Genomic DNA, 72,089 nt, shown 5'->3' with positions numbered 1-72,089 from the left:
TCTTTCTTATTTCATCTCAGGTTTTATATTTATTTACTTACATTTCCGTTTTATTTGTATATCATTTTCTTGACTTTCTCCATATCTTCTTTTAATTCTTAGAGCATTTTTAATATTGTTGTTTTAAAGTCTTTTTCGATTAGCTTTGCCATCATGTCTTTTCAGGGATGATTTCTGTTGGTATTTTTTTCTATGTGCCATACTTTCTTATTTCTTTATATCATCTGTGTTTTTCTAACTGGATAATTCAATTTAATAATTCAGTTACTCGGGATATCAGATTCTCTCTCTTCCTCAGGATTTGCAGATTTTAAAAATAATTTTGTTGTGTATTTTGATTGTTGTAGGTTGTTTCTGTGCTGGGGGTCAACCAAAGGTAAACTTAATATCTCACGACTTTTCTGAGTGTGTGCATTTCTTTGGGCATATGTGGTGGCTCTTTGAATGTCTACATATATAAGGTTGATTTTAAAGTTCCTAGATCTTACATTTTGGTTCCCAAAAGAGAAAGAAGAGGAAAAACTAAGGGGCACAGAGAGGGAAATTTTAAAAGGCACCAGCCCTTTAAATTCCCTAATAGTTATTTCAGCTATGGCGGGAGGGGCTTGCAACAGTGTAAGTAAGAGGGCAACAGTGGCTGTCCACCACTTGCCTGCATCTCCAAGATATGAAGCAGCAACCCATGATCAGAACACAGATCCCTGATATTTAGAGGATAGAGTCCGTATTGTCCAACCTGGCTCCCACAGGCTGCATGAAAGCAGTCTCTGGAGCATATATAGTTCCCTCCTATGGGGCTAGTGAAGTCGAAAATAGGTAGCTAGAAGGAGAGCTAAGAGCTTAAACTAACTAATGTGATTGACAATTTAAGATTCAAACATTCCCTGGATGGTTACAAACCTTCCAATAGACTACATAATTCAAAAACCGTTATATTATATAGATTCTGTTATGTAATTGTTTTCTATTTAGGGAAATGTATTATTGGTGGTTTCCACTCCACCATCTTCCCAAATTTCCACCTGTGAACCCACTTCATCTATATGAACACATTTCATATATATGTTTCAAAAATCATTATTATATAATTTAATTTGGCTTCTGCTTTTTTAATTAATCAAGAACTGACTGCTTCTACATGTGTTCTTCACCGAGAAGCATAACAAATAATATTTTTAATACATTTTACTTTTCCATTATAGGCTTCATATTTCATAGTAACTTAGCCATCTTTTGCCAACTCTCTTTCCCAAGTATTGTGGTTATAATTTAAAAAGTGATGAAACCTACTAAGATATTAACTGATAATTTATTAGTCTTTTATCAGTTAATAAGCAGTTCAACAACCAAAACTCTATATGAAGTAATGTCTTAAGAGTGAGATAATAGGGAAATTCACAATTTACAGCAGGGGCTATTTTTAGGTGACATCCTAATATAACATCATTTGGATTTATATCCATTTCACATACAGACAAAACTATTAGATAACAAATGTGGCATAAAGATAGATTTTATTATAAACTGATTTACAAGAGATTAATTACTAACATAGCACAAGCTGGTATTATATGGTGATTTCATCTTTAAATAATATAAGGCCTGTGATTAATAGAATTAAGAGGGCATATATTAAAAAATTTACATTTTGTTATTATTGTTGACATTTTTCCTGTTCTCATTTATTCTAGTTTTCCTTATTGTATTTGAAATAAGTTCTGTAGCCTATGTGTTAATGTATATCTATCTCATATGCCATTTGTCATAATATTTATAGAAAATTACAATGTGTTCAGTCACTACGTTTATCTGTAAAGTGAAAATAAAATATTTGTGTTTCTCAAAAAATAATAATGCTAAAAATAAACCCAGCTTAATGATATCTTAGATTCATAATAATAAAATGAAGAAATCTACTTTATCTGAAGGTAAGCCTACTTACTGACTTTGAAACATTTGTTATCACCAATGTAGAATGCAAGATGAAGTCATTTGTTATTTTGTTATTGATAGAATTTTGTTTTTGTCTTTTTCTCTTTATTAAGGTTTTATATATAAAAAAAAATCTGATTTCATTTCAGATCCTGATGAACAGGTGATTTATTTAACAGAAGTCATTGAAATAGAGTAACAGGCTAGCAAGCTTATTAGAATGCCCCTGGTTATTTGGCCTCTAACAGAAGTCATTGAAATAGAGTAACAGGCTAGCAAGCTTATTAGAATGCCCCTGGTTATTTGGCCTCCTGTGTTGAAAATGATGGTTTTAGCTATATTCAGTAGATGTAAATTTTTTTTATCATGGCATGTGCTAATAACTGAAAAATCTGCAATATTATCATATAAGAATATATCTAATTCAAAATATATTCTTGTGCTTCTTAGATGTAAACAATTACCATAAAGTTGTGTCTTTAAATAGAAACAAACTACCTATAATCTGGTTCATACTGAACATTGCACATTCTCAATTCTTTCTATATATTGAAGCAACTAGTTTTAAAGCAGACCCTCATGTATGTTGTCCACTTTGAGAAGTATGCAAAACTACAACTATTTCCTCTGCCAAGCTGTTGTTAATATCCCACTTTACAATTTTTGGAGCTATGACTTGGGCAACATTAAAGTTATTACTAACTTAAAATTTCTTATTATTCTCCAGAAACATTAGGGATGTTACCATTATGAGTTACTATTAAATATTATTTAATAACAAATTTTAGATTAATTACTTTATGTAATTTAACACATTTTAATTGAGTCCTTACTGTGTATAATATGGCACATGCTAGGTGTTTGGGATTATTTTCCGTATGTTAAATTGAGCAAAAATTCCTCTGGAAAAGAGACACAGATTCAAATAGATTTACATTTAGCTGGTGGGTAAGACATGAAATAATCACGTGAATAGATTGAGAAGTCAAAAATACCCCAAGGTTGTTGATATTGTTTGGCTCTGTGGCCCCACCCAAATCTCATCTCCAATTGTAATCCCCGTGTGTCAGGAAAGGGACCTGGTGGGAGGTGATTGGATCCTCTTGTGGATTTTCTCCATGCTGTTCTCGCGATAGTGAGCTCTCACAAGAGCAGATGGTTTTGAAGTCTGGCACTTCCTTGCTCTCTCTCTCTCCTGCCACGATGTAAGACATGGCTTTCTTCCCCTTTGTCTTCTGCCATGATTGGAAGTTTCCTGAGACCTCCACAGTCATGCAGAATTGTGAGTCAATTAAACCTTTTCTTTTCTTGTTTTGTTTTTTTTAATTACCCAGTCTAGGTACTTCTTTATGGCAGTGTGAAAATGAACTAATAAAGTTGTCAAAGAGAAAAAAGAAGTTAAAGTAAGACATTGGTGTTTTTTGTTGCTATTGTTGTTGTAGTTTGTTTGTTTTGAGACAGAGTCTCGCTCTGTCGCCAGGCCGGAATTCTGTGGTGCGATCTCGGCTCACTGCAACCTTCGCCTCTAGGGTAAGTGATTCTCCTGCCTCAGCCTCCCGAGTAGCTGGGACTACAGGCACGCACCACCACGCCCAGCTAATTTTTATATTTTTTAGTAGAGACGGGGTTACACCATGTTGGCCGAGATGATTTCGATCTCTTGACCTCACAATCTGCCCTCCTTGGACTCCCAAAGTGCTGGGATCACAGGTGAGTCACCGCACCTGGCTGACATTGGTGTTTTTATCAACTGACCTTGTATGGTCATCAATTCTGTGTACAGTTCTGGGTAGATTAAACAATACAAAGGAGAGCAACACAGGAACTGCCTTTTACTCATCGAATAATTTGTGTATTTACTATTTAATTTATTTTAACTCAATCATAAATGGGAAACTAAGGTTAAGGGAAGTATATAAGTCACTGTGCAAATATTTAACAATTGTAATTGAGATAAATAATCTCTAGGTGTGGACATAACACTGAAGCAAATTTATCATTTTACTCTAGGATAATTTGAGGGAAAAAATATCCTTTGATTTTTGTTCTAGACACTAGTTTCACTGAAGAAAATATCTTTTAAAATAACTCATTTATCTTAAATGAAAAGTAATTTCAAAAGCATATTATAACCTAATAGAGGAAAATTCTATGAAGTAATATGACCACCTATACCGAGATGCAAACTGAATTGACGTTGCTGATTATAAACAAATTCTTCATTTAGATTTCCATTGTGAGTTTTTCTGTCAAGATTTTCAGGTGGATTAAAAAAAAAAAAAAAAAAAAAAAAGCCAGGGCAGTACAAGAGACTGTTTTCGTTTTGTTAACCCAAAAGGCTTATAGTCATATGGTTTGGAAAATTTATGCTGCTGTGTTTCTCAGGTAGGCTCATTTATGTCAAAATAACATAATCAGAATGAAATATTGACAATCAGGATTAGAATCCTAGAGATACTATATTTTTAAATATATATATATATTTCTACATGAATGTGTACCGGGTGTCTCTGACTTCCTAATAATATTTTTGCAGTCTAAGTTTTACTTTATCCCTGTCTGACTGTCCTTAGCACAGCTTGTTTCTGGTGACCCTGTTAAGATACATGCTGGCTCCCCCCAGTGAAATGTTTGTACTCATAAAATAATTCAGAAGAGGGAAAAAAAAAAACCGCAAACGATGGATTATCAAAGACCAAAGGCTGGAACAAATGTACTTCTTCTTGTGGAAACATTTTATCATTTTTTGAAAGGGAACATTTGAATCCCACCTGTATTTTGACTCGTTCTCCTCCTTCCTCCTAACTACATATTTTCGTAATTGCAATTTGAATCCAGAAAAAGAAAAAAGAATAGGAACAGAAGTGCCCCAAGTGATAGAATTTTGGTAAAACATCCATTAGATGGTAAACAGCACAGTCACAGTTGGATATTTCACTCTACATTTAGGAGGTGATTCAATAAAGAAGCTCCTGAATGTGCTTCTATTTCCAAACCCAGAGAAAAGGAAAGTGGATGATTGGCACCTCCAACACGATTTATCGTTATGGCAACCTGGAGAATTGAGAATGTGTTTTCAGATTATCTTATGGAGAAAGAAAATAACTAAACAAACACCAAAATGGCATGTAAATGAACTAGATAAAAGCAAGAACTAAGAATTTGAAATATTTCAAAATACTAAAATATTTTTTCAAATAAAGTGAAAAATTATGATATTATTAGTGAATGTGTATATATTGATGCAGTTGCACCTTTTTTCTTTTCTTTTCTTTTTTTTCTTTTTTTTTTTTTTTTTTTGAGGTGGAGTCTCGCTCTGTCGCCCAGGCGGGCGTGCAATGGCGCCATCTCGGCTCACTGCAAGCTCCGCCTCCCGTATTCACGCCATTCTCCTGCCTCAGCCTCCCGAGTAGCTGGGACTACAGGTGTCCACCACCTAGCCCACCTAATTTTTTGTATTTTTAGTAGAGACGGGGTTTCACCATGTTAGCCAGGATGGTCTCGATCTCCTGACCTCGTGATCCTCCAACCTTGGCCTCGCAAAGTGCTGGGAGTACAGAATTGACAGCCCAGTTGCACTTTTATGTGTACTTTTTGGAGGAAGAAGGAAGAGCAGGAATGCTTGTGATAGTTTAAATTAATTAATGGCTTTTCATCTCACAGGTTTTCTAAACCAGCAAAACTTTACTATATAAAATATTCTCGACCTGGCATAGTGGCTCACGTCTGTAATCCCAGCACTTTGGGAGGCTCAGCAGGGTGGATCACGAAGTCAGGAGTTCAAGACCAGCCTGGCCAACGTAGTGAAACCCGTCTCTGATAAAACTACAAAAATTAGCTGGGTATGGCGGCAGACGCCTGTAATCCCAGCTACTCGGAAGGCTGAGGCAGGAGAATCGCATGAACTGGAAGATCATGCCACCGCACTCCAGCCTAGGAGACAGAGCAAGATTCTGTCTCAAAAAAAAAAAAAAAAAGTCTCATAGGATATAACTTCCTCGTTAAGAAAAACCACATATAAAGCACCAAATAAGAGGCTTGATGCTTATTTTGAGCTTTCTGTTTTCTACTGAGGTATAATGGCATTGATTGATATGATAGAGGCAAGTCACCATACTGGATAGACTGATGATCTGACCCAAGGAATAAGTTGAAAAAGGTCCCAGCAATCAATGATTAGAAGCTTTCAGAGGATTGTTTCTTCAGGCTGTTTTCAGGCAGAACTTAATATGGCTAGTTCAGAAAAAGTCACTGAATACCTATTACAAATTGCAAAATGCTGTCTCCTTTGTCTCTGTTGTCCTGATGGAAAATCATGTTGATAGCTAAGAAGAGACATTTCTGAGCATAGAATCATTTGTTCTCAATTGTTCTGCAGCGTAAATACTTGAAAGCAATTTTTCCCTAGTTGTGGATGGGGTGCGGAGAGATAATAGTTTTTCCTCCAACTCTAGCCAATGTTCTACATTTTTCTTAAAGTATGACTTAATAAATATGTATTTGGTAAGGCTTTATAAACAACACATAAAGAAAGACTAATTATGCTAAATTCAGTATCTCTTAACTGATAACAGAGCGAATGGAGCAAGCGAATTCATAAAGAGAAGGGTAAACAAGATACATGTAATAGATTTTCCCTTGAAAGAAGTAAAACCTATTTTTACGGTTCCTAGAAAAGTGAATTTTAAGTATCTTTGATTGGAACAGAAAGAGATTTCATCTTTTGATAAATCAGGTTTCTAAATTAATTCATCTATTATCTACTTCTAAAATAATTTTGTTGAGTGTTTGAATTTAAGCTTTAAAGAGTGATGAGTTTCAAGGCAATAACATATTTAAAATACTATGCCTCAATGTACTTAAGCTCATGTAGTTGATTTTTGATACATTAGGAATGTTTTAGCCTGGATCCAGTTTATATTCCCTAAAAATACAAATTTATTTCACTTCTGGTTTTGTCCATGTTGTTAGTTGAAGAAATAAAAGTTGTTAGTTTTGACACATACAGAATTATATTTATGATATGTTTTCCATCATGTTCACAATATAGAATATCAAATATGCCAGTTCACCAAAAGTTCTATGATTCAAAATGATGAGTTTTATAAAGATAAAACTAGTTTTTAAATACTTTATAATTAAAAATAATAAATGTAAATTTATGTCCCTATATTTCTAGATTTAATACATTTAGTTTATTGTGTATAGATGGTTACCAATTATTGGCATCAATGTTTGTGCCAGACTGGAATTACTGGTATTACATCACTCTGACATTTAAGTGACTACCAGGTTTTCATTTTAGTGCAGGACAAATGGAAAACTTATTAAGGTCAATATGCTATGATTCTTCTTAGCTCTTAGAATACACTATCAGATGAGACAGTAACATATATCGATAACTATAATAGATTTTGATATGTACTACTGTAGAAAGTATTACTCAAAAGTTTTGTAACCACAATGGGAATGAATGAAGAGTGTTGGGTTCACTGAAAGCCCAGCAAAAAAGGATATTCTTGAAAGAAGACTGGAAGAAATGAAGCTTGTGCATACTCTCTTCTTTCTCTCTTATTACTCCACTTCTTCCAGCCAACAGCCTATGTTTAGTTGCTTCCCTTACTGTGACTTCTCAGATCCTCCAGATAGATCACAGACCAAATTCACTGTTATTATTTTAGCACATCAGTACATATTGTATTATAATTCTAGTTTCAATGTCAGTCTGTCTCATCACACTGACATCCCTGGCAGCAGCATATTACACAATGCTTGTGCTAATATTTGAAAGGATACATTTGTAATTGTAAAAATATGGAAACAGTCCAAATACCCATCAATCAACAAGTGGATAAAGAAAATGAGAAAATGTGAGATATATATATATGTATATATATGTGTGTGTGTATGTATATATAGCATATCGTGTAATACTACTCAGCCATAAAAAGGAACAGATTGATGCCATTTGCAGCAACCTGGATGGAAACAGAGACTATTATTCTAAGCAAAATAACCCAGGAATGGGAAATCAAACATTATATGTTCTCACTCATAAGTGGGAGCTAAGCTATGAGGACGCAAAGGCAAAAGACAGATACAATGGACTTTGAGAACTCAGGGTAAAGAGTGGGAGGGGGGTGAGGGCTAAAAAATTTTACGAATTGGGTTCAGTGTACATTGCTCAGGTGATGGGTACACCAAAATCTCACAAATCATCACTAAAGAACTTACTTATGTAACAAAATACCACCTGTTCCCCAAAAACCTATAGAAATAAAAAAAATTAAAAAATAAAAGATAATAGATGAAAAAAGGATACATTAATGAATTAATATGTCATATTTTCAGAGAGAGAGAATTGGAGGAAAGGGCATTCCAGAAAGTTGTAATGGCACCTAGCAAATGTAGTAAACAACATAGCAAGAATATTTTTGTGAACTAGGACTCAGCATGATTGAAAATGCCTTACTTTATTTCAGTTCTTTATTTTCCAGAACATTTAGTCTCTTCTACAATACTACATGTTTTATATATTTATTATATTTATTGATTTTCTTACCCATGTAGAACACAAGATCATGAAATAAAGATATAGATCTCATTTGTGTTATGTTTTCACCAGGACCAAATATAATGCCTAGAGTGATATCAATTTGAAAATATTAAAATTGAAATTCAAACTCAGTTCTCAACGGTTCGGTTGAAAATTAGACAATAACTAATGAGATTCTTTAAAACTTATTTCAACTAAACAATTGTGTATTGAGGGCCTATCATCTGCAAAATAGTTTGTAAGTAGTATAACATACAAAAGTAAACAAACTAGAATCTGTTTTCCAGTTTTTCATGGTCTTCTGTGTAACCTAGACAATTACAGATCTCTTTATACAGTGGAGACTTATTAGTTATGACAGAGATAAAAAAAAAAGCATTCTATGGAAACATAGGATTCAATTCTGTTTGGGAAAATTGAGACAGACTTTGAGGATAAAACCTTACTTGACCTGAATTTTTAAATATATGCCTCCTTGAAAAAATATAATAAATTAAATACACAAACTAAATAAATGCCACTCCTTCTAAGGTTGGCACTGAAAGAATAATTTACTGACATGGAGAGATAGTTAGATGTGTGTATATGTATACATGTGTGTGCATGTGTGTGTATGTGTGTGTGTGTGTGTGTGTGTATGTGTGTATATATATATTCCTAACGTAAAACATGAGCCACAAATCATCTAAGGTTTGACATTCAGTTATTTATCACTAATTTACCTGACACCAATTATTATTGTCCCAAGAATAAATGAGAAGTATCCTATGGAAAATCCAATCACGGGGACTGGGGACAGAACTTCCCTAAAAGTTCTAAACTCTCTTGTCTGTATAAATGTTCTTCTTTCAGTGAAAACTTTGTAAGGCATTGGTTTTATTTTTCTAAAAGGGAAGGTTCAAAAGATTTAGAATTAAGAATAGCAAAGTTAATTTGAAAAGAAACAAGGGTGTAAGGCTTAAACTCCAAATCTTTAAATTTGTACTATAGCTTAATGAAAATCTTAATAGTAAAATAGAATAAATAAAATGATGGAATATAATGAAATGACTGATTAGAGATCTATCTACATATCACATATGTTTACTTGTTATTTAATTTTGCTTATTTTTAACACATAAATTATTATTATTTCGTTTGTAAATTGTTACATACACAGAGCCATCAGTCTTCATCTTTCTATTTCTTCTTTTACTTTTACAGGTAGAAAGGCAATCATCAAACTAAGATAAAAATAATTATTCACAGATTTTTTTCATTTTTATTTTAGATTTATATATTTAACTTTTCTGATTGAGCTGCAAGCTATCTTGAACATGCTTTTAGATAGAAATCCAATCCAACAATATATTTTAAAACCAGTTAGTGTTAGTCTCAACATCATTTATTCAATATTCAATACTTCTCTTACAGAATTCAGGTGTATGCTTGTTATATAATGGCAAATTATATAAACACTACACAAATAATTTTATTGATTGGTAAACTAAAAAGACAATTTAATAAAATTGTTGAGAAAATGAGTAAGACTTTACAAGCAAAAAAATATGAAAGGATATTGCTATGAATCTTTTTAAAATATTTAAGTAGGTTATACTAATGGAGAGTCAATTTACTTTCTCAGAATGTGTTCATAGCCATTAAAATGTTTTGGTTGTTTGTGCCATTAAAAAAAAAAGGTTGTTTGTTTTTAATCAGAGAAAGATGGGGTAATTTGGCTTGGGAAGGAAAGAGAAGACAAGGAAACACCAGAGGAGAAGGAAACTCAAACAACATGGAGTTCAAGGAATTATATTTCATCATTTGTTGATCCTAGACAATTTTTTGTTCTGCTACGAGAACAAAAGAAAGTACTCAAAACAGACAAAGTTGTTCAAAAAGGACTTTGACACTGTGGACACTGTAAAGTGTCCTAAAGTTATAGGTGACAGAGTGGGAAATAGGTAGGCCTGTCTGACCTGCCTCTAGCAACCCTCTGAGAGTGGGAAGATTTTGTTAAAGCCAAAGACAGTACCCTTGGCACACAGACACGTTACAGTCGTTTCCCTGGCCAATGGTCAATGCCATGATTTTATGTCAAGTGCCTTACTAGAAGCAGGAGTAGGAAAGAAAGAATAAAAGGTTAGTTGATAGGCATATGTGAAGAAAGTCCTTCATAAATCAAGCAAATAACTGGATGTCATTTCTTGAGAGCCAGTTTTCTGCTCTAGCTAATTGGTTAGTGGAGGCTAGAGTTGCTAGAATTTGGCCTATAAAGTCAAATTGTCCTTTTATAGAAACAGATTATAAAGTCTTAGAAGTCAACATTATACTTCAGATAAAAATAAAATAAAATTATGGTTAGTTGATATGGCTTGGTTCTGTGTCCCCACCCAAATCTCACCTCGAACTGTAATCCCTATAATCCCCACGTGTCAAGGATGGGATCAGGTCGAGGTAGTTGGATCATGGGGGTCGTATCCCCCATGCTGTTCTCATGATAGTGAGTAAGTTCTCACGAGGTCTGATGGTTTTATAAGCATCTGACATTTCCCTTGCTGGCACTCATCCTCTCTCCTGCCGCCCTGTGAAAAGGAGCCTTCTGCCGTGATTGTAAGTTTCTTGAGGCCTCCTCAGCCATGTGGAACTGTGAATAAATCAAACCTCTTTCCTTTATAAGTTACCTTTATTAGTAGTGTGAGAACAGAGTAATACATCAATCATAATAGCCAATATAGTTTGAAATTCTATTATTTGTTAGACATTGTTCTAAGCATAGTGATTATATTCATTCATCATATCCTTAAGTAAAAATGTGTATTTTATAATGTGTGACCAAAGAGACCATTGTAGCTTTGTGGGTGACAGGTTCCAATCAGATATCCTTGAAATAACAGTGGTAATAATGATCCCAACATAGAGAAAAATTAAGAACCAAATTCAGAATCACAAGCGTAAATATATTAGTTGAATTATATAAAATGGTAGAGCTACCTGGATTGATGATACTAACACTAATTTGACTAAAAATAAGGCAATGAGAAGCTTTAGTCTCACAGGATTCACTTAGTAGATCCGTAAGAAAAGCTTCCTTTAAAACTGGATAGTTTCACTGAAAAGTTGACAGGTTCTACTAATGTTACGGTTAATCCTACGGTTTCCCAGGGATGGAGTTATCCCACTGCTGGGTATCCACCTTAGGTAAATAAACACTTATGTTCATGGAAAATCCACACACAAATATTCATCATGGCTTTATTCATAATCATCCAAATTTGGGAACAACCCAAAAGTCCTTCAATGGCAAAGGAATAAAGGAACTGTGATAGGTCCATACAACGGAATATTAATCAAGAATGAAAAGGAAAGAACTATTGATCAACAACGACAGGGATGAATCTCAAAGATATGATGCTAAAGAAATAAACCAGTCTCAAAAATTAAATATTTTAATATAATGATTCTTATAAATGATATTCTAGGAAAAGCAAAATTATAGTGACAGAAGAGATTGCTGGTTTCCAGGGTTTAATTATGGAGGAAATGTATTACTAAAAAGATCAGCAGGAAGGAATTTTGGGGGATGTACTGAAGAAAATATTCTCTAACCTGATTGTGGTGATGTTACGTGATTCTATTCGTGTATAAAAACTCACAGGACTATAGTTCACAATAGAGTCAATTTTATTGTATTTTAATATTAAAATAGAGTAATTTTTAAAATAAGAGACTAAACATATTATACTGACAAGATATGCCCCCAAATATAATTATATACTTTATGAAAGATCAAATTGAAAGTCAGAAAAATTTAGAATTAAGTATAAAGATATCATAAAAAAATTTATTACCATCCTGAAAGAAATAAATCTATGCAATTACATAAATTAGATCCCAATAGTTATTTTTAGAGAATTTAACCTATAAATTTAATGTAATAGCCTCATAATTATAATTTAAAATATGTTGTTTGCTATTCTATTTAGACTTTTAATTTTTATTTAAAATGTGATTGTTGATACACAGTATTATAATGCTTCTAATAACATGTTTTACCATATTTATTGTCTAATTTTACTTTCAATAATTACATATCTGTAAATGTTTTCAGTCAAGTAATTATATGATTTAAAATGAAATCAAATGGCATACATTTAATTTAAAATGTTTGGACTTAATTAACTTTGTATATTAATGATGCTAAACATTATTCAAAGGCCATTTAGAAATATCCTTAGAATATCTCAGACTTTTAAGGAGAATAATAAAAATCAGAGCTTGAATATAAAAGTTTTAAGAAGAGTAAGCATTTAGAAAATTTGTATACAAATCAAAATAATACTCAAATAACCTGTCTTCACAAAAATGTATCCTGAATAGCATCAAAGACCCTACACTAACAGGTATTATTATTCTCTATTTTAAAAACGAGAAAACTGAGGCACCAAGAGGCTACTTACATGTCTTATGCCACACAAAACACTGTCCAAAATTATTTCAAGAGAGAAGAAATAAGTGTTCTTATAATTTTAATATGCTTCCTGGCCACATAAATGTCTTCTTTTGAAAAGTGTTCATATACTTCACCCACTTTTTGATGGAGTTGTTTGATTTTTTTCTTGTACATTTGTTTAAGCTCCTTGTAGATTCTGGATATTAGCCCTTTGTCAGACAGTTAGATAGCAAAAATTTTCTCCCATTCTGTAGGTTGTCTGTTCACTCTGTTGATAATTTCTTTTGCTGTGCAGAAACTGTTTAGTTTAGTTAGATCTCATTTGTCAATTTTGACATCTGTTGCAATTGTTTTTGGTGTTTCAATCATGAAGTTTTTGCCCATGCCTATGTCCTGAATGGTATTGCCTAGGTTTTCTTCTAGAGTTTTTTATGGTTTTAGATCTTATGTTTAAATCTTTAATCCATCTTGAGTTAATTTTTGTATAAGGGGTAAGGAAGGGGTCCAGTTTTACTTTTCTGCATATGGTTAGACAGTTTTCCCAGCACCATTTATTAAGTAGAGAAACTTTTCTCTATTGCTTTTTTTGGTCAGGCTGGCCAAAGATCAGATGGTTGTAGATGTATGGTGTTATTTCTGAGGTCTCTGTTCTGTTCACACAGATACACACACATATATGTATCTGTTTTGGTACCAGTACCATGCTGTTTTGGTTACTGTAGCCTTATTGTATAGTTTGAAGTCAGGTAGCATGATGCCTCCAGCTTTGTTCTTTTTGCTTAGGATTGTCTTGGCTATACAGGCTCTTTTTTGGTTCCACATGAAATTTAAAGTAGTTTTTTTTCTAATTCTGTGAAGAGGCTCAATGCGTAGCTTGATAGGAATAGCATTGAATCTATAAATTACTATGGGCAATATGGCCATTTTCACAATATTGATTCTTCCTATCCATGAACATGGAATGGTTTGCCATTTGATTGTGTCCTCTCTTATTTCCTTAGCAGTGGTTTGTAGTTCTCCTTGAAAACATCCTTCACATCCTTTGTAAGTTGTATTCCTAGGTATTTTATTCTCTTTGTAGCAATTGTGAATGGGCATTTGCTTATTATTTGACTCTCTATTATTGGTGTATAGGAATGCTCGTGATTTTTGCACATTGATTTTGTATCCTGAGACTTTGCTGATGTTGCTTATTGACTTAAGGAGTTTTTGGACGGAGATGATGAGGTTTTCTAAATATACAATCATGTCATCTGCAAACAGAGATAATTTGACTTCCTCTCTTCTTATTTTAATGTCCTTTATTTCTTTCTCTTGTCTGATTGCCCTGGCCATAATTTCCTATACTATGTTAAATACGAGTGGTGAGAGAGGGCATACTTATCATCTTGTGCTGGTTTTCAAAGGGAATGTTTCCAGCTTTTTCCCATTCAGTGTGATATTGGCTGTGGGTTTGTCATAAATAGCTCTTATTATTTTGAGATATTTTCCATCAATACCTAGTTAATTGAGTGTTTTTATCATGAAGGGGTGTTGAATTTTATCAAAGTCCCTTTCTGCATCTATTGAGATAATCATGTGATTTTTGTCATTGGTTCTGTTTATGTGATGGATTACATTTATTGATTTGCATATGTTGGGCCAGCCTTACATCCCAGGGATAAAACTTACTTGGTTGTGGTGGTCATTAGAGAAATACATATCAAAACCACAATGAGATACCATCTCATACCAGTTAGAATGGCAATCATTAAAAAGTAAGGAAACAACAGATCCTGGAGAGGATGTGGAGAAACAGGAATGCTTTTACACTGTTGGTAGGAGTGTAAATTAGTTCAACCATTGTGGGAGACAGTGTGGTGATTCCTCAAGGATCTAGAACTAGAAATACCATTTGACTCAAAAATTCCATTACTGAGTATTTACCCAAAGGATTATAAATCATTCTACTATAAAGACACATGCACATGTATGTTTATTGCATCATCATTCATGATAGCAAAGACTTGGAACCAACCCAAATGCCCATCAATGTTAGACTGGATAAAGAAAATGTGGCACATATACACCATGGAATACTACGTAGCCATAAAAAAGAATGAGTTTTTGTCCTTTGAATGGACATGGATGAAGCTGGAAACCATCATTCTCAGCAAACTAACACAGGAACAGAAAACAAATCCCACATGTTCTCACTCATAAGTGGGAGTTGAACAAGCAGAACATATGGGCACAGGGAGGGGAACATCACACACTGGATCCTGTGAGGGAGTAGGGGGCAATGGGAGGGACAGCATTAGGAGAAATACATAATGTAGATGACAGATTGATGGGTGCACATTCTGCACATGTATCCTAGAACTTAAAGTATAATAAAAAAATTTAAGAAATAAATCACATATAGAGTAAGAGAACTAGCCAGAAAAGCTGAAATTAAATGTATATAGAAAAGTTGGAAATTTGTCACAAATATAATAAACAACTAGACTAATAAAAATTACTGTAAGCATTTTTTAAAAAAGAATTCTTATAATTGCAAATTCTGAAGCCTGAAGGGCAATTGAGGTATATAAATGTTAAAAATGCTAGTATATGTGATAATCTCCTTACTGGGCATTTCTTCCTCATAAAAAATAATGTTTATTTAAGTAAAAAATTGGGAAAAAACATCATATATTAAATACTTTGTTAAACCTACACAATATAAATAGTTCCCAAGCTATTTAGTATAATATAATGTAACTCTATTTTTTTCTAGATGAATATTTAAATATTGCCAAAATGATATAAGTAAAAAAAATTGGAACTAGTAAGGACATATGACTTTAAATGCACTCAAGTATGTCCTTACATAACAAATGAAATACATGGAGAGAATAAAGAATTGAATATCATATACCAAATTGTTTGCAGTGGTTTTTCCTTGGTGGAGAGCTTAGTTTTGCTTTTTCTAAATTCCTGACTTAATGAACATATACCTGAAAACAGAAACAAATATTTTCCATTAGAAAATAGACAAGCAGTGATTAAGTGTGTAGTGATTCATTCACTGTTAGGAACACCTGTAAGCTTGTCATTAGGGCAGTTAGTGTTGTCTGCTGTATAGTTATATTAACAATACAACTAATGCTCTCCTTTTGATCCGCATCTTCTCCCAAACGATTTCATGGAGCACAGTTTTACACACTAGGTACTTACCAGTAATGCAGAAAAAAAAAAAAATGAACATTTAAGCAAAACACCTTTTAGGTAGGTATCTTATTTTACTTGTAGTTTTTCTTCTAACATGATATCCCAGTATTTGTAGTATATATGTTCATTGGTAGTCTTCAATTCCAGCGAGCAAATGTAGGTACAGATGTTCAACCTCTAAAACCTTAGCAAAACTAAAGGCCAGGAAAGGCACAAAACTCAGCAAAATTCCTTATTCACGCTCTGCATTTTTCCACTGGGTAAAATATCATAATCCAAATTGGATTTCCCTCTGGCCTAATTGCTACAGACTTCCTCCAAAGGGCTTGAGGCACTCTTGTTCTACTCCTTGCTGTTTTCACTCAGCCAGCCAGATTTTTGAACAAGAGTGTATGCAGCGTACAAGATTAATCTTCTCCCATCCTCTAGCAATGGATAATCCATGAGAGCCTAAAAATTAAAGGAAATCTTTTAAGTTCAAGTAAAATGAACCAGGGATTTGGTTCGTCTCTTGTCTTCCTTTGATATTTAGATCCCTGTCTGAGCCCACTTAGACATTTGCTAGACCTCCAGGTATGAGGGATGCAGCTTTGTTTTGACATCAAAGTTCGGGGGAAGTGTAGAATGCTAATGAGCTCTCCAAGCTCCAAAGGACATGATTAAGCTGTAATTGGTAAGCAGGTGCAACTCAGCGAAAAATCGGCAGGAGAGAACAGTCAACTTGGAAATACAAAATAAAACTAATCTCATCTGATTTGTCCTGTTTTCTTTCTTCTTTCTTTTTCTTCTTAAGATAATAAGGTACAGCTAATAACTGGAGATATTGAGTCATTATCTTTGCTGCAGAGGTTGCTGATTGAGGTGTTAATCCATGGCAAGCAGAACAGATCAAGTATTTGTCACACAAAACTAGATTAAAAGATCACAGATCCTGAAATGGGGATGCTTCCAGTTTTATGTGAGTAAAGTAGAATATTCTGTGCTCATCATCCACCTCACCTTGCTCACAAGATACTTGCCTCTACTCCTGCTACAACAATGTATGGGCTACTGGAGTTTGTGGGCAACCCATCAATGCCAAGCAAAGCAAGTCCTGAAATCTATCCTGCTGGAGTGTGTTTGCTCAGAGGAGTGAAGTCATTTGTTTGTGCAGTAGCTCAGTAGGAACTTAATGTGAAGAGAATCTGATTGCCAGCACCAAATTCGCTTCAAAACTAGGTAGCGTCTATTTGTAAGGAACTCAGAAAAGATTGGCACTTAGGTAATGGGATGAAATTAAGCATGATATTGAATTGCTTTGTCATGGAAGGATCTACTAAAGTTATCATCAGAGAGTTGCTGATTTTTCACTATCAGAACAAGAGCCCTCACCTCACCATCAAAACAAGGCATGTGAAAAATATTCAATGAAAATATTCTAATGTAATAACTTTGCCTCCTGTGTTAACATCGAAGAGTAATATACGTGGGTTTTGTTCTTTATTATTTTATTTCACATGAAAACCTGAAGTATTTTTTTAAAAACCTGTGTGTGTGTGTGTGTGTGTGCGCGCGCGCGCGCGCGTGCACGCGTATGTCCGTGTGTATGAGTTCCTATGGTGTCCTTGTACTGTTGTTTATAACGTCTTACTGTGTTCACATTTTCATGGCGTTGCTGGTAATTCTATGAAATAAGAAGAATACACACTGTTGTTCTTTATAATCATACATTTAGGTTTCGAAGTGTAGGAGGTAATGCGATGGCTCTTTTCTTGGGTTGATCTTGAACTCTCTATTTGGACAGTGCTTTAAATTTATAGAGAGCTCAGTCACAATTTGCCACTTTAAAATGAGTTAATTGGATTATGAAACATCTAAGTGTCCTTCCACATTATTGATTATATCAAATTTCCCAGTAGCTTAGCTAAAAATGCATCTCAGATTACATTAAGTTGAAGGTTTTCTTTCTTTTACTATGCTCATAAAAGTCAATAAAGAAATTTTTTTTCCCCTGGCAAGTTAGGAAAATATCTGAAATTCTGAAAATTTCCTTAACAGAGATCCTTAGAACAGATTTTGTCAATAATATAAAACAGTCTTACATCTAACCTTCTTGTATTTCTTTAAACAATTACAGCAAATTTGCTTTTTACCAGCAGTGACTGAGAATGTGTTCCATTTCATCAAAGCCTCATTAATGGGAGCCATTGTTTTTTTTAACAGAGTTTATAATTTGATTCGTTTTTTAAAATCTTGTTTTAATTATTTTGATTAGTATCGAGCCTAATTTAATACTTGTTTGTTTGTATGTCTTCAATATATTTTTTTATTTTTACTTGTCTTTATCACTGAGCTATTCATATATTGTTTATTTATGAGTTTATTAGAATATCACCTCTATGTCACAATTGTTGATATCCAGAGATTTTACTTTTAACATGTTTTGATATTTTTTATCTCACAGAAATTCTGTTAGCTCTAGTTTTGTTTAGTATGTTTATGAATTCCCATCATCTAGTTATTCATATATTCACATATTCAACTTCTTTCAAAGATTGTTTCATCCTGATTAGAAAAAAAAAAAAACATGCTCTAAAAGTAGGAAACTATATACAAAGTATAAAACTACTATCTATCATCCCACCAGAAGAAATACCTGTTGATTTATTTCTGCCTGTTACTTACACTCATTATCATGTGCATTTAAATGCATACATATGCAGCTCTGAACACTTCATACCATGCCCACTCCACCCAGCTGGAGCTACCTGTTCCAGAATTTCTTTCTTTGTGCGATTCCAAATTAGGTTTGACCTCAGAGAGATTCCAGCAAAATTGGAAGGCATAAATGACAAGGCAGATAAAGGAATCTCTGGAGGAAGGGCAAGGTCCCACAGCACAATGATAGCTCACACTTTGCTGCTGATCTGCCAGCTGATCCCACCAGATTTTCTCCTTCAGCGTGTTGAGTCCCTGGGCCAGGAGTGTGTGCATCGTCGTGGCAAAAGATTCTACGTTCTCCTGCATGTCATCTGTGTTGTTGAGGTAAGCGGCCCTAAAAAACAGATGAGGGTTTCTGTTTGTTTTCCTAAGTTCCAGTTTGTTCATTTTGTTTCATTTGTCCTAATTCTCCCTCAATTTGCATCCAGTTTTTGTTTGTTTGTTTGTTTGTTTCCTGACTGCCAGTCCCGCTGACCTGTAATGACTTTGGGCTCATCATCAGACTCAGCGTCAATGGTTTTGCTTAGACTTCTCTGCCAACTTCCATAACTGTGTAAGGATTGACCCCATGGCAAATTCCTTATTTATTTTACACAAGCTGGTTCTGTTTCTCTGATGAAATGTCATAGGAAATATTAAAGAAAAAAGTTGGGATTTGACTGTGTGGTTTACTGAGATTTTTGCCTTGTACTTTCATTATATAGCAAATATTTTATATGTCATTCTTTGAAAGAAATATCAACAATAAGTTAATTTCTATAACATTTTCTGTTATGAATAGATAGAAATTAATGCAACCATTTCTGCATACTGAAACATTATACTGTTTCCACAGTGAACCTTCTTAAATATAAATATGTATGTGAATCTATGATCATATTCTTACCTTAAATCTCTAGAGATAGAATGACTAGGCCAAATGTAATGACTTTTTAATATTTATATACAAATCACGTTCCAGAAATGCTAATAGTTGCACCAACAGTATAAAAGGGATATCATCCTATACCAATGTTGATTTATAAAATTTTTATTTACCAATATTATAAGCAAAGTCTTTTCTCTTAAGGCCAAGTGTATATTTGTCTACATTTTCTTTATTTTATTTTTTCCATTTTTACCTGCTATCTAGATTTATTTTTAAATAATTCCCCATGTATACAATCCCCACTGAATTGAACAAAAAATTATTTTAATCCAAATACTTTATAAAATATTTCACCAGTAGAAGTTTTATGCTGATATCGCCAGAGCAATATATATCAGGTTAAAAATATAAACTGTACAAAGAAAAAAATTGATAATTCAATTTTTCTGATATATGTATTAACATATCACTAATAATTCTTTTCAGATATATAGTGAATATATTCTGTGGAAGCATAATGAATGTGTATGTGTGTCTGCATGTATGTATTTTTATAGTATATGATAATTACATCTTTATCTTTTCTGTTGTGGTACTTTTGGTTTCATTTCAGTTATTACGAAAATTCTGAGATAATCATATACATAGGTAAATTTCTGTATATACCATCAGATATTTCCTCAGGATAATTTCCAGAACTGAAATAATCAGGGCATTTTTTTTTTCTTTTTCTTGAAACTTAAATATTTAACAGAACTCATATTTAAGAGTTTGTCTATTCAAATTCCATGAAGTCTGATAAACATCAATTTTCAGGTACAGATATTAAACTCTGGATAATTTTGTATTATTTCATTCCACCTTGTGCATCCTTTTAAAAATTCAATCCTAGTTCTCAAAAACTTTACACACACACACACGTACGTATGCTATGTATAGGTAAGTTCTCCATAGTAGACATGTGCCTTCATTAATTCTTTTTGGCTCATTTTCCTGGGAATTCCTTCGTCATTACATAGATTCCCCAGACTCATTGCCTTCCTGTCACTACCACTTCTGATTACTTGGTTCACATCTCAAATTGCAATTCACTGTAATTGGTGTATTTCTGTCCTGGGATACATTGCATTATTAGATGTGTAGTCTTTAAATGTACATTGACAGTAATGGTAAACCATTGGAAATTCAGGATCTGAAATGCTCATGGCTATCTTAGAAAGCAGTTAAGTATTGTAATGTACATTTCAATTATAAAATGGTAGAAAATTGATCAGATGCAGTAGCTAACCACATTAACCTACAAGTCCTTTATTAAACTATTTGATCCTCTCTCAAATATTCTATAAACTAGAGAGGATTTTGAACCCTATTTCCATCTATCACTAATGACACGGAAGTCCAAAGTCTTCAGTGATATATCTAAAGTAATCCAAAGTTGGTGACCCAACTAGGAGTGAATGTAAGGTCACAGATTTGCTAATTTCTACTGGCCTCATTATATCATAGGCTAATTTGGAAGTAAACAGAATGAACCTAATTATACATTTCATGAGCTTTATTTCCCAGGGGCAAACCGTCTTATGCCAGGTTATATATCATTGTGCCATACTGGCATTTTTAATATAAAAGCAAAACCAAATTATTGACATAATTGTTGAAACGCTCATTTGATTATACACATATTAATAGTTTTGATGTCCTTTACGTTAATAAAATGAAACATTTAGTTTTCAGTTTGTTACTAAGAATACTATGCCAGCTCCTGGAGTCTAAATGCCTACAGCTGGTTGTTAATAAGAGTGAGGTAGGAAATTTGATTTCTTTATGAAATAAGTAACATTCATGATCACAGTTGCACTTTCAATTCTGGGCAGTGGTCCCATGATTCCAAGCTCAGAAATTTATTCTGTTAATTGCAGAGAGCACAAAAGAGACCTGGCTGATGATTGAAAACCAGCTCTTGATATTTATTATTCAGCTAGAGTTATTTCTCCTGCTGGTACATTGCATACACTTACATAAAGAGTTGCTTATTTTATATGCCTAATTACAACACTTTTGTCCAAGACTATAATCACAATACCTTAAAATAAAACATTTTGAAGGATTTGCTCTCTTGAAAGAATGCAGAACTTTTCCCTTCTGATATTGTAGTATTTTTGGTGTTTATTTGCTTTAAATCCAGTTATAATGTTGGAAGGGATTTAATTATAATTCATTTGTAATTTACTAGAAGTCATAGTTATGTCTTAAATATAATTTCAGCAAGAATATATTTGCTCATTAAATACATATGAATATAAATATTGACATAATTAGAGACATATACATATATAGAGAGAGATTTGATATAAAACATGCCTACCATGTGTCAGACACTGTTAGAAAATTTGTGATAAAAATGGTTGTATAAAATGTCTTCTCAGTGTATCATAGCTTCTCTTCATATTGCAAGTCAAAACTTACATAGTGATTTAAATGCAAACATATTCCCTGTCAACCAGGACAGAAGCTGTCAAAGAGCCTTCTGATATTCATACAAAGAGCTGAGCAGGTATCTGTACCTGTCTTTTAACAAACGACATTTCCTTTTGCATATGATTATCATTTTGTTACAAATACAGTAATCTATAAATTTGCTCTCTGCTTGTGGGTTTTTGAGCTCAGTGGAAGTGAAAGAAAGATTGAGAAAAAATATGTTATAGTATGTTCTAATACTTATATTGGTTAGATGGATTCAGAACTGTTTCCATCAAAGTTGTCCAGATAAAGCTTCAATGAGCTCAACATATGCTATGGCAGATTATGTTCAACGTTAGAATGCTATTTACATGCTATGTTATTTAGAGTTTTAAAAACTTAAGCAGAATAATATGAACAAGGAAAGAATGTGATAGAATTGTTTCTGATTTCCCTAATCTTATTGGTCAAGATAATGTATTGGAAATATTCATAGATAATGTGTTACATAAAATGATCAAATCAGAAATTGGGTTTGTATTTTCTTTGATCTATATGAAAAAAATGCTATTCGTTATTTTATTTGTGTCTTTGTTTAACAGGTATTTATTAAATGTGTTTAATTTCTAAGACTATGTGCATTGTATCTAAACACCACTCTGTATTTGCTGCTACATTATAATATTTGAAATGAGAAGCCTTATTGTTTAATTGGTCTATTTCTCACTTACATGGAATAGATTTGAACTCATTAAAATGAATATTTGTTTATTAGTGATTACTCAAAGTAAGTGTAGTAGTACTATTTAAAAGCCTTGAAATATTCAGATGTGAATATATTCAAATATCTTAAAAAGATTTGAGAAACTTTCTCATAAAACATTTTTAATTTATATGATTAGTTAATGCCTTGGAAAATTATATATTAGCACCTAACATATAACAATATTGCTATATACTAGGACTACAATAGTGAGTAAAATAAATATAGTCTATGATTACATTAAGAATTTAGACGACTGAGAAAGTTTATTGTTGATTAGATCATCATGAAAATACATAATTAGTTATACACTCTATTAAGTTTTATGTAAGGTAGGTATAGAGGGCAATGAAAACATATGATACAGGGACAGAACAATAACTAATGGAATGTAGGAGAGAGAAAGAAAATGTCAAAGATTAAACTTCGGCTCTTTGCTGCACACACAGGTGGGAACATTCAGAGATAAGGGGATCTGAAGATATCATCATGTTGCACAAATTCATAGGATAGCATTCACAGATTTGCAGCGAAGACTGTTAATGGTGATTTGGAAATATTGCATTTGAGCTACATTGGAAACATCCCAAAAAGGGTTTCAAGCAAGCAAGTGGATACAGAGGTTGAAAATTCAGGGAGAATACTTGGAGTGGAGAAATACATTTATAAATTACAGGCTGCAGAGAGGCTAAATTACAGGCTAAATGAGACCATGTGACAAAAACAACAACAACATAAACCAAAAATAGTATCTACAAAATTTAAATATTTTAAGTCCTAATGGTAGAGTTGAGCAAAAAATGAAAATGGAAAAGAGAACAGAGAAATAGAATGAAAATCAAGAGGTATACAATCACAGAGCCACAGTTGACTATTTCAAGGAAGTATTATATAATAAGATTGAATGCCAATGGTAGATTAAAAAATGCTGATAACTAAAATATTATCCACTTGATCTCATAGCATAAAGGTCATTAACTCATGACAATGTGACCAAATTTAAAAGCAAACAATCTCAGTATATGGAATGAACATTACAAATTACAATGTTTCTCATTTTATTTAGTGCTGCTTTCAAAATACTGTAAAATCACTTCATTTAATGTAATTCTAACACCATAAAGATTAATTTTACTTAATTTTGATTCCTTTTTGTCTTTCTTTATGCAATCTTGAAAAAAATATTTGTTTAGTTAGTACCTTTTTAGTGGTGAAGCATGGTAACAGTAATCTCCTTAATACTTGCATGAATGCATGCTTTACTTTTGGAAAACATACATTTCATGCCTATGGAAATTTTCTAAAAATTGTACAGTTTAGTTTCACTGTTCATTTAACTTCTTTTTTCTTTTTGGTTTTTATCAGTGCAAAATAAAGGAAAATATTCAGGAAGGGGAGTACAATGAAGTAAAACAATTAAGTCTATGACTATTAACCAGGCCAACCCTGGGTAGATATCACAACCTCCTGGAGAGCTTCAAAAATTCTAATGACCATTCCTCATCTATGAAGATACAATGTAATTAATATGCAGCAATAGCCAAGCACTGTGATTTGTTTGAAGTCTTCTTCTCCTTTCACACCCTAGATGATTCTAGTTGTCTGATAGAATTGAGAAGCACTGATAGTATGGGCTTCCTCTCACCCCTCCCCCTACTATCCTATTAAATGAACATATATTATTAAGATATTACTGAGTGAGAGTTACCAAGAGAGACGTGAACTGATTCCTGAGTTAGTCTCTTTCCCGAAGTAACATTTATTGTCTAAATAACTTCCTACAATCCAGATGAGTCTACCATAAAAACATATACACAGAAAAAAAAAGACAGGGAAATAGATGTTAGGGAGTATTTCAACCAATTTGAAAATTGTAGAAAGAATGAAATACGTATTCCATAATTCAAAAATACAAAATCTTAACTTTCACGTTCATTTGATGATTTTGTCATTGTCTGCACAGAACAAAAACTAAGATTAGTAAACTTGTAGATAGTTTAATAAAAAATAAACTGAAGTAGAGAGGATGAAAAAAAAAAGATGAAAAGGAAAAAAAATCACATCAGATTATAAGAGGCATAACAGATGCATAGAGTCCCAAAGAAGAGAAGAAATAAATGAAACAGAGCAATACTTGAAAGAATAGCGGCTGATAAATTTCTCAAAGTAGTAAAATATATTAACCCACATATTCAAGAAGGAACAACATTGCAATCAGTAGTACACCGTAATCAAACTGTAAAAATTCAAAAATCTTAAAATCAGTCAGAGAAAAAATGATTACCTTCAAAAGAACAATAATGATATTAAAGTTATTTATAAACAAAACAGTTGAAAGCCAGAAGATGATGGAATAACTTATTTAGAATATGAAAAGAGTAAAACTGAAATTATAGAATTATAAAATTCTAGTAAAAAAATCCCAAAATTAAGATGACATATATATTTACAGAAAAATAGAATCCTCAGCGGACTACCAGTTTAAAAATGCAGACTAAAAGGAGTTCTACAGATGGAAGAAACTTTGTCTCTTTTGGAAGCATAAAACCTTGACAAGTATAAGGGGTACTGAAGTGTCTAATAAACTCTAATATGTTTACAACACAAATGAAAGTGTCTTTTAAGGTTTGATACCTACATAAACACATGGGTAACTGCAGCAAGGCCCTACCTGCTTGTCCCCAATGTGACCCTCAGCACTCACCCACACTTTCAATAATCAAGTGGATATCCAGCTTCCAAAATGCTTTACTTCCTTTGAGCCAAGTTATTTTTTTTTTTCCTGCCCACCTTTAACTTACAGCATTTTAAACGACTTTCCATCAGAATTAGAATAATATCTAAATCCAGCCTCCTAACATACCCTGTAATACTAGTCCCAGGGACTAGTTCCTGCCGCCCTTACAACCTCCTAACATTCAGCTCTCCATATAACTCAATGGACTGTCTGTCCTTCACTTTGTTGAAATAGGTAGCTGGTCTCTGCCAGGAACACTCCTCTGTTCATTTGTGGATTTCCCTGCTTCTTCTGCAGGTCTTCAACAGACCTCCTGAAATGGGTCCACATTCTTGTTCTCATTATCATAATTTCTCAATTCCATTGTAATGAGATTCTGAATTATTTTATTTATTTGATTTTGTTCTTTGATTTAATTAGACACCCCTTAAAACTTTGAACTGCATGAACAAAAAAACAAGCTTTCTTTTCATCTCTATTTTATTCTTTGCATCCAGTTACCTGCTTGGTACATTGCAGAGGCTCCATCAGTACTTGTTGAAAGAGTGAATAACAATGAACAACTAAACTTCAGTTGATTAATCTATCAAATAAAGGTGTGGGCTAGATAATCCACACAAACCACTCTGATATGAATAAGAATATTATAGTATACTTGAATAACATAATTTGGCAAGTCTAATTATGTCACACAAATTAATTGTCTAAAGAATCTTTTTTTTTTTTTTTTTTTGAGACGGAGTCTCGCTCTGTTACCCAGGCTGGAGTGCAGTGGCAGGATCTCAGCTCACTGCAAGCTCCGCCTCCCGGGTTCATGCCATTCTCCTGCATCAGCCTCCCGAGTAGCTGGGACTACAGGCGCGCACCACCACGCCCAGCTAATTTTTTGAAATTTTAGTAGAGACGAGGTTTCACTGTGTTAGCCAGGATGGTCTCAATCTCCTGACCTCGTGATCCGCCCACCTGAGCCTCCCAAAGTGCTGGGAGTACAAGCATGAGCCACCACGCCCGGCCATCTAAAGAATCTTACTTGATTGATAGTTAATAAATGTGTTTGTTGGATTACTGGAGTAGGTTAGAGCAAATGTTACAATTCCAGGCCCAATCAATTACTAAACTGCTTTTATGAAGAGGTGAAATAGTTCAGTGCATTTTATCTACAGCATTCTCATTTCACAACATTTATATTGACAGTTTTGAAACCAAAGTTCTGAAACACTATTGCTAGTTCATTCAAAAGCAGGAAACAAAAAAAAATTGTAAGGTGGGTGGTACACATAGCAGTTTCTGTTTCTTTTTTTTTTTTTTTTTTTTTTTGGAGACAGAATCTTGCTCTGTTGCTGGAGTTCAGTGGCACGATCTCAACTCACTGTAACCTCCGCCTCCCGAGTTCAAGTGATTCTCCTGCCTCAGCCTCCCGAGTAGCTGGAACTACAGGCATGCAGCACCATGCCCAGCTAATTTTTGTAATTTTAGTAGAGACGGGTATCACCATGCTGGCCAGGATGGGATGGTCTCGATCTTTTGACCTCGTGATCCACCCGCCTCAGCCGCCCAAAGTGCTCTGATTACAGGCGTGAGCCACCGCGCCCGGCCTCTGGTTTACTTTTGCTGACTCAAGAATTGTAGATATTTCAGATTGGAAATAATATATGATTTTATGTAAGTAATCTACAATTGAAGGATAAACTTAAGTATCTCATTCTCAGTGAAACTGAACTCATTCAACATATTAAATGGACAATCTTTAGTGCATTGAACCATGAACACCAATTTCCCCTCTTGCCTACAAAGCAGTCATATCCCAAAGTACCAGAAGTGTTGACTTCTGAAGGCTCAGAGCTGAATCCCCCTCCAAGAATTGCTCTCATGTCCTCCCCCAGAGAATAATGTTTCACCTGGTACTACATTCCCTCTTCAATTAATAATTGCCTTCAATAAATTGTTGGTTAATGTGATGAGAAAAAAGCCTGTCTTCAAATAGCAACAACTCCCCAAAGGTGTAGTTCCTCCAGCGTTCCCTGTGAAATTGGCTGTGTGCTATCAACTGCATCACACTTCTTCGTTCTCACTGACCAATCCTGTTTCTCTCAAACTCTTAACGGTGTCATTCATAAGAGTACTCTCCATTAATATCCCTGTATGCACATCTCTGTCTCAAGGTTTTATTTCTGAGGAACTGCACCCACACACCCTGCATTTCAAAATATAATTTTCCTATTTACGTGTTAAAAATGTTTTCTTGAAAATTTTGAAAGTCTCAATAAAAACATGGTTATAACCCATTTGAAATTCTTTCCTGTTAACTAGTGAGGAAATCACTTATACTGGTTCATGTATAGAACAATGCTTTAATGGGCCGTTAGCATCTGCATCACGTGGGAGCTTGTTAGAAGCGCAAAGATTCAGGCTCCCCATCACGACCCCATTGCATTACAATCTCTAGACATAGGAACCAGAAATCTGTGGTGAAATCACTTCTCCAGGCGTCTCTTACATATAATTAAGTATAGTTCAGTTAGAGAAGTACTGTAAATATTGGATATTAAGAAAGGAAGAATGGGTAAGATAGTTATCTAATTATACTAAGGAGTAAGAAGTTATCTTTTAATTCAATAAAAATATTAAATGGATAAAAGAAATATCAATATTAAGAGACACGTATTAGTTGTCATGGTTCATCCACATGTCTATAAATGAAACATATAATTACGAAGTAATATAAGTAGTGACATTTCCATTTCCATTTTTGGCCTCATATATTAGATTATTCCATCTCTTCCCTTCAGTCAATATTTAACTTTTCTATTTTTCCATCAAATCATTATTATATTTCTGAATATTAAGTCATCAAAAGTCTTTTAGCAAGTCTAACAATTAAGAGTACAAAACCCATCTACTACTTTAGTTTACAAACTTAGTTTACAAATGGGCCAGTACTTCACAGTTTACCAATTGCTTTCACATTTCATGTGTCATTTGACGCTAACAAAATTCAAGTGCCATTTTATTTTAATTGATAGATGAAAAGTTGATGTTAACTGAGGCCAAACAGCTTATTCAAAATCAACTAGCTTGTAATTGATAGAATAAGGTTAAGGCTTAGGTCAGCTAAATCCACATCATGTTCCCTGTTAAAAGAAGTTCAGATTTTAAGTTGAAAGGATCTTTTCATTATCTATCTATCTATCTATCTACCTACCTATCTCTGGTGATTGCTTTTTGATGTTCATAGATTTACTTCAATGTGTATACTCCTTAAATTAAGAGAATATCTAGCACATATTTCAGTCTGCAGTACACATTCCATGTGTGCTACTTCCCCGGTATCTTTCTTTTTAGTTTAGCCCAAGGATGTGTATGTAAATATATTTGATATGGCCTTATGCTGAAGAAGAAACCAGCACATTAAACTACCTGGAAGTCTGGAATTATTTTCCTGTTGATATTTGGTGAAGTGTATCCGATATATCACACGGAATGATTTTAGACAATATAAATGATCTTTATTAATTTTTAACACATTGTTCTGCACTATTTATTGAGTGTCTACTGTATGCCAATCATTTTTCTGGGTACTGTGTGTAAAGAGATAAGAGAAATAATGTCCCTGCTTTCCTAGAGAACATTGTCTAATGAAGCAGAAGGCTGATGACAAGTAAATACATAATAAAGTCATTACACAGTGTAAAGTATGTGAAAGAAATAACGATAGAAACTTGGGTGCGAAAATACAGAATAAGGGAAATCAGACGAACTACCAAACATACATAGAAAATTGCTATTAATACTACTATTAGTTTTGCATAATGAAACTCTATGATTGTACTTCCCTAACATAGTAAAATACTTGCAGCTAACAGCATATTTAATGAAAATAATTATGTGGTCCACTCAGTGTTACAAAATGCCTTCATGTGTCTAGAGTTGAACATTTAAACGAATTCTCGCTTTTCTTTATGATTATCCAGATTTACATGTCTCAATTAAATAATAAAATATTTCCCGTAGTACTTCTATCCAACACATTAACAACCAATTGCCTTGACCTTCATTTATTCCCTTTAGGAGAATGTTGAAAGGCTTTGCCAAAAGAAAGGTTTCTGGTTATCTTTTAATATTTCTGTGGTTTGGAATGGAGACTGCTGCTGCCGTCACAGGCAGTAGGTGATTTTATGCCTTTCAAGAGCTGGCAGACGGTAGAAGCAGATGGGACATACTTATAATCCCACACATCCCCATTGAGCAGTCATTTAAACATCTGGCTTTGAGAAAGGGTCACCAGTGCTGGAATGAGTTCAAATGTTTTATAACCTGCTTCACCTATCCCATTATGTACATAATGATAGTTAGCAATTCTCAAATCATTAGACCGTTCCAGTTCTTTCTCCCGCTTTTAAAATTCATTCTGTACTTTTTACTCTGAAGCAAAATATTCTCAGTAAAAAAAAAAAAAAAAAAAAATGAAAATAAGGAAAAAGACAGGATGATGCATTTGTGCATTTATAAAAGCAATGGCTGGTATCCTGGACACTTGATATGTGCAAGTCATTGTGATAACCACCTTACGTCCATTATCACATTTAATCCAATAAACTGACCCTGTAAGCTAAACACTTTCATTAGCCCATTCCCTAAATCCATTAGAGTAAAAAAAAAAAAATAGGCAATGGATATGAAAGATATGCAAAACATCCAACACCCTTGCAATAACATGAACCCAAGTTTTCTGGGTCCTCATTCTTCTCCACCAGCCTGTAGCAGTGAAAACACTACGGGAGAAATTCCCTACTTAGAAATGATGCCTCTCTAGCACCATAAAAACCATATGCCTAGATATGGAGAGAATGTTACAAAGATTCTTATTCTGGACTCTAATAGTAAATATCACTTTAGTTTTCTGCTATTTGTTTGACAACACTATAACAAACCCAGTATCAAATACAAACTTTTGAGGATAAGGAAGGGGGAAAATAAATAGCTCCCCTTTCAAAGTTTAAGAAGGCTGAGTGTTTGACTCATGGCATTAGGAAAAACCAAAGTGAAACAAAATTTTTAAGAAGGTATAAATCTCTTAAAGTATTATATATTACATTACGTAGCTATACCTCTTCACTCACGCAGTGGCTCATGTCTGTAATCCCAGCACTTTGGGAGGTGGAAGCAGGTGGATCACATGAGGTCAGGAGTTCAAGACCAGCCTGGCCAACATGGTGAAACCCCGTCTCTACTAAAAATGCAAAAATAACCAGGTGTGGTGATGCATGCCTGTAATCTCAGCTACTTGGAAAGTTGAGGCAGGAAAATCATTTGAACCTAGGAGGTGGGGGTTGCAGTGAGCCAAGATCATGCCACTGCACTCCAGCCTGGGCAATAGAGGAAAAAAAAAAAGAAAAAAATATGGAGAGAATACGTATTATATATTATATATCTAATCTTATTGATTTGAGGTTAGGATTTACATGTCAGAAAAGTGGTGGGAAGGATAATTCAACACATATATTATCTCATTTATAACCAAAACTAATTTGAATAGGTACTTCATAAAATATCACTGACTGAGCTAGAAACTGGGTAGGTTACATGAGACTATGACTAAGCAATAACAGGACAGAGACATCCCCTATAGGCACACCAGCCCTAATCTCTCTTTCCTCTATTTTACTCCTCACTTTGCGAGTATCAGCTTAGAGGCATCCTCTTACTCTCTTGTGCCTGGCTTAGCTGCTTCTTTCATGAAATCCCTTAATTCCATTTTCTGATTTCTATAACGGGAACTCAATATGGTGTGTAGCACAAATGTGATATTGCCAGAGGCTGAATAGGATATCTCTTCCATTATCAAAAGGCTCTTTGTTTTCTATAATATGTATTTTTACAACACTCATCAGACTTTTCTCATTTGAGGTTTAATCTTATTCACATGGACTACAAAATCTCTTTAACAGTTTTTTAGAAATTGATCTAATATAACAATTGAACAACAGAGTTAACAAACAATTATTTGCACTTCTGAGCAGTCTACTATGATATGTGTTTGCCAACACTATAACAAGCCCAGTACCAAATACAAACTTTTGAGGATAATGATAAGGATAACACAATCTACTAAGAAATATAGACAAGCACAAATAGATATGGAAACATATATAAGGTATTTTCACATACAAGCTATGGAATCCTCATTTGTAGTGAATAACTTCTAGGGTAAGATTAATTCCAAGACTTTGCAAAAGAGTCAGAAAGCTTAGAAAGCCGGGCATGGTGGCTCACGCCTGTAATCCCAGCACTTTGGGAGGCCAAGGAGGGCAAATCACAAGGTGGAGAGATCAAGAGCATTCTAGTCAACATGGCAAAATCCCACTTCTACTAAAAATACAAAAATTCGCTGGGTGTGGTGGTGCGCACCTGAAGTCCCAGCTACTTGGGAGGCTGAGGCAGGAGAATCGCTTGAACCCAGGAGGCAGAGGTTGCAGTGAGCCGAGATCACGCCACTGCACTCTAGCCTGGCAACAAAGCAAGACTCCATCTCAAAGAAAAAAAAAAAAAGAAAAGAAGTTTCATTTAAAGATTATCTCTATTTTCTATTTCCTAACATGTTTTCTAAGCCTTCTTTTTTTTAAATTGTTTAAATGAAACTTTTTTTTTTTTTTTTTTTGAGACAGAGTCTAACTTTTTCATCCAGGCTAGAGTGCAGTGGAACAATCTCAGCTCATTGCAGCCTCAACTTCTCAGGCCCAAGTGATCCTCCCACATCAGCCTCCCAAAGCAGCTGGGACTACAGGTGTGCACCACCATGCCTGGCTAATCTTTTTTGTTTTTTGTAGAGACAGGGTTTCACCATGTTGCCCAGGCTGGCATCGAACTGCTGAGCTCAGGTGATTTACCCGCATCAGCATCCCTAGTGCTGGGATTACAGGCGTGAGCCACGGTGCCCAGCCTGTTCAGATGAAACTTAATGGAAAGGAGAACTTTACCAGCTTGTAAGTGGCAAGAAGAGCATTAAAAGAGCAGACATAGAGTGAGTGAAAAAATGGAGAATGTAAAAGTAGCAATTTGTAAGCAATATGCAAGAATAGATAGCTCATCAAAATACTTGAATACTGTGAAACCCCTTGAACAGTAACCCAAGTTAGTTCAGGCTTTCAGTAAAGAATGTAGAATTGAAACTAAATATTTCAAAAAAAAAATCTTTAATTTTGTATTGACTATCAGTTGTAACTAACAAATATTTATAGTTTATCAGTGTCTTGTACTTGGATGTCTTCTCCGATGTGAGCTTTTATTTTAAAATCTATGCCAGGAAACTTCAGAGAAGACAAGCTTCTCTTATTTGAGGATTTGGTTTGGTTTCTGAAGTTTAATTATTCTATTATATCAGTCTGCCAAAATGGATTCTATTAGTCATATAATTATACTCAAATCTTCTAATATAGAGCAAATGATACGGTTGTCAATACATATCATAACACACCATACCATACTTATGTTACACTGTCATAGTGTAAGACTGGCAAGGGCCAATCTCAAAAAATGAATTTTGATTTTACCATCTCCTTAGTTTAAGATTTGACAATGACCGGAAACTAGTGCTCAGCCATTGTTCTCTGCTTACTGAGACATATACACCACGATGACTTTCTAAAGTGGCTGGTAACATTTCTTGTGACAATTCTCTCTAACTAATAAGAAATGACAGGAGATGGGAGAGTTAGAATGAAGCTCAAGCAAAACATCAGCAAGTTAACTTTGTTCATTGAGAACAAAGATTATTGCCTTGACTCAATAATTACTCAGTAATGTGGAATGTCATCATTTCTAAGAATTCTCCAAAATAATTTAATTAGACTATCATGAAGCTTAAACTAACATAATGTAAGCAATTTATACACATTTCATAGAAATGAAATGTGGATTAACCTCCTGACCAAAGTATATCTCTAAAACCTCACATAAAAAGAACATTTCACTTGTCCTTGCATTTCATAAGTTTCCAAGCACTATGAACTAACTGTTCATGGATGATTTTATTTGGGATAACTAGATAACTTTTCTCTTTGCAGGACTTGACTCTTCTGACTCCATACTCTCCTCATAGTGTATATGTCTACAATTTTTTCATCGAAAATTTGGAAATCCATCAACTTCTAAAAGCCACAGTTTTGCCTGATTTTTAACAAACTCATTTTGATGTGAAACATGATTAGAGCTGCGGTGAGCCTATTTTTCATCTTCATTGACCCACTTAGTGTGAAAATCTACACACTTCAAAAATACTAACTCTAGAGGGCTTTCCCTGCTTATTTCTGAAACTTATCTGGAACCAAAGCTTTTTGATAACTATTTAGAGTCCTCCACTTTTGGACCAAAAATAGGAGTATATTTTCCTTCAACTGAAGTCTTATTGTTTGTAACCTGAAGGTGACTTTTTAAAGTATAAATATATTCAATTCACTGATTCATAGTTTTTCATAACTAGCACTTATTATACACAATGATTAGTTTCCCTTTTCTCTAGGTGAGAAAACAGAATCTTGAGAGGTATAACGACAAGACCACAGTAGCAGAAGCAGAAATCAGAGGAGGCAAATTTCAAACCACAGCAGTTTGACTCCAGCATGCTTTCTCTTCACCTGCTTTGTGGTCTTTGCTCCTCTTTCTAGCTCTAGACAGTAACTTAGAGAAAGAAAGATGATCTCAGCTTTCATTCAAGGAAATAATTTTTGACCTATTTATTGATAGTCCCTTAGAATATATCTACCTTTTTATGAAAAGATGTTGAGACTTCATCCTGAGTAGGGCTGATCATTAGCATTTCAGTGACACATTTACAAAATGCTTAAACAGACAATGGGATGTATCTTCCTCTCCTCTGTTATTAATCCTCCCTTCTTATTACTTACTACTTTACAATACTGAAACATTTTTAGATATAAATCAGTCTCATTGGGGACTAAATGCTCAGATAAACAATAGTTTAATCATGTTTCTTTTGTTATTGTCACTCCTGACATATCAACATCTTTCCTATCAATAGTCATTAACTCACTTTTACAGGTTGCATTCTAATCTATTTACCTTCATGCCATTATCAAGCAGTGTTCTCAGAAGATAACTTCAATGTCTCTTAAGAGCTTTTTTTTTTTTAAATGAAATGTGTAATAACTCCCTGATGAAAGTATATATCTAAAACCACATATAAAAAAGAACATTTCACTTGTCCCTACATTTCATAAGTTTCTACACATCATTAAAATGGCCAATCTTTAATACTTGAAAGAAAAAAGTGTGTGGGAGAAAAATATTTTAGCCTAGGCATCTGGCCAAGTGACAAATGGAGTACAGAGAGCTAAAACCATTTTGTCATGATTTCACCAGAGACTGATTTATAGGTATTCTGGTGTCAGTGACATGTGCAGATTCAGAATTTTTTTAATGTTTATTTTTCTAAGACAAATACAGATAATTTATTCTGGGGCTAGGGGCTAAAGCAAGAGTACTGGAATGGATCAACTCTACCCTTTAGCATCAAAGTGAGTTCTGGAGCCATAACTTTGGTGACATTTGGACTGTGAGCAATAATTCGGAGCCACCTGGATGTGATTAGTTCAGAGTAAACTAATGTCAGAATAGTCTTTAGTGTACCTTTTACCTTCAACCTCCAATCACCCAGATTCCCTCCTCTACCGTTGGGGAAAATAGCTGCTAGCATCTGTCAAGTTACACAGCATTTAAAGAGTTTGTTCTTCTGGAAGCTCTACATAGTATTGGCTAAAACATTTCTGTTAATATTAAGACTTGAAGAAAATACTAACTTCACTTTATTGTTTTTATTCACAGCTGAAATGCTGAAATGCCTATGCGTCTAGGGAAAAAAAAAAATTATCCAAAATCAAAAGCAGGACCAAAAGGAGTTAATGCACCAACCACTTCCTTTGGTAGACCTGTGAGAAATTCTGGGACATGTTAAAATCTGACATGAACTTGTCGAACTTCGCTTCCTCTTTTAAACCTCTGCGCATGATCCAGGATCTTCTTGCTTATGGCTAACAAAAAAAAAAAAAGAAAAAGAAAAAAAAGAAAAGAAACCAACAACAACAACAAAAAAATGGTGATTTAAAGCCCCTTTGGAATGAACTGCAACTGAGCAACTGACACGGTAATTAAAATAAATCAGGCCTAGACACACAGTTAGTTACCAAGCAAGAGCTGTGAAAACTGGAAGCATTCACTATAATTATAATGCAGCTGAGAGACAAGAGGATGAAATTTTATGGGGCTCAAGGATCAAAGATCAACATTAGGCTGGTCATCAACTGTCACTACCATGCTATTTCCTAGTTGGGACCAAGTTAACTGTTTGTTTAATTTCTAATGCTGGTAATTTTTTCCATGTCTGTGAATGAAAGGTTGTGACATAGTATGGAATCTTTTTACTTGAGTCACAAGTAAATACACTGGAATATTGAAGATAATTTGTTTCTGAAATCTCTAGTTTGGTGTTCTAAACATATTTTGTGGCAAAATATAAACATTGTGTCAAAACCTAAACATCTCGTCAAAGAAAAAGTTTGCTTTTTTAAAAAATGGCTGGTTTACAAATATCAATGAAATTAGCAGATGCTAATTCATGAGTAAGAAAAATAATGAATGTGAATGGCCACAGATGGGAGGAGAACAATAAAACAATTACTGTTTCTTTATCTGCAAATTGATAAAACAAATTTTGGGAACTTTATGCCTTGTCAAAAACCCTCAAAAAAGTCTTGTCTCTTTAGGTTCAGTAATCATATACTTTTTAGTCTATCCTAGAAAAATAATATTAAGTACACTTAAATTATACATTGCATACTATTTATAATTGTAGAGTTTTAGAAATATCTGAAAAAGCTTATGATAAAGAAAAAGGTTAGGCAAATTATTGGTACATTGTGTTTTGATGTATTACATCGCCACTGTAAAAATAGTAAGCATATATGTTATGCGTTGAGTTGCTGCAAAAGTAATTGCAGTTTTGCCATTATTCTTTTAATGTATAAACTGCAATTACTTTTGTGCCAACTTAATAGAAATCTGACATGCTGTACTGGAACATTATATAATTTCATAATGATAAATATTTTATCTATTATATTTATAAAATTTACACAAAAATGATATAAAGCAAAACATACAGAATAAAAACCAAATGCACACAACAGTAATGTTATATAAAAGTAAAATTACACAGAAATAGTTGTAAAGACCAAAACCGATCACAAAATTTTAAGTAAAAAGTCCTTGGCTTTTTCTCTAGATATATATAAATAGAGAATAAGATACATTTATTAAAGTGGTATGGTGATTTTTGCATGTGTATGTGTGCATAAAATAAGTTTCTTTATTAGTCCATTCTCATACTTCTATAAAGAACTACCTGAGACTGAGTAATTTGTGAAGAAAAGAGTTTTAATTGACTTGCAGTTCCATGGGCTTAACAGAAAGCATGACTGGGAGGCCTCAGGAAACTGACAGTCTTGGCAGAAGGAAAAGAGGCATCAAGCTCCTTCTTCAGAAGGCAGCAGGAGAGAGAGCGAGCGCGCGCACAAGGGGGGAAGTGGCACACACTTTTAAACCATCAGATCTGGCGAGAACTCACTATCACGAGAAGAGCATAGGGGAAATCTGCCCCCATGATCCAATCACCTCCCACCAGTTCCCTCTTCCAAGATTGGGAATCAACATGAGATCTGGGTATAGACATAGACCAAGACCATATCAGTTTCTAATGTCCAAGACCCTTTGCATCTACATATGTTATTCTCCCTTATGTTGACTACATATACAACATTAAATGCAAAAGAATACACCTTGAAAAATCAAGAAAATATTTAGTACAGTGGAATATAACCCATTGAAACACAATAAATATTTACGGGCAACAACAATAGTGATTATAAATCATTAGATATCTAAGTATTATAAAATAATTTTTGCTTTAAGCACTTATATTTTGGCTTTGCAAAAACGAAGTTCTACAAAATGAGAAACACATAAGCAAAGCCATTTTATAAAACAGAATTTAACTAACAGAAATCCCTAATCAAATGAGACTTTTAGAGGCCATATATCAATTTTAGCCAAAAAAACAAAATGATAAGAACACAAATATTACCAATGTTTTATTCCACAAAGAATTGGAAAGTCATGGTTTTGGTGTAGTAATCATTTCTAAATTCCTATGCCAACAATGACAACAAAACATACCTTTGACTCACATTCAAGATAAAGGCAAAATATTTGCAAGAATTTCATTGTAACTTACTTTATAAAGTAATCTCACAATGTAAAAACACAGAGTTTAGAAACTTTGTCAGCATGGGAAAAATTTTTTTAAATGAAATTAATCTGAAATTTATTCAAGAAATATTGTTCAACATCACTGTGCTTTTTAATTTATATTGCAATGGCTCAGATTTTGATTTCTGGTGTCAGAGCTCCATGTCCAAATCTTGACTGTGCCACTTGCTAGCTATGCAACTATAAGCAAGGCATTTAAGCTTTCTAAAAAGCTCACTTTTGACATAGAAAAAAGAGTGATAATAGTAATATATCACTGTGATTTTACTAGAAATGAGTTACAACATTGTTTATGAAATATTAGCATGTAATGAATGTTGGTTATTTAAATTGTGCTAGGCCTGGGGATTTAACAGTGAGGAAAGAAAAAGATCAATGTCATTCTCTCAATGAACAAAATATTAAAAAAAAAAAAAACATAAAATTATTAGAAAGCCAATAAGGCAGAAAGGAGTTATGGTTTATTAGTAATGGCTAGATTCAACAAAAGAAAATAGGAAAAATTGAGGTCAGTATTTGAGGCTGATTTTCTGCTGCAGGCATTTGTCACTGGTAGGAGATAGCTGAGAGTCTGAGAAACTATGTATTGCTTTTGGCAACCTAGTCAACTGTGCGAAGACCCCTGGATCAAGAGTCCTGGCTTTCGAGGTCATGGCCAACCTCTCATGCACTGAATTACGATTCCAAATAATTGCACTCTAGGACTTAGGATTCCAAAATATTTTACTTTGAGAGTAAGAGTAAGTCAGAAATATGCAGAATTATAAGGACTAAAGACTAGCTTTAAATTGTTTTAAAAGATAAGACTACTAATCTGTCTTGAACTTTAAGATAATTTTTCTTTACAAGATAAAAACTTGATAACCAAGAGTATATGAAGAAAAGATTGAGTAATGAAAAACAGGAGTTAAGATAAATAGCGAACAGTAGAACAAGACTTTTAAATAGGTACTTTTATTAAGTTTAAAGAGATAAAATAAAAATTGAGAACTTTAGTCAAGAACTAGAAACCATAAGAAAGAAGAAAATAGAATTATTGGAACTTAGAGTAAATGCAATTAGAAAATAAATGCATAAGTTTCTTTTTAAAATATTTGTGACACAGTTGAAGATAGGCATAATTAACTGGAAGATAACTCATAAGAAAATATCCATACTTAAACATGCAGAGGCAAAAATATAGAAATATTGAAAAGTGAATAAAAAACATAAATGATTCAGAGGAAAAATCTGGTATCTAATACATGCATAATTGCCCTTGTGGATATTAACTGTTTAATATCTTAATATGTATAACAACACAAAATTGATACTGTCATTCTAATATGGGGTATGAGATCTGAGAAGGAGAAGGTTATGTGTGCAGGGAGAAATAATGTAGGACTTCAAAGATTTGCCTTTGGTACATAAGTGGATTCTTACATGAGTATTTTTATAACTTATTTAATTCATTTACTTTTCAAAATATGTTGTTAGTAGTTCCTAACACAGAAGGAGATTAATATTTTTACTTAAGGATTCCTGTCTTACTAGCTTAACATGGCTTATTTCTACAAAACTCTGTGCTTTCATTCATCAATACAGTAAGTCTTCTAAGCACTTTATATTTTGTAATCGTGTAATAATAACAGTATTCACGAGTTTTAGGAATTCAGGAGTGCCTAAACGTTCATTAAGTAAAGGTAGGAATTATCATTAGAGTCAATTATAGTCACAGTCTTTTAGGTATATGTTAGTTTCTTAATACTTATAGAACATTGTTCAAAATTCAGTGTAACTCTTTAAAAATAGTTATAACCACAAAATACAGTAATATTATGATTTCTTTTGATGTGATTTCCTATGTTTACCAATATAGATTGAGTCTAATTTATTCAATTTCAAATATATAGGCAAATAAGTATTGAAATGGGCCCAGCGCAATGGCTCACTCCTCATCTGAGGTCAGGAGTTGAAGACCAGCCTGTCCAACATGGTGAAACCCCGTCCCTACTAAAAGCACAAAAATTAGCTGGGTGTGGTGGTGCACACCTGTAATCCCAGCTATTTGGGAGGCTGAGACAGGAGAATTGTTTGAACCACGGAGGTGGAGGTTGCCCTGAGCCGAGATCCCACCGCTGCAGCCCAGCCTGGTGGACAGAGTGAGACTCGGTCTCAAAAAAAAAAAAAAAAAAAAAAGTATTATAGCTCCTACCACTTGAAGTATAAATTTGTAAACTGGCCTTTGAAGATATCTCATAATAAAACCTCAAATTTTAGTGTAGAGAAGAATCCCTAGGGGGGTGTTGACAGTGTATGGAAAATGGTTCTAAATGCTAAGAAATGTTTCAGTAGTTTTGGGGTAGGGCCCAGAAATTTTCATTGTTACAACTCTGGCATGTGGTATAATACTAGTGGTATTTTGGAACAATTTTTAGGAATACTATGTCATCTTATTCCTCACTCACATAATGCCTCTAATTAGGCAATCAGGAACAGTTTCTAGCTGTTCCCCAAATAAGCCATGGTCATTTCTTTCTCTAACATATTTTCTTTTAAGCACAAAACATTTTGTTCTCATTTTCTGTTCCTAAAACACCCTCGTTTACCCTTTTTCATTAAAATGCTGATGTATCCTTCTCAACTCAATTGCTCTCTTTTTCTGTTGCTTCTTTTATTATGTATGGGTTTTTAAATCTTTTTTATCATTGCCTGATGCAAATCCTTCCCAATGTATATATTCCATTTATGCAACACAATTTCACTCTCATCATTAACTATTTACTGGGAAAGTGTATGTTTCCATATATGTAATATGTTCCAACAAGAAGGTAAAGATTTAAATGGTAGGAACTATGTCTTATTTCTTAAATTTATATTTTTTTGAACATTAGGGGGCACATAAAAGATAACTGATACATTCTGATTTACATTGTGATGATAAGAATTGGTGGAATACATAAGAAAAACTGAAAAACATTTTATATGTCTTTTGCCATAATATTGTAATGCATACTGAAGTGACTATTTTTTTAAATTAAGGTGTTATTAGAAACTTTTAAATAATTTACATAGTTAAAATTGCTAATAGCTTTTTCAATTATTGTAATACAATATAGAGTTGTCATCAATTGTATATTGATCAGCATATCAACTGTGTACTGATCCACACACAGACACATACTAAAATATGCACATATATAAAACACAAATATAAGTATACACCCACACACATATGTATATATGCACGTATATACATACATAAACACATATATGTAATTAACATATACATATATGCAGATAGAGTACATATACATATAAGCTGAAAATAACTACAGTGGATGCTTGAACAACTTGGGTTTGAATCTACCTGTATGTGGATTTTCTTTGATAAAAGTTACATTGACTGTGCCTGTCTCTCGTGCTTCCTCTTCCAGTTCCTCCACCTCTCCTGCCACCTTTACCACCCCAGAGAGAGCAAGACCAATCCCTCCCCTTCCTCATCCTCCTCAGAAGATGAGAAGGATGAAGATCTTCATAATGATCCATTTCTGCTTAATGAATAGTAAATATATTTTCTCTTTCTTATGATTTTCTCAATAACATTTTCTTTCCTCCAGCTTACTTTATTACAACATCCAGTACATAACATATATAAAATATAAAACATAAAATATGTATTAATCAACTGTTTATGATATCGATAAGGCTACCGGTCAACAGTAGGCTAATAGTAGTTAGGTTCAGTCAAAAGTTATACATGGATTTTTGGCTGAGAGAGTGGTTTGGCATCCCAGCTCTCATACTGTTCAACAGTGAGCTACACATTAAGAAATCAAAACTGGAGTATTTTTTATTTAATATATTTTCTGCTATATACAATTTGTCTTTCATTAGAGAAATTTTAAAAAGCCGTGGAGTATATGGCTTGTTAAAGATTTCCAAGACTTTATATACTTTCCAAAAGATTTCCAAGAGTTTGTATACTTTCAATTCAACCTCTATCATACCGCAAAACCATGTATAACATTTAGAGATAGCATACTGTATCGAATTATTAGATTTTACCTAATTAATAAAAAGCTGAAAATAACAGACATAATATAAGCACAGAGAGGAAATACTTTTATAGTTGACCTTGCGCTTATGAACCATTGTGCTTTACAGTTAAAACACCAGAGGTGTGAAGCATTTTCACTAATCATGATTTTATTATATTTTGCCTTTGATCTAACTAATATGTTAGTTCACTAACAGAAGCACCTTAATTTTTTGTCTCATATTTACTTGGGTATCAAATGACATAATTAAAATGAAATAAAATTATTTAGAGAATTCAATGAGTTAAATGCAATGCTTCTTTGTTTTGCATTCACAAAATAACCCGTGCGTTTTAGAGAATTAAGATAATACTGTGATTTATCTGAAACTACTAATTAACTAAAATTGTTCTTCAAATTTATCTTATAAATTTCTTTAATTATTATTTAATAGCTAAATGTCACATTCAAGATGTCACAAATCTATGATTATTTTCTTAGTTCTCTCAGAGTGGGACAATTTCTGTAAAGTTCATTTCTTGTCAGCTCGTGGCTTACAATATTATTAATACTTTTATTATGTAATTATATTGCAGTAGTTAATTACTATTTATTTTCTGCAATATAAATGTCTGCCAAGTGGTCTGCTAAGCTTTTACTTGTATTTCTTTCTGCTAAGCTTTTACTTGTATTTCTTTCTGCTAAGCTTTTACTTGTATTTCTTTATTCACTCTCAATATTCTTATCCCCAACTTATCAACTCGGGGACTAACTCAAAAAAAACAAGTAATTGGTCCGAAGACATAGAACCAAAAAAAGCCGAGTTGAGATTCAAAAGCAGACACATCTGACTTCAAAGCCAGGTTCTTAGCCTCTAGAATTCCACTTCACATCTTGGACTTTATTAAAGGTAAATCCAGGGAGTAATGGAAGAGCTGTTTAGCATTTTAAGAAACAGAAGCAAATTGTTGACTATGTGAGCTCCATTTTCTGGGAAATAAGCAGAAATGTCTACTTAAAATTAGCTGAACGCCTCAAATTGTCTGAGCTATTGAGACAAATGCCATGGAGTGTAATACAGAAAAGATTTTTCCCCTGAAAATGTTACTAATATAAAATGACAAAGTATGTACAGAAAATCCTGTTTTTAACCTTTATTGAGCCATATTGAACAAATAGCAGTTGGCAGAGATCAAAACAAAAAGATGAAAGGGAAAATGAAATGAAGAAATTGACAAAACTTTCATTTTTTGGCAGAGGCTAATTCTCAGTCTTTTTTTTTTTTTTTTTTGCTGAAAGAAAAGCGGCAATCCCGTTGCGCTATGATCCCAAAGAATTTATAATGGGAAAGTTCTGTGATATTAATTCAAATATTTCAACGAATAGGTTAAAGAGGGGAGGGAATTTGTAGAGAGAAGAATAAATCCTTCAGCCATAAAGGTATGTGATGCCAATTAAAATGCACTCCCAGGTTGCAAAGCAGCTGCCAAAGTGAAGAGTGTTTTCAGAAAATAATTCTGGAGAGGGTCTAGGTGGCACAAGGGCTTTTAACATTCATCCCCAGAATATTTCATCCACAAATATAACACCATGCAAAAGCAAACAGAGTATGCCAAGCACAGAATCTCATTTAGCACCCTGGTAGTTCACTTAATTAGAATAAACCCAGACTTCCTTAAAACTCTTTTGTAAGCCTAAACCTCCCTACCACAAACTGACTTTTTAATTATGTGGTTCTTAAGAGCCTTTGGGCATGCAATAGAACAGAGTGTAAATATAGCCATTAACACACACAGACCCACCCTCTTCCTACACACACACACACCCACACACATTCACTCACTTTTGGAGAATTAAGCAATGGATACCAGTGCTATTTGTGTCACTCTCTCATTATACGACTTTAAGAAAGACAGATATTAACATCTGCATGACTTAATTATTTCCTTCTGCAAGATCAGAATAAAATAGTTGCTTCTTTACAGCTACTGCTATTTTAAGACTGTTTTTAGGGCAGTTTTAGGTTCATAGGAAAATTTCGAGAAACGTACAGATTTCCCATATACCTCCTACCCCACATGTTGCATACACTACCCCGTTATCAACACCCACTATTTGATTTTCAAGATTAACTAAAATAATGTTTGCAAAGTCCATAGTGCAGTACTTATGTAAAACATTTAAGAAAATAGTATTTAGGCTAATATTAGTACAAAGAATGATAAATGGAAGTCAAATGTCCTGAATTAGAGTCTCTTTACTGTCATTAGCTTAGATTTATGACCTTAGAAAAATCTCATTAAAATAGTTGCTTCAGTTATCCTACATGTGGCACCAAAATACATTCAGGCTCTAAAATTTCTTAATTTTATTAAGATATTGCTATGATTAGACTTATTAAGAATTCTTCATAGCTAATGTGACTAACGTTAAGAGTAAAACCTTTCTATTAGGCTCTCCTTTTAAATTCATATTTAGAAATTTCATATAACAAGAACCTTTCATTAATTTGCTTGTAAAACGATGTCAAGAATGAGTAAATTGTAATCTCATAATAAATTGTAATAAATTACTTTCAAGAGTAGCTGTTCTCGGCTACTCAGCTTTCTTGAGTTTCAGGCAATATTAATAATGAGAGCTCTAAACAGCCATCCCAATAAAAATCATTGAAATAAGAAAACCTAGAGCCTGGGGCACCATTTGAAAAGTATCATTCATTGATCAGTAATGATAATAAGAAATTTATAAAACAACTTTCAAGTGGAATCAGAAATCCTGGGCACTTAGTGAGCAACCAAGCAAAATTGTGCCAAAAAAGGTTTTAACAGAGCTTGGAAGTTTTGAAATTTTTCTTACCTTTTTGCAGTAGACACGAGAGCAGGATATTAAGTCTAGGGTAGCTCCAGGTAAAAATAAAATAAAATAAAATAAAAAATAGAAAAGTACAGTTCTCAACTTTGTGAGTGTAAAGTTTCAATCAAACAGGCAAGAGGAAGCATCCAAAAAACAAATCTCAGGAAAGATAGGAAAAATTCAGACTTTCAAATTGGTGACCAGAAGTTGGCTCTTCATGAAGTTTGGCCGTATCCCCACCCAAATCTCACCTTGAATTGAAGCTCCCATAATTCCCAAGTGGGATTTGGGTGGAGATAATTGAATCATGAGAGCTGTTCCCCTATACTGTTCCTATGGTAGTGAATAAGTCTCACAAGATCTTATGGTTTTATAAGGCTCTCTGCTTGGCTCTCATTTCCCTCTTTCCTGCCACCATGTAAGATGTGCCTTTCACCTTCCGCCATGATTGTGAGGCCTCCCCAGCCATGCGGAGCTGGGAATCCATTAAACCTCTTTTTCTTTATAAATTACTCACTCTCAGGTATGTCTTTATCAGTAGTGTGAAAACGAACTAATACAGCATTCATATACTCGTGCATCAAAATATTAACCAAAGGGGAATTTACTGATTATAACTGAATGATGTCTAAAAAACTGCATCAAAAATTGTGGACTGCAACTGAATAATTATTTAGAGGAAAATATATAGTTCTCAAAATACAAAACTGAAGAAGAAAGTAGTCAATCTAAGAAGTTAAAAAAATATAAAAATTCTAAAACGAGTAAAAGGAACTAAATAAGAAAAAGTAAAGATAAAAATTTTGATGTATTAGAAAACTAACTTACTGAAGAATAATAGCAAATCTGAAAGTGAGTTATTGGGAAAGACCGATAAAATTTAAGAATATGGCAAGAGTAATCAAAAAGAGAGAGCTCAAATTAAAATTAACTGGCATGAAAAACAAAACATAATCATTGTGCTATTTAGATTAAAGGGAAAATAAGATGATATTATAAACAAATACGATATTATAAACAACTATGACAAAAATAGATGCAATGGATATATCCCTCTGAAAAATACAGCTTACTGAAATAAAAACAAGAACTTTTTAAAAAAACTTTAATAGACCTTCAAATATTGAATAATCTTTCCACAAAGTTACAGTAAAGATGACTTTTCAGGAAAGTTCTACTAAGCATTACAGAACAGATTGTTCTAAAACACACACTCTTTCAGAGAATACAAAAATTGAATCAGATCCAATATAATTTCAAGTTGTCTGTTAATTTTATTTAAGCTGCACGTTTTGTATGTTCAATGTATGTGGGGTTTCTTTTTTGTCCAGTCTGTTTAACTCATCTGTTAATTGGAATATTTAATCCATTTACTTTTAGTGTTCTTATTAATATATATGGTTTTCATCCTGTCTTACCTACTGTGCATCCCTCTTTCATTCAGATTAATTAAAAGTATGTTTTTAGTTCATTCTTTGTCCATGCTTATCCCTTATATAAACTTTCATTGTCTTATTATTATTTTAGCAAGATTTAAAATTCATATATTTGTGTGCAAAAGTGCAAAAACAGAGGTACTTGCATTACTAGCAGAAAAGTAAACTGGCACAAAGTTTCTGAAAGATTTGACAAGATTAATGTATATATAATATTTTATAAATATATCTACATAAAGCTTCAAAATATTTTCTATCTTTTGACCCAATAATTAATGTACTAAATGACTTCTATAATTTAAGGATGCTTAATACAAAAATTTAAATAATGTAGAAAATTTGGGAAAAAAACAAAAATCAAACAAGAGAATAATGAAATATCAAACTAATCATATATAATCATTAAAATCATGATTTTAGAGTATAATTATAAGAATTGGGGGAAATTCTTATATAACAATGTGAAGTACAAAATGTAAGATACCAAATTAAATATACAATGTGATTTAACATCAAAATCCTAGAAGAAAACCTAGGCAATACCATTCAGGACATAGGCATGGGCAAAGACTTCATGACTAAAACACCAAAAGCAATGGCAACAAAAGCCAAAATTGACAAATGGGATCTAATTAAACTAAAGAGCTTCTGCACAGCAATGGAAACTGGAAACTATCATTGGAGTGAACAGGCAACCTACAGAATGGGAGAAAAATTTTCAATCTTTCCATCTGACAAAGGACTAATATCCAGAATTCACAAAGCACTTAAACAAATTTATAAGAAAAAAACAAACAACCCCATCAAAAAGTGGGTGAAGGATATGAACAGACACTTCTCAAGAGAAGACATTTATGTAGCCAACAAACATATGAAAAGAAGCTCATCATCACTGGTCATTAGAGAAATGCAAATCAAAACCACAATGAGATACCATCTCATGCCAGTTAGAATGACAATCATTAAAAAGTCAGGAAACAACAGATGCTGGAGAGGATGTGGAGAAATAGGAATGCTTTCACACTGTTGGTGGGACTGTAAACTTGTTCAACCATTGTGGAAGACAGTGTGATGATTCCTCAAGGATCTAGAACTAGAAATACCATTTGACCCAGCAATCCCATTACTGGGTATATACTCAAAGGATTATAAATCATTCTACTATAAAGACACATGCTCACGTATGTTTATTGCGACACTGTTCATAATATCAAAGACTTGGAACCAACCCAAATGCCCATCAGTGATAGACTGGATAAAGAAAATGAGGCACATATACACCATGGAATACTATGCAGCCATTAAAAAGGATGAGTTCATGTGCTTTGCAGGGACATAGATGAAACTGGAAACTATCATTCTCAGCAAACTAACACAAGAACAGAAAACCAAACACCACATGTTCTCACTCATAAGTGGGAGCTGAAAAATGAGAACACATGGACACAGGGAGGGGAACATCACACACTGGGACCTGTTGGGGGGTGCAGGGCTGGGGGAGGGATAGCATTAGGAGAAATGCCTAATGTGGATGATGGGTTGATGGGTGCAGCAAACCACCATGGCATGTGTATACCTATGTAACAAACCTGCATGTTCTGCACATGTATCCCAGAACTTAATTAAAAAAATATTATCATTGTCTTATTATTGATGACCCTAGTTATAGACATGCAATACTCGTTAGTAAAGTGTAGGTTAGTAATACTCATGCCAAGTAAGTTAAAGTATTAGTTTAATTCAGCCTCACCTATTTTTATTGTCTTCACATACTATAAATCTATTTGCCTTTCCCTCTGTCTATCTCTCTCATTCTTTCTCTTGGTCTCTGCCTTCCATGTGTACACACACACACACACACACACACACACACAGAGAGAGACCAAAACCACATTTTGTTCTATACAATCAATAATCAATTGGATTGACTTATATTCACATAGTCACTCTTTCTATTGATATTCATTTCCTTTTTGATCTTCGTATTTCTCTCTGGGATCATTTTATTTCTCATTGAAAAATTTACTTTCAGTGTTGAAAGATATGTTCATTGATGGTGGCACTTTTGAAATAAATTTCTCCAGATTATTATTTTTCTGTTAAAGAGCTAGAGCTTACCCACTCTCGCTTTTATTGAAAGTAGGCTGGACTTAGAGACTTACATCTGGAGAACAGGATATGAAAGAAGTGATGTGAATGATGGGGTATTGCTTTACAAAATAGGTTGTAGGAAGACCACAGCTTCTCTCCTTGAAATGTTCTTTGCTCTCTCTCCTAAATTATTTTTTTCATTGAAATAAAATTCGCTAACATAAAATTAACTATTTAAAGCGATAAATTAAGTAGCGTTTAGTACATTCACAATGGGGAGCAAATGCCACATCTACGTAGTCTTCCTTCTTTTTAAGATTCCAGTTAAAGTGGAATTAATGCTTAATTTGTTAAGTGCTTTTGTATCATCGTTCATTTTCAGCCATTGTAGTTTTTACCCTCCGGATTTTTGTCTTATTATTTTACAAATATGTGCCGTGCCTTGCTTTAGTTGTGCTGAAATTAACATCGAAATTTGGAATCATGGTTACTTTAAAGTTTGTGTCTGATAACACCAACATCTATAGCCAAAAAGGTTGAGTTTATTTCTTGTAGTTGTGTTAGTTTTTAATTCATATTGTCTTCTTTCATCCTGTGTCACACACGGTAAACATATTGTAAACATATTGGGTATGCGTATGAAGTGTGTGTGTACAGGCACGCACAACACATGAAGTAGAGTCGAAGTCCCTTAAGATCATTAAGAAGTAACTTCTTGCAGAGAAAATGTAGTTTTACTCCTCCAAGTTGCGAATAGTAACTTGTAAAATGAGATCATCAGGAAGATTATTTAGGTATTGAGGGGATGTGTATCCAGACTTCAGTCTGGTTGAGGACTGTTCATGTTTTACTCTTACTGTCTACCTCTTTGGCTCTTTGCACTGAAACTGGACCTTTATCATCTTCCTTTTTTCCTTCCTTGGCCACTCTATTTATTTCTCTTGCCACACAAGACTGCCAAAAACGTGATGCTCAGGATATTAGCCTCACAGCAGCCTTTTCCGAAATTGCAGATTCCATCAGGAGAAAAGGGGACCTAAAGGTGCTGAACTTCAAACTTTGGAGTTCCTTTATTCCATGGATGCATGTGTATGTGTGCATGTGTGTTTATTTTGTACACATATACACACATTTTATAGTACATGTAAATTTTCTCATTCAAATAGGATGTTCTACTTACCCGGTGCATGTTATCAGAATCTGGAGTCCTTTAAATGTTAACCTGTGTGCTATAATTTTCACATACATCTATTCATCCCCCTTATAGAAATAGCTCTCAAAATTTCTCCCATCCCCACTGCTCCCTTGATATAGGCTGTTGACCCCACTGCCTCACTGCAAACCTCTTACCAAGTTTGCCAGTCATACCTCATAAATACATCCAATCTCATAATCATGCTGTTACCTACTTTTCTTCCCTCTTCTTCCACCTCAGTTTAGCACTTCTATTTTAGAACTTTTAATCTCCCACTGATTTCTGTCTTATGTATAGTATAATGAATTCTTACATATCTCTTTGCCTGTTGGTTTATATACTTAATTTGTGAACATATTTTATATGATTCATATTTTTAAAGACAGAGAAGATGTTACAGGAAAACAACGTCACAATGGGTATAGGAAGGTCGCAGGAGAGTAAAAGACATAATGGCTTCTTTTCTCAGCAGATTCAAATATAAATTTTTCAACTGAAATATATTTTAAAACTTGAAAAAATTGAATATCCATGGTTTAATAGAATTTCAGGATTCTCTGATCAATATATTTGAAAATGAGAAAACATTGCGAATATTTCATGTGTTACTTCTCAGCTTACATTTTAACCATGAAAACAGGACATATTAAAAAAAAAGGGTGGTTGAAAGGTTTTATTTGTCATGATTGTGTTACAAAAACATTGAAGTCTCAGGTTGGCAGGTTTCCCAGGGGATTTAAAATTTCTCTAATTCATCTATAAACAAAATAGTTCCTCAGCTGAAGGGCTACAATAACTTTAGATCCCCACCCTAGATTTCTTCAGTTTATCTTGTTTTGTAGAAAAAGAGAATAGTCAACACACAGACACACACACACACACACACACACACACACAATTTTAGAATATGCAAACTGAAAACTGAATTCCTGACCAAGGAGTTTTCCCTCTTTCTTTGGGAGGAGACTGTAACTACTGCAAATGACATCATTAGTCATTGAAACTGATGGAACGGCTAAGATAACATTCTTCACCCCAGTGTAAACATTGATGGCTCCTTCGAGAGATGTCTTACATTGCAAGTCTGGGATTTAGTTTATAGGTCTGACAAGTGTGACCTTTAAACTAATGTATTTGCTATGAAAAGGGGGAAAGAAAACTCTTTATAACTAAAATATATTGGCTAGAAAATCACTTTCCAGCAAGTAGTCTGATTACAATCAAAATAACACACCAAAATGAAACAGTTTACCTGTGATCAATTTAATGTGGCTGTAAAATGCTAATTATGAGAGAAAACACATTCAAGGTTTGTGGTACTGTCTATAAAACTTGCAGAGAATCTAACATTCAGTGATGTGTAGCACATATGGGTAAGCAGATGGCAAAAGTATTATTTTTAAAAACAGGACTTTTGCTGACAAAATACAGAATTGGAATGGTGTGATTGGAAAGCTAAGAGGATACTATTTATGAGGCAGTAAGCTCATGCTCAGTAATTGGATTCCTGCTAAGTGGCAGATAACAAGGACTTGGTTTATGTGTGTGTGTGTGTGTGTGTGTGTGTCTGTGTGTGTGTGTATGTGTGTTGTAGCTATAGAAATGAATTAAAAACCCTTCTACCATATACCTGTCTATAATTTCTAACCCAGCTTTTGGAGATCTATGAGAGAATGATGTCTACTTTACAATATCGCATGTGATTCATGTAAACTATTAACTTTTCTCTTTTTGATACAATTCTGCAGAAAAAAATTAATGAAATAATTGTGAATATGAATAAAGACAAATTAGATATGAAATAATTTTTAAAACTCCATACATATGCAACAAATACTAAACTGGTTACTTGAAATCACTTGCTGATTTGGGTCCCCCTTCTTGGAAGTACTTCAACACCTTGCGTATATTTCCAGTACTTATCATATTCAGCTGAGATTTTTCTAGGAACCTGCATGCCTTCTTGAATTTGCTAGTAGCTTTCTTATATCAGAGATTATATCTTGTACATAGTTTATTCTCCCATCCTAGCATGAGACTTGGCCTGCAGTAAATGATCAGAAAGATTTTACTGAAAAACTTAATGAAGCACTATTATTCAGTTAATACATTTTAAGCCATTGCATTAAAATTGCAGCAATTTTTTGAAAGAAATGTTAATTTCTTCCTAAGAATGATGATTTTTAAGAATTTTTTGATAAGAGTTTCCTTAAGTCTCAAATTCCATGCCTGTAGGTGAATTAGACCTACATTGGCACTTACCTATGAGGCATAAGTTATAGGCATAAGTTATGAGGCATAAGTTATGTAACTTATGAGGTATAAGTTAAATCTTCTAAAGACTGAGTTCAGAAGTTACTTAATAACCTTTCCAAACATTTATGGTAACAAAGTTGTTCTCATACTTTGCTTCAAGATATTTTCAGAAATTTAAATTTGTTTCATACCCAGGTGTTATCTCTTGTTAAATATCATATACATTTTGTTATATACCATATAGATCTTCAAATACATACTTACTTAATTGTTCTTTCCATAGTGCATACCAAAGTAAACCTAAATGAAAAAAATTATAAATATAAAAATATTATATATGAATATGTATATACATAAATTATTAGGAAAAACACTGGCACATGCAAACTATGATTTGTTGATATTGCTAGAATAAGTAAATAAGTAACTGTTAATAATAGAGTTGCTCTATCTCAGGCACTTTTATATCTATTAGCCAAATCAAGCAGATCTGTTCCTAAGGACCTCCTTTTAACTCATTCTTCTTGGCTATAGAGACATCAATGTCTATGTTGGCCAATAGAAGGGCAGTATAGTCCTCTACTGGAGGCAGTGTCCAAAGAAACAGCCTTGAACACAACATAGGTGTTGACACGAAGGACTCTGGTTTCAGAAACCATGGTTCTGAGTTCTATTTCAGCCTCTCATTAGCTTGGGAATTCAGTTATTACCTTAATCTGTCTGGAGCCCAGTTTCCTAACATGCAAAAAAGACAACTGAGATTACCTATTTCATAGCATGCTTCTTAGCATGGTGTGAGAAAAGAGATCATGCTCTTAAACCAGTGTTTGTCATAAAATTAATTCTCCACAAATTGTAGCTATTAAGTTAATGATACAGTTGTTGTTTTTAAAAAGCTGCTGTAAGAGACCGATATTTGGAAAACTAGGTAGGCTACTGAACCACGAATATAGCAGAGAAATTAAAATGCACATCACAATTAAAGATAAATGAGTAAGAACATATATTCGTACATGTGTTTATGCCTGTATGCAAATGTATATTCTATTTTAGCACTATAGATTTGGGCATGCAATCAAGCTAAATATTGTCATAACTATAGGAATAGCTCCCAGCTGGAAATGACAAAGCTGGAGAGAAACAATCGCTCAACTTAGGGCAGGTGTAATCCTGTAGGGGCAGACGGCAACATATGTTTACAGAACTCTTTAGAAGGCCAACATTTACTGGAAAACAAGTTGGAAAGATTTCATTTTATACTCTAACTCAAATAAAGTATAAGAAATACACTAAGGAAAAAATAACAATTTCTAGCCACTTTTCTCTTTTAGACAACCTATTTTGTACTTGTAGGTCAATTTCCTTTATGCAAATTGTTCAAAAATCTGTGACTTAAGTCATAAATTCTAGAACTATGTTTTAATTTTCCTATGATACATTTCCACCTTGGTTTTTTGCTAACACCTCGAAGTCACCATACTTTCCCCTGAACACTCTTTTATTTACCTCTGTTCCTTTTGCCAGAGAGGCATATTATAGCTCTCCCAATCCTATGTGAACGAAACTTCAGACTTCATGTGAAATATATATGAATGGATATATGGCAGGTAGGACAGTAGATGATTTGCATGGTGTGCATATTAATATTACCATATATTTAATTTGGATATAATTGTGCATATTATACAGAAGTTTAACACTGGTGAGTTTTGCTTTTCCTGTTGTTCTATCCCTATGTACTAAAGAATTAATTTGGCAGATCTGGGTGTCGCAACTTGCCCGCGCCATGGAAAAGTCTGTCCTCATACAGCTGGTAGCGACAACTTCTAGGCCCTATCATTATGCTGTTTGACAAACGTGTCTCTGTTTACCTGGGGAGTGGGACAATGCTGAATTGTTTATACTGTAATAACAATGTGATCTATGTTGGGAGCCTTGAGCCACGTGGCATCAGTTTGACTTTTAGAGGGACTGAAGACTGTTTAACTAAGACCTCCTTCAGCCTCACCCATGGTCAGCCAGGCCTCTGTGATCAACGCCAATGAAAACACTGAGCACTGAGTGTAAAGTAGCTTCCCTGGTTGGCCATATTTATGTGTATTGTCACGCATCATTACTGGGAGAATTAAAAACTATTTATGATCCCCCATTGGGACAGGACAATAAAATCAAATATCTAGTCTTTATTTGAACTCTGCTTTATTGACTTCTTAATTCTACTAGTTTTAATCTATATGTATCTTTTCTGTAATAAATTGTACCTATAACAACTTCTCTGAATTCTTTGAGCCCTCCTAGCAAATTATTCCTCCTCAGAATGGTCTTGGGGGCCTGCAAAAATAATTATGTTTGTAAAAACCTAAAACTAAACTGACTAAGTTTTATGGGATACTCAGTCCCTTGGGGCTAAAATTTAGACCTGCATTTATTTTGGTATCAGACAAAATAAGAATTTAATTAGTTCACTTCTTCATATATTTTAGGACTGTTTATCTATAAAGTGTTTGAAAAAGTAATTGTCTGTTTCTAAGAGTATTGGTGTAATAAATATTTTTAAAGTGAGTCATATTATTTAGATGTAATTTGCAAATATTCAGCAACTGCCCGCACTTTTTATCATTAACAGCGCAGGTACAGGCTTTCAGTGGATTCGCCTAACTAAGGCAAATCTGGACTGGTTGTGAGTAAGAACCATCTGCCTATTAAATCAGGGACGCTCAGACCTAGAAGAAAAAACAATCTCAGCAATCCAAAGACTATTTTAAGATTTGGGTAGAAACCCTGCTAACTATAATTCTCAGTGGTTAGATCTGAATTTAGAATCAGAATAAAATAGGTCTGAATCCCTTAAATAAGTTCGTTAAGTTTCCACCCATGTTTACTACTCCAAATACATTCTTTTTTTCAATGATTACATATTGATTGTTTCTCATAAGCCAGAAATTTTGTTGATCATTAAACATTAAAGGGTTGAATAGATTATGTATATTGAGCTCTTAATGTAGTCTGTATTGGATATTAAACCTGCTTCTCCATATTTGGGTGTATCTTTTGTTATCTACCAGCTACAATATTTATATTTAAAATCTGACTACTAGAATTCTGCATGGAACTGTGTTACATGGCCATGCTACTGCACAATGCCCAGCTCTAGAAGAGACTATGTCCCTAGATAGCAATGTGAGTGGTGCTCCCAAATTTTAAACATGAAAGTCTGGAATTTACCTCATATTTAAAGAAAATGTTCGTTTGCGCAATTTTTATACTAATTAGCTACTTATGATAATATATACTGGACTGGAAAATATTTTAACAGTGTACAATGTTAGCTATACCATTTGGGAAAAAATATCAGCCTTAGAATGCTCTTCAAACTGATATTACACAGGACAGCTTTGTTGTGGCTACTTGAAGATTAAATTACTCTGAGAGATAATGTTAATTTTAAACTATCTAATCTACTAAAATTTTCAATGTACATAAATCATCTTGAAAGTGCTTGGAAGGAAAATATAACTCAAGTGTTTTTGTCGTTGCTTTGTGTCTTTTTCTTTTCTTTTTTTTTTTTTTTTTGAGATGTAGTTTCGCTCTTGTTGCCCAGGCTGGAGTGCAGTGGCGCAATGCCGGCTCACCTCACCCTCTGCCTCCCAGGTTCAAGCGATTCTTCTACCTCAGCCTCCGGAGTAGCTGGGATTAAAGGCATGCGCCACCACACCTGGCTAAGTTTTTGTATTTTTAGTAGAGACAGAATTTCTCCATGGTGGTCAGGCTGGTCTCGAACCCTCAGGTGATCCACCTGCCTGGGCTTCTCAAAGTGCTGGGATTATAGGCATGAGCCACCATGCCTGACGCTCAAGTGTTTTTTGATATGTAGACTGGTTGCAGTGCCAAAAGATGATTAGGAGAAATTTGAACATTGTATTTCCTTTGACTATCAATGAATACCCGGTGGTATGTCCTAAACAAAGCATCTTAATCAAAATGTATGAAAACAAAATTGGTAAAATAAAAATTTAAAACTAGACAGGTAATAGAAACAAATCTGAACTCATTGAAGTTACACGAATCACACCATCAGATTTTATTATTTTGATTGTAATACTTTAACAATGACTCACTTGGAGATATTGAACTAAGCCAAACACAATTCCCTTTTTCTTAAAATGATATAATTTATAGAGCTTTAGGAAAGTCCTTCTTTCCATTTGTAAGAATGTAACTCTAGATTCATGGTCTGCTTTCATCTTTTTTTTTTTTTTTTAAACTCTCTGTCAAGTACCTACCACTCCAGAAATAATCTGTTTCCTTTGGCTTTTTGTAATCTTCTTTATTCTGATGTTTGCTTTTAGGGTTTTGTTTTATTTCTCTAGGCAAAATCCTAAATCCCAAATCACAAGACAAATGAAAAGTTCCCAGACATTCAGTATATCTATATAATCTAATTTTTATACATTAGAGATTGTTTTACATTGTGTGTGTGTGTGTGTGTGTGTGTGTGTGTACCAGCTTTATGCATTAACTTTGGAACTTTCTTGGAATGTATCTTATGTCATAATTTATACAACCTTAAAGTTGAGCAATGCGTTCATATGAAGCCTCAATACTAAACAAAGCAACTTTGAAAATATTTTAGCACTTGTCATTTTTCAGTTCTGATGACTACTCTCTGCATGTTTTTTAGACACATTGCACTCTAGACATAAAGGCATATATGAGAACACGCTAGATAGGTTGATAAGCACTTGTCTTTATGGGGATTATAAAAACTTTTAGTTGTATGCTTTCAAGACTCACAATTATGAAAACATAGACTGAAAAATATTTTAAAGAAATATAAAATAATAGTCTTTGCTCCAAAACTCTCATATTAGCTTTTCTTTCTTTCTTTTTTTTTTTTTCTTAGTACTCTTGCAAACAATTCTGTTGAATCTGCATGATTATGGCAGAATTTGCTACAAGTAAATAATTAAATCCATTTACTTTGGACATTAGGTTTATTATTTCTGGGTGACTATCATTACTGTGGCCCATTATCAGTCACTTGGAAAAATACATAGGCTAAAGGGACATCGCGTTTTTCATGACCTACAGAGCCAGGCATTGTGTTCAGTGGTTTAAATATGTTTTATTATTTTATCTTCAGAACAACCCTCTGAAGGATATAAATCCAGATTCCATTCAAAGTTACCTGTTCTTTAGGAAAAAAAGCTCATATTCCAACTAATAGAATTCCAATATTTTATCTGATGTATCTATGACTATTAAGGGCTAATAGTCTCATGATCAAATTTGCAATGATTTCCTTGGTGCCAAATGCTTGTTCTCATTCAAATTTGGCCTCATCTGTCTCTTCCCCACCCCCCTCCCCTTTTTTTTAACTTCCTTATGAGATCTAAAACTACAATGTAGTGCATTCTCTTGAATTTCTTTTTCCTTAATGCCACTTACACAAATAGCAGTGTCAGATGTTGCTGAAGTCTTAGGTCTAGTAGCAACAGCCTGGTACAAAACAGAGAAGAGATTCTGAGTAAGAAAGAGACACTATCAAGTGCAAAGGATGTTTCATCACACACTCTTCAGACATCCATTTTCATACGAGATCCTGAAGTATGACCCTCACAGGGAATTTCTCTTCAGGAGATAATTTTGTTTAACTCTGCTTTCTCAGTGTTTACAGTTGTGCCTATCACACAGTACGCATTCAATACATGATGGAAAATGAGCATATTTTCCACCTAAATTCTATCTACCTCCCACGATGGTGCTCCTTTGATACTGTTTGAATCTCTGTCCCCACCCAAATCTCGTGCCAAATTGGAATCACCAGTGTTGGATGTGAGGCCTGGTGGGAGGGGATTAGATCATAGGGATGGTATTCTCATGAATGGTTTAGCACCATCCTCTCAGTGCTGTTCTTATGATTGTGAATTATCATGAGATCTGGTTGTTTTAAAAGTATGTGGCACCTCCCCACCCGTCTTCCTCCTACTCCAGCCATGTAAGACGTGCCTGCTTCCCCTTCACCTTCTGCCATGATTGTAAGTTTTTTGAGGCTTCCCAAGAAGCAGAAGCTACTATGCTTCCTATACAGCCAATGAGATAGAACCATGAGCCAATTAAGCCTCTTTCTTTATAAATTAGCCCATTTTTTACTCCTTCCTTTTCTCATTGACATTTCTTTAATTATTTTCCACTTTATTTTGGACACCAACTTAACACTTGCTCTTTCTGCTCTAACTCATTCCCTCTGTGCATGGAGAGCCAACCATCCACGACCAAATGATCCCTCAGTAGACTTCTGTTATATAAATATCACCTTCCTCCTATGCTTGTTGTATGTGTGTACTTGTATGTATATAACATTTATTTGGTTAATCCTACAGAACAAAGAAGACCAACAAATCTCTCGATAATATCAGCTGTAAATAAAGGTTTTCTGCCTTCCTTAATACCATATGTTGTTTTGTTTGTATGTTTTAGTACTATAGAATTGAACATTATATTGTAGGCTTTCAGTAAATAGTTTTTGAAAGGTTGGTTAGATTGGATTACTTGATTAGATAATTTAAATATAAGGAATGCTTTTTCTCTGAAAGTTATTTTTATCAGTTTCTAAGGTCTGTGATATATGATATTTGTCATATATTTTTCAAATTTTTAAATTTGAAAAATGATATGTAACTATCATTTGATATGCAAGTATCATTAAATTTGAAAAATAATATGATGTTAAAATTTTAATTTTTAAATTTGAAAAATGATATATAACTGTCATTCCTGGGGCAGTCAACCATGCTACATTGTTATATTACACAATAATTGGATCTTATTGTAGCTCATATCCTGAAATACGGTGAGATCCATGACTGCTAAGATGTAAAGTTTCCTTACCATTATAAAAGAAGTTTCACTGCAGGCCCTGCCTACCTCATTTTCTTGAGGATCAGATGCAGTAATTATTCAAAGTATTTTTTAAAAGGGAGATTAAGATATTATTGTTGAGAAGAACATTTTTCACATTAACACATTCGATGATGCTATTAACAAAGGTATTAAATATTCATTTAATGCACTTCTAATAAAAAAGGGCAGTCATCATTTGAAAAGCTCTAGTCATGTCCTGTCTCCTTTAGACATGATCTTGTGAGGAAGCTTTAATTCTCCCTCTCAAGTACACTCCTGAGAAGTATAATCATAGTTTTATAAAATTTATTCCATTACCAAAATTAGAATTGTCTGATTATACTTTGTTAATGGGATATCATTTAAATATAAATGCTGGTCTAAATCTACTAATATTATTACTAGTGGTGCTTTCATATCAGTAAAATACATGAGAATTACACATAAAATATTTTTAAACATAGGGCAGTTGTCTGACTAATTCAGTTTTATGATTTTCATAAAGTTAAATGAGAAAAGCAAACAAATAAATGTCAGACAAGTAAATTACATTTATGCCATTTTGTTTCTACTAAAAATATTTATTTTATCAGAAGCATAGGTAGACACATCAGTAGAAAAACATGATTTAAAAAATTCCTTGGGTCTACTTCACACTTCAGAAATAAATATTTTTCTACAGTTTTTTCAATAGTGATAACTGAAACACTCATATAAAAAGCTCTTTTTTTAAAAAAAAAAAAGTAACAATTTTAAATTACTGTGTTAACATACACTTTTTGATAGAACCAGTTGTTGACTCTGATAGCCCTAGGTTGGGCTTCTTCTCCCAGGGCTTCCCCCAGTCCATAAAATAATGCACAGTCTTTGCCAGATCATTTTGTTGAGATGGTCTGGCTTTATACAATGGATATCTTAAGGTTGTATGTCTTGATATAAATAAATTATTTATCTTATTAAATTTAGCATGTTAAGACATTCTGCGATATTATAACTTGGAGAAACTCCCCAACATTTGGGATCCAGGGAAACAGATGAGACTATTAAACAAGTAAATAATGTTTAAATATCATCATTTTTATATTTTAAAACACTGGAATTCATTTCATAAGTAACAAACCATTCTAAGAATTTAGCACAGACACAATCGCCCCTCGCCTAAGCAACATTCGAAATAGAAAAGATAAAACAGAGTCCCACAAAAAGCTGAATAAGAATGTTGCCAAGCCATTCCTTTTAAAGTAAATCTCTTAGGCATACAAAAAAGACAGGAACTAGGTTAAAAAGCAAAAAAAAAAAAAAAAAAAAAAAAAAAGACAGGATAATCTAAATGCATCTATTTTTGAGAAATATATGAAAAATTTGCAATCTGTCCTGCAAATTAATCTCTTCTTTCTCTTTGGATCCATATGGCTTCCCACCAACCCCCATCCCTTTCAGCTAGTCCAGCAAATAGGCCTGGTGGCAATGGGAGAGGACTCTCCTCCCCCAAGAGCAACTTTGATTGTTCATTTTACAATGGCATATGACAGAAGCTTTCCAGATTTGGCTGAGAAAACCCATCTGAAGTGTCTGTTGACTGTTATCACGTTCCAACCTGATGGCCATATGCAAATAGGATTCTGTTTAGAAAAACTCATTGGTTGTGTGCTGCTGCTTGCAGGAAGAGAGGGTTCCAAGAGGCTCAAGCTGTTGCCCCAGGGCTCCTGACAAGGAGAAAAATCAATTCGGTCTTAAAACTACATTATATTAGGAAATAATTTTTTAAAGGTAGTTGTGGAGTGAAAATAATTAATTAATGGGTTATTAGAAAAAGTCTGCCATGTCTGAGGAAGAAATATTTAAGGAAGGTTAAACAGAATGAAACAATTAGAAAGATCCTTCTATTCATACTGGTTAACCCCCTCAGCAGAGAGTCTCTGTAATTCCTTGTATAGACATTGCTTATAGATTGTCCCATTATTTACTCTGTCTCCCGACAGCTTAACCTTCCCAAGTCTTTGCATTGTGTTGGGCATAGAGTTAGCATTCAGTGCATGCTGACTGAATAGGTAAATGAATGCATTACCAATGTTAACTTTTTGACAGACTGAACTGCTATCTTGTGTTTCTTATACCCCATATTGTACACTAAAAATTTTGTTTATGTGAGGAAACAGACTTTCTTTATGGGTCTGTTGAGTTCACTACTTTTTATTTCTTCTTCTCTTAAAACTCCTAAACAGTCGGCCGGGTGCAGTGGCTCACGCCTGTAATCCCAGCGCTTTGGGAGGCCGAAGTGGGCCCGTTACGAGGTCAGGAGGTAGAGATCATCTGGCTAACACAGTGAAACCCCGTCTCTACTAAAAATACAGAAAATTAGCCGGACGAGGTGGCGGGGCGCCCGCCTCGGGAGGCTGAGGCAGGAGAATGGCGTGAACCCGGGAGGCGGAGCTTGCAGTGAGCAGAGATCGCGCCACTGCACTCCAGCCTGGGCGACAGAGTAAGACTCCGTCTCAAAAAAACAAAAAACAAACACACAAAAAACTCCTAAGTAATCATTGAGAGGCGTGATTTTGGCCCCTAGAAATAATCTGGCAATCTACAGAGGTATACGCCTATCACAACTCGGGAAGAGCAATTACTATCTACTGGGTATCCTTCAAGGACCTACCAAGGATATTGCTAAGCATCATACCATACACTGGGCAGCCACGACGTACACTGGGCAGCCATGACAACAAAGACTTATCCAGCTCAAGATGTCAATAGTGCAGAGGTTGAGAAAACCCACCAGGAAAAATATGTTCTTCTCCACTAAAGAATTTTAGGCTACCCAGGGTTTTTTTCTTCCTGAGTTGAAGCTTTGGTGACTCACTGTCTGTGCCATGTGGTGAACATTGTTTCTTCCTTTTTGTCTTGCCTTTTACACCTACTGAAACCTAATCAGATAATGTGGCCAAAGACTAATCAAGCTGCAGTCAGGAGCAAATGGGCGCTTGTCCCTCAAGGTTGCTCCCAATTCATTTTCTGGACTTCTACCCATGGCGAAATGTGCCTGATTTATAAACTACCCCAGCTCTTGAAAAAGGGGCTTCAGGTGCCACACAACATTTGCTCATTTCTCATGGATAAAACTCTTTGTTTTGAAAACAATATATTCAAATGCGAAAGTACAGGAGAAGAATTCTGAACCACCACTTATAATATACACAGAAATATACATATGTACATACACCCACACATATAAACTGTACACACTTGTTTTGCTTTTCTCTTGCTCTAGAAAAATCATAGCCAAATTCTAGAACGCAAGGTGAATTTGAACGTTTGCTTTAAGCCTGTTTTTGGACTCTCGGTTCAGTGATAAATTAGAAACATAATGTGAATAAAGTAAAAACATGAGGTCTTCCCCTCAGCCTAATTGTTTGCTCTGCATTTTAATGATCTAAGGTAGAGAAAATAAATTAGCTTTGGAATCAGAAATAGGTATAGATTAGTAACTTTCTGATCTGTGTCATGTGTGCTAATTATTTATAAAAAGTTAAACACATTGCAAAAATAAAATCATAAAATACAGAAATAGGAGACCAGTCAGTGTATATTCATGATCTTTCCATGTTCTTTCTTCTGAACAACAGTCCTGTAAGATCTCAGATGGTTGAGTTTGGTGTCATAAGGCTCCAGGGATGACCTCTTCTAGATAATTTCTTCTGCTTATTTGTTCTTCTGCCTTTGTCCTTGCTGTGCCTGTCTTTGATTGTTCTAGGCTTGAGTTTAACCATAATGTTAGTCTAATCCCTGATGTGGCTCCTGTCTTGAGGCCAGAAAGTCAGCTGTGAAATTTTGACATTTGTCCAGCTTACTCCAAGTCTTAAATCAGCAGCTGTCATTACAAAAGGCTATCCAGGCATCAGCACCAGTCTAAGTGTCCAAGTTAATGGAATCTCAAACTTCTTAAAATTAATAACTAGTATTTGCATCCTTATGTTTTTAGTAACCTCACTTTCAGATTCTGACTATAGTAGAAACAATAACTTAATTATTGATTACAATAGGTACCTCTTCTTAAAATTCTACAAACACTGCTACTGTTTCATTCGTTCATCTCTGCATCAATACATATTTACCAAGAGCCTTTGGTGTCACAGATCCAGGGTTAGATAAAGTGAAGAGCAGCAATATTAGTAGAACATTTATTTCTATATAAATAAATCAGGACCATATATAATCTGCCAGGCACTTTGAAAACTTGCTGAGCAAGACAGACATGTGCCTGCCCTCCTGGTGCTTACAGTCTGGAACTTCAAAGATGTCCAGTAATGCATATTAACATAAGCTATGTTTGATACTAGTTTTATTTCACCTCATAGCCTGATTTTGGAGAATTTTTCATCCTTCATTTTATGTTTACACTTTTTCTTTTTATCGCTTCCTTTCTTGCTTTTTTAAAATCCAAGTATTTGCATTGTGCTGGGCATAGAGCTAGCATTCAATAATCTGCCTTGGGATGTACTCATTGAGAATCAAGGATGAGCAATACATAATGCTAAGTATGCCTGCCCTCAGTGAGTTTAGGGCAGTGTATGTTTAAGGCTCTGCTCAAGGCTCTGCTAAGTGGCAATGTATGTTTAAGAAGAAAGAAGTAATTCTAGTAAAAGAGTAATTATCCCCTCAGGTGAAGGAAGTCATACAAGAGGAAGAGATTTCTGACATGAACCTTTAAAGAAAAGCAGGACAGTCACAGGCAAAGAGATTTAAGTTTCTACTGGACCAGTGGTGCAGATTGAGCCAATATTTCAAAATTCCCATTGAATTTAATGAAGGTAACATTTGGTGATCCCATGTAGTTAGGATAGGATCCCTGCACTGAGAGTACAAATGAAATGCTAGTCTAGCAACAGCCTGGAGTGGTGTGTTGAGAAATTTAGACACTATTTTTATATCATCAGGATATAACATAAATAAATGTAGATATGTAAATGTTTATATATATACAGTATGGAGCTATAAATTATTTATAGAAACAATACTGCAAAATGGAAACTCTAAACCAGTTTTCCAGGTCTATTTTTATTCCTCAATGGATTTGTGTTTCTACAGAACTATGAAAACAAAGCATTGTCATGCTGTGTTTATTATGGAAAATCTTTCTGTCCTGCTTAAATGATTTTGGTTTTCAACAACTTCAGATGACAGACTGGAATTTTCCTTTTTCAAGCCAACTTTTCATTGTCTTTTCTTCAGAAAAATCACCTAGATTTGTCACGCTTGCTTCAAATTACTTCTGAATGTGCCTCATATCTTAGAGTGCCGTCATAATTGATACCTTATTTATTTATAATTTTATGACTAATAGGGTTTTAGGGTTTATTAAGGAAGGTGGATCAACACATCATCTGAGTTCTTGGAAAATATCAGCCTTCACCAGGAATATTTGTCAGGTATTAATGATTTTTTTTTTCTCTCTTAGGACAACAACTGAAAAAAACTTCCAAGTTTACAAATATTTTGGGAAATTTAAGGAGATCCGTGAGATTCAAAAGTTACAATTTCCATTGAAAACTTTAGTGCTCTAAATTATGGCGCAGAAGGTACCATTTTAATACTTTTTCACAATTCTGCTACTGTGAACAGACTATAAAATTAGCATACTTCACTGGATTGCCTCTACATTCTCTCTCATCACTATGGATCTACGATTCAATTTTTCCAAAATAGTAGCTACTTTACAAGAAATCTTGGTAAATACGAGCATAAATGAATGGAGAGAATAATGTGAATTTCTTCTATAACTCTGAGCTAGGTTTAGTCATTGAATTAGGTTTCAGAATAATTTTTGTTTCATGAAAGTCCAGGTTTTTTTTCCTGAGACTTCATTAACCATATTTGAAAATTAAGTGGCAACAGATAGTAAAATATTAGTTAAAACAATGTGTTTAATAATCTGATGACCTGGTAATATACTGTGGTTGTTTCTATTAATAAGTTGTGTGATCTTTGGAATATTATGTTACCTCTTCAAACATAAGTTTTCTAAAGTAGAAAGTGGAGATAATAATAGTACCTTTATTGCATTGTTTCAAGAATTAAGTGTGATAATGGGTTCCTAACTAATACTTTACTTAGAGCCCAATTTATACATTGTTATTATCATACTTAATAAAAAAAACTTGAAAACTTGGAGAAACGTTTTGGTCATTTTAAACAAGAGGATATTTTGCTTCCCTGTGGTTTGTTGTTTCTCCATCTATTTTTCTAAGTGATAAAGATTTTATGCATGTATTTGTAATAAGTAGATTATGCTATTTTCAATTTTTGCAACCAATCTATGATCAGTGAATTTACTTCCTAAGGCTTTTCTATTAATACATGTTTTCTCTATTGTTTTTTCTCATCTTTCTTTCTTAGGCTATCATGCCACTTTAAAGAGATAACTATCAATTATTTGTTACTACTTCCCTCCTTTTAAGTCTGGAGGAGGTTGTAACAGCTGCAACCAAAAGAATACACATGAAATAATACTAAGTGGCTTTCAAAACCAAGTCAGAAGTATATGCAACTCCTGACTTTTTCTCTGGAATACTTATTCTTACATTGTGAGTCTCCAGGCAAAATTTTCAACTACCTTGAAGCCACTATGCTGGTGCTTTGATCCACAGTCCCTGGTGAATGTCACTCTCCAGCCATCTCCCTTAGACACAAGAACTCAGTTAAAACATGGTCAGTACATTCATATGCCAGACACCACCAAGTAGCACTGTCAATATCATGTGGAGTAGAAGAATCAGATTTCAGAGTCCTGATGAATTGCTGAATCACAAAACAATTAAGATGTAGTAAATGGTTGTTACTTAAAGCTCTAAATTTAGATAAGTTGTAATGCAGCAGGAATAGGTAACTGGGATAGGTACATTTTTAGAACTTGCCCTACACACATTCACAATATGACCCAAAAATCATTTTCACTTGTCAAATTGAGGCTGAAAATAATGAACTTCATAATGAGGCAATTGCACATACAATTGGAAAGAAGTTCCTTCATTTTAGTTAAAAGGTAACAAAGTTATTACTCAGTGAACCCATTACGAGTGAAATTACTTGCAGGCTAATTTCTGCCCCTATGGCTAATTACAGGCAGAAGGATTTGAATGAAAAATTGAATGCCTACCAGAATCTCCTTAGAAACACATTTCTCGATCACTCTGTACAGGTTTCTGGTGACCTATGGTCATTAAGCATCACAAGACATTACTCAGAGAGGAAGTTATACTCCTGATACTCTGTCTAACCTAAAATTGTACGATTAACTCACTTTTGCTTAAAATTCTTAATATTTTAATATTTTATTTTCTATCTGCAACTGTTATATACTACTAATATGCTTTTTAGCTTCTTGAATGTGTCCAAATACTACAGCTTCATTATTGCATAATGAAACACACTGGTCTACTCACAGGCAGTCTAGAGAAAAAAAGGCTTTGTTAGCTTCCTCTTTTTCAATACACACTGTTTGTATTATTACAGATAAATAAAAAATATTAGAACCTGATGGAAACTATAGCAATTTTAATTACCATAATCCAGAAACAAGAAAAAATGTATACATTAATCACAATGTACATACCATATATTTGTGTAATGTATTACAAAAATGATTCCCATCTACACATTACCTATAAATTTCTTTATTTACATAGCAATAAATCATGAACACTAACTATGGCAAATAAAGACATTTGTCATCACTTGTAATCTTTACATATTATTTCATTCCTTTATTATTATTTTTGCCCTAAAACAAGAACAAACTTGCATTGAGAATGGAAGACGTTTATAGAGTTGCATAGACTCACTAAATTTGTGATTTTCTATATCTGTAAAATGTTGAAATGATTGATATCGATCTTGCAAAGTTAATAGTAATGGGCTTAAAATTCTTATTTATTTGTAAGAATTTTGAAATTTGTATCATTAAAATTTTTTTTAAATCCATGATCCAAGCAAAGAGAAGGATATAGGTTATTGATGAGTAATACACTTGAAACGAAATTGGAATGGTAAATCAAAACATAAATAATAGTCATTTTAAAACAACATTGCCATACTATTTACCCTGAAATTCATAAATCATTGAAAACCTTGATACTCAGTAGTACCCATACTCTATAAAAGTGGGTTGGGTAGGCAGAAAAGACAGTTTAGAAGTTTTCAAACCCCTCAACCCACTGATTGTTTTATACAAGTTTCTCCAGAAAAATAAAGCAGAACAACATTATACGATCAAAAATATTAATTTCAGCATTATGCAAAATATTTATTTTAAAATTCCTATTGTCATTAAAAATTACATTTAACTAGATTAATATGTACATTAAATGAACAAAATTGTCATGGTTTATAATAAACAATATGTCTACTTGTAATAAAAAGCAAATGTAAAAATAAATGTGGTGACTGATGGAAAGCCAGGAAAAGCAGAGTGGAGCCACTACCCACCTGGGAGCCACTGAAGGAAAAACGAGCTCCCACCCCAGCCAAGGGAAGCAGTGAGTGATTATGCTACCCTGCTCAGGAAATGACACTTTTTTCAACAGATCTGAGCAACCTGCGGATCAGGAGATCCCCTTCTTGAGCCCATGCCACCGGATCTTGGGTCCCAAGCCCAGAGCTGTGCAGATTCTCTGTGGCCACTCTGCTTGGAGACTGCCTTAGACTACCGAGTTTCTGTGGAGAGGAGTGACCACCATCACTGCAGCTCCAGTTGGCTGTTTTTCCCCTGCCGGTGCCAGGGAGACTGGGTGTTTTGGACCCAGGAGGGATTCTCCACAGTGCAGCACCGTGGCTGTGGCAGATGGAGCCCAGACTGCCTCTTTAGACCACACCCTGTCCTATCCCTCCTCACTGGGTGGAGCCTCCCTGAAGGGAATTCCAGCAACTCCAGCAACTGGTTTATGGACAGAACTCTGATCTCCCTGGAGGGGAGGGACAGCTGAGGTCTCCACAGATCAGCTGACTTAGTCTTTCCTCCTGCTGGCTCTGAGGAATCAGGCAGTGCAGATTAGCAGGATTCCCCCCTGTGCACTGCAACCCCTCTGCCAAGAGGCAGCCAGAGTGCTTTGTTAAGTGGGCCTGGGATCCTGTGCCTCCTGACTGGGTGAGGCCCAACAGGGGTCGCGAGACACCTTACACAGGAGCGTTCCTGGTGGCATCAGATTGGTGCTCCTCTGGTACAGAGCTCCCAGAGGAAGGAGCAGGCAGCCATCTTTGCTGTTCTGCAGCCTCCACTAATGACACTTCCAGGTGCAGGAGAAACCCAAGCAAATAGGGTCTGGAGTGGGCCCCCGGCAAACTGCAGCAGCCCTTCTAAAGAGAGGACTGATCATTAAAAGAAAAACAAACAAACAGAAAGCAACAACAACCACAGTATGAACAACAAGTCCCCACAAAAACTCCATCCAGCAGTCAGCAGCTTCAAAGATTGAAGTTAGATAAACTTACGAAGATGAGAAAGAATCAACAAGAAAATGCTGAAAACTCAAAAAGCCAGAGTGCCTCCTTCTCCTCCAAATGATTGCAACACCTTTTCAGCAAGAACACAGAACTGGGTGGAGGCTGACATGAATGAATTGACAGAAGTAGCCTTCAGAAACTGGGTAATAATGAACCTTGCTGAACTAAAAGAGCATGTTCTAACCCTATGCAAATAAGCTAAGAACCATATAAGCTCTTAATCAGAATAACCAGCTTAGAGAGAAGCATAAATGACCTGATGGAGCTGAAAAACACAACACAAAAACTTCACAATGCAAGCACAAACATCAGTAACTGAATAGACCAAACAGAAGAAAGAATTTCAAAGCTTGAAGACTATCTTGCTGAAATAGGACAGGCAGATAAGATTAGAAAAAAAAGAATGAAGAGAACTAACAAGACCTCCAAGAACTATGGTATTATATAAAAAGGCAGAACCTATGACTGATTGTGGTAGCTGAAAGAGATAGGGAGAATGGAATCAAGTTGGAAAAAGTACTTCAGGATATCATCTAGGAGAACTTCCCCAACTTAGCAAGGCAGGTCAACATTCAAATTCAGGAAACCCAGAGAACCCCAGTAAAATATTCCATTAGAAGATCAACCCTAAGACACATAATCATCAGATTCTACAAAGTCAAAATGAAGTAAAAATTGTTAAGGGGAGCCAGAGAGGAAGGCCAGGTGACCTACAAAGGGAAGTTCATCAGACTAACAGTGGACTTCGCAGCAAAAACCGTACGGGTTAGAAGAGATTGGAGGCCAATATTCAACATTTCCTAAAGAAAACCATTTCCAACCCATAATTTCATATCTGGAAAAACTAAGTTTTATAAGTGAAGAGGAAATAAAACCCTTTCCCTCAGTATTTCCTGAGCAAATACTGAGGGAATTTGTCACCACCAGACCTTCCTTGCAATAACTTCTGAAGGAAGCACCAAATATGGAATGGAATGAGAAAACTGTTACTGGCCACTACAAAAACACACTGAAGTACAAAGACCAATGACACTATGAAGAAACTACATCAACAAGTCTATAAAATAACCAGCTAGTATCATGATGACGGGATGAAATTCACACAAACAATATTAATCTTAATTGTAAATGGGCTAAATACCCCAATTAAAAAACACAGAGTGGCTAACTAAATAAAGAGTGAAGACCCATAACTGAAGTCATAACAGTCTCTCAGACCACAATGCAATCTAATTAAAACTCAAGATTAAGAAACTCACTCAAAACCACACAACTACATGAAAATTGAACAACCTGCTCTTGAATGACTCCTGGGTAAATGATGAAATTAAGGAAGAAATCAAGAAGTTCTTTGAAACTAGTGAGAACAAAGAGACAACATACCAGAATCTCTAGAAAACAGCTAAAGCAGTGTTAAAAGGGAAATTTATAGCCCACATCTAAAAGGCAGAAAGAACTCAAATTGATACCCTAACATCACAACTGAAAGAAGTAAAGAACCAAGAACACACAAACCCCAAAGCTAGGAGATAAGAAATAACCAATTTCAGAGAGAAACTGGAGGAGATAGAGACACAAAAAAGCCTTAAAAAACAACAAATCTTGCAGCTGTTTTTTTAAATTAATAAAATAGATAGACCACTAGCTACACTAATAAGAAAGAAAAGAGAGAAGAATCAAATAGACACAATAGAAATACTGACCCCACAGAAAAACAAATAATTATCAGAGAATACTCTAAACAACTCTATGCAAATAAAATAGAAAATTCAGAAGAAATGGATGAATTCCTGGACACAAACACCCTCCAAAGACTGAACCAGAAGGCAGTAGAATCCCTGAATAGATCAATAACAAATTCTAAATTTGAGGCAGTAATTAACAGCCTACCAACCAAAAATGCCCAGGACCACATGGACTTACAGCTGAATTCTTCCAGAGGTACAAAGTGGAACTGATACCATTTCTTCTGAAACTATTCCAAACAATTGAAAAGGAGCAACTCCTCCCTTACTCATTTCATGAGGCCAGCATCATCCTGATACCAAAACCTGGCAGAGATATGACAAAAACGGAAAACTTCATACAAATATCCTGGATGAACATTGATGAAAAAATCCTCAGTAAAATACTGGCAAATTGAATCCAGAAGCACATCAAAAAGTTTATTTACCAAAATCAAGTTGGCTTCATCCCCAGGATGCAAGGCTGGGTCAACATACACAAATCAATACACATAAAGAGAACTAAAGACGAAGACCACATGATTATCTCAATAGATGCAGAAAAGACTTTCAATAAAATTCAACATCCCTTTATGTAAAATACTCTCGATAAATTACGTATTGATGGAACATACCTCAAAATGATAAAAACCATTTATAACAAACCCACAGTCGATATCATACTGAATGGGAAAAACCTGAAAGCATTTCTCTTGAAAATTGGCACAAGACAAAAATGCACTTTCTCACCACTCCTATTCAACATACTTCTGGCCAGGGCAAGAAGTCAAGAGAAAGAAATAAAGGGTATTCGAATAGGAAGGGAGGAAGTCAAACTGTTTCTGTTTGCAGAAAACATGATCGTATATCTCAAAAACCCCATTGGCTCAATCCAAAAGCTTCTTAAGCTGATAAGCAACTTCAGCAAAGTCTCAGCATACAAAATCAATTTGCAAAAGTCACAGACATTCCTATACATCAAGAATAGACAAGCAGAGAGCCAAATCATGAATGAACTCGCATTCACAATTGCTACGAAAATAATAAAATACCTAGGAATACAGCTAACAAAGGAAGTGAAGGACCTTTTCAAGGATAACTACAAGCCACAGCTCAAGGACATCAGAGAGAACATAAACAAATGGGGAAATATTTCATGATCATGGATAGGAAGAATCAAGATTGTGAAAATGACCATACTGCTCAAAGCAATTTGTAGATACAGTGCTATTCCCATTAAATTACCATTGATATTCTTCCTAAAATTACAAAAACAAATTTCTTTAAAATTTATATGGAACTGAAAAAGGGCTCATATAGTCAAGACAATCTTAAACAAAAAGAACAAAGCTGGAGGCATCACACTACCCAACTTCAAACTATACTACAAGGCTACAGTAACCAAAACAGTATGGTACTGGTACAAAAACATGCATATAAACCAGTTGAACAGAATAGGGATCTCAGAAATAAGACCGTACATCTACAACCATCTGCTCTTCAACACACCTGACAAATTCAACCAATGGGGAAAGAATTCCCTATTTAATAAATTGAACTGGAGAAGTGGGTAGCCGTATGCAAAAATAAATAAATAAATAAAATGAAACCGTATGCCTTTCTTATACCTTCTACACAGACTAACTCCAAATGGATTAATGACTTAAATGTAACACTCAAAACTATAAAAACCCTAGAAGAAAATCTAGGCAATACAATTCAGGACATAGGCATGGGCAAAGGTTTCATGACAAAAACATCAAAAGCAATTGCAACAAAAGCAAAAAGTGATAAATAGGATCTAAATAAATTAAAAAGTGTCTACCCAGTAAAATAAACTATTGTCAGAGTGAACAGACAACCTACCCAAAGGGAGAAATTTTTTGCAATCTATTTATCTGACAAAAGTCTAATATCCAGAATCTACAAGGAACTTAAATTTACTAGAAAACAAACAACCCTATTAAAAAGTGGGAAACGGACATGAGCCATCACTTCTCAAAAGAAGACGTTTATGCTGCCAACAATCATACAAAATAATCCCAACATTACTGATCATTAGAGAAATGCAAATCAAAATCACATTGAGATACCATCCCATGCCAGTCAGAATGGTGATTATTAAAAAGTCAAGAAACAAC

This window comes from Chlorocebus sabaeus, chromosome 24 (genome assembly GCF_047675955.1).
Source record: "Chlorocebus sabaeus isolate Y175 chromosome 24, mChlSab1.0.hap1, whole genome shotgun sequence".
NCBI classification, from domain to species: Eukaryota; Metazoa; Chordata; class Mammalia; order Primates; family Cercopithecidae; genus Chlorocebus; species Chlorocebus sabaeus.
Note: the sequence above shows the minus strand (reverse complement) of the source record.